Genomic DNA, 71,845 nt, shown 5'->3' with positions numbered 1-71,845 from the left:
TGCATAAAATTAAACAGCTAATAAGAAATAAATGGGTTTATGCAGATGAAAAGGTAAGGTATACGCGGGGTGATTCGGTTCATGGCGATAGTGAATGTGCCTGGTAGAATAAAAGTGATAAGTGGATATGATTCTTCCTATTTATATCTGAGAAGGCAAGCAACCCATAAGAGAGAAAGACTACTCTTGGTATATTTCATCTTCCTCCAGTAATCCTTCTGCATGTTACCAAAGACATGGTCAACGCATCTATTAAGGTGGTTAAACCGGAGTAAACCTTTAAGCTTGGCGGTTCCTTGTGATTCCTCGAGTATTGCTAGATTCTCTTTGATATCGGTTGTGTCACTTGGGGGTCGCCGATTCACTAGCACACAAGTTCCTGTTTATGAGTTCTTGAGATCATGCTATATGGACCCTTAAATTAGATAACAACACTAGGTGCACATGAACATTCATACTCATATATAATCATCTTAATCATAAATTCACAAATAGATGGAATAAAATTGGCACATCATATATCACCAATCCCCTACATCTCCCATGCCAATAGGATCTACTCACACATGAGAGGAGAATAACATAATGATATCATAGCAAAGTAAATGGAGTTCATCTCGATATTACCGTAGCAAGCCACAATAGTTGAAGATCAAGTAATCCTACAAGTATGAATCTCTCTCCCTCTCTCTCTCTCTCTGAGTACAAGTGGGTTGTAATTGATGAGGTGGTGATCTTGATGAGATTGATCTTCGATGGAGTCGGGGATGGTCTTCTCCTTCTTCAGATCGGATCTCTTATGTTCTAGGGCGAATGGTGGCTGCTGCATTGTGTTTCTTGTATGTTGTCCTTCACGAAAAGGGTTTGGTTTCATAAGGGGAAGACGGCACCGCCCAGTACGGTTGGACGGTATAGTCACCTCCGCCCGTAATGATGCCCGCTAAAGTCCCTGGATCGGCAGGATGGATTTGGCCTCAATAGGAAATGTCTTTATTTCGTTGCAATTAGCCCGTAAATGTCTTCGGATCCTCCAGAAATGATGTTTTCCTGAAATACATAATTCAAAAACAAGGTCTCGCCTGAATTGCGATATTAGCATTAGTTGAAACACAAAATCTAATGAAAACCCAATGAAACCAAAAGATAAGTGGTGGAGAATCCATATTAAAAAACATAGAAATTTGGAGCTATCAACCAGCATCAAGCACCCAAAGGAGATCATCGGTGGAGCCTTCCGAAACTCATCACCGGCTAGATCAATGAGGGTCGTCATCAAGCAGAACACCGCCTTGGCGCGAGCCGTCTCCTTCATTAGGTAGATCGGCAGGCCCCCCCCCCCCCCCCACACAGGCCCCCCACACTGCCGCCTGCCAGCTCCCAACAGCAGACCGATGATGTCAGCAGGGACCACCACCACCACACGCACCATGTGAAGATGAGGGGTTGAGCCGTACTGAGTCCCACGAGCCAGGCGTCGTGTCGTCCTTGCGGCCACAACAATCGCCGAGGTCATCGAATAAGTCTGGGACCACCGCCCCAACGTCCATGTTCGTCAAACGAGACGTCCCATCTAGGGCCACCGTTAAGCTCAGCTGAAGATCCCACCATACAAGGAGGAGCAGGCCCCTGCCACCGCTAGAGGCGCTCGAAGATGAGAGCCCGCCACCACCATCTATCGGGAAGGGCTTTGCCTGCCAGTTTCCTCCAGTGGTGGCGGGGAGATGTACGTAGGGAGGAAGGGGTGGGGGAAGGGGGCAGCGACGTCTAGGGTTTCGCCCAAGCGGCCCCGGGAGCGACGCAAGCCTATAGAAGGGTTTGATGGCACGTTCGTTAGGTAACACGGTCCATTAATTTAAATACACCTATTAAGCGTGTTGTATCATTTGATTTTAAAATGTATAACCTGGCGCCAGATCTTAATGCACAGCAATGGTCTGACTTTATGCCTTCAACCCCATGATCTGATTCTGGTTAGTTGATGATCATTGGATCGGTAGAACTTTCGCTTATGTACGGCAATCATTAGCGGTTACTCGATGATCACCTCCAGGACTGTATTCTACTCCGTATTTCATATTCGTCGAAGATGCGATCTCATAGTCGTCCGACTCGTACACACTTAAACCGGAGCCTCCATTCCTCCATGATTCCCTCGATAGCCATGTTACCTTGCAGTTCTTAACACGCCATTACACGTCGTCGTCAGATGCAACTGCAACTGGCACCGACTCGTCGTTCTCACCTGATTGTTGCCTGTTGGGCTGCCTATATTCGTTGAAGATGAGATCTCATAGTCGTACGACTCGTACACACTTAAACGGGAGCCTCCATTCCTCCGTGATTCCGTCCGTAGCCATGTTACCCTTGCAGTTCTAAACACGCCATTACACGTCGTCGTCGTTCGTCGGCGCAACTGCAACTGGCGCCGACTCATCGTTCTCACCTCATTTTGCCTGCCTATAAATCCCGTCCCGCTCAACCATCAAAACACAAACAGGAGTCCAGCAAGTACAAATCGTACAAGTCTAATTAAGGAGGTGTTCATATAACCGTACTGCCAAATATGGCTGGTGTCACCAGCAATGGCGCCGTCGCGCTTGTCGTTGTCGCGCTCCGATCCTCTCCCTTGTCGTCCCGTCCGTCCGTTCTGCAGTCGACTACGGCGTCTCCGCCGCTAGATCCTACAACTCCGGCTGGCTCCCCGCCAAGGCCACCTGGTACGGCCAGCCCAACGGCGCCGGCCCCGACGACAACGGTATGTACGCTGAACTCATATGCGATGACGGCACAATGTCGTTCTTGCATCACGCAGAAGTTCCAGCTCGGTAGAAGTAATAATGCTGATCGATCTACCATTTGCAGGTGGTGCTTGCGGCTTCAAGAACGTGAACCGGTACCCGTTGTCCGCCATGACTTCCTGCGGCAACGAGCCCCTCTTCCAGGGTGGCGCCGGCTGCGGCACCTGCTACCAGGTACAGTATGCACTGGCAGCTCTAGGAATTTGCAACTTACTACCACTACCACGCGTGGTGCCGACAATGTCAGCTAATGACGATGTGTCAATGTCGATTAAATTAGTTGATGCTGATTGCTAATCACTAATGATTAGCTTGGTCGAACTCAAACCGATGTCGATCAATGTTAACTGTTAAGTACTCTGCCATGTGCCATGTATACATCGGGAATTTGACCTTCTATGTTTTCCTCCATTGTTGTTTTAGATACGGTGCACGAGAACCAACAACCCTGCGTGCTCCGGCCAGACAAAGACGGTGGTGATCACAGACATGAACTACTACCCCGTGGCCAAGTACCACTTCGACCTCAGCGGCACGGCGTTCGGCGCGCTGGCTATGCCGGGCCGGAACGACCAGCTCCGGCACGCCGGCATCATCGACATGCAGTTCAGGAGGGTGCCCTGCAACTTCGCCGGCATGAAGCTGGGCTTCTACGTCCTGCGGGGCGCCAACCCCAACTACCTCCCGGTGCTGGTGCAGTACGCCAACCGGGACGGCACCGTGGTGAAGATGGACCTCATGCGCTCCATGAACGGCCGCCCCACGGGGCGATGGGAGCCCATGTACCGCTCCTGGGGCTCCATCTGGCGCTGCGACTCCAGGGACGCGCTGCTGGGGCCGCTCTCACTGCGCGTCACCAGCGAGTCCGGCAAGACGCTCGTGGCCAACAATGTCATCCCCAATGGCTGGAAGGGCGACACCAGCTACTCGTCCAACATCCAGTTCCGTTGATTCACCTACTCACCCGATCTAGGCTGAGTCAATCGTTTATTCGTTTTGCCGGTGTCATATGATCGATTCCTATTTACGAGTAATTCCGGGTTTGGTCATTGGCGCCAATTGTGTGTCTTCAAGATGTGTTGGTGTGCCCGATTGTGTGTATACGGGAAGTACTATAAGTAACTAGGCAAGTGGATTAGAGTATCCATGTGATTGTGAAACGAGATGAATATGCGGAATATGATAGGGTTGTATTATTGAGCATCGAGCGTGGGTATGAATATGCAGAAATTTTTAAACTTATGATAAATTATTTGTAAGATTAGAATTCTATCATATTTTCCCATAAATTTTTAAAACTTATAAATTTAATTTTTTTATTTTTAAAAATAAAGGGAGCACCAGAACCATTGACATTTTCCGGAACAGAAGCGGCCTAAGTCTTGAGGTACATGAAGATGATTTACCTAAGTAGTATATTCTAACAAGTTTGTACTAGCCCTTAGCACTGATAGGCATACGGACAAACGTTGAAAATGTTGACTAATATTTCCTCCATCTCAGTTTACTAGTCTTCCCCATATTCATAGATCGTCAATTTAACATATATAATTTAAATTATATAATGTAAAAATTATATTAATAGAAAATAGAACATCTAAACTTTCTAATGATATAATTTTTATAACATATAAGTAATGCTAACTTGATCAAATTTGCGACCTAGGGGTACGCGCACGCCTAATAAACTGTGAGAGGGGGAGTAGGAAAGTTTTCGCCCAATTAATTATACGTTTTAGGTACCTCAGACATCTCTAGGTTTTCTTCATCTCGACAGCACCTTGTTTTGTCCAAATACTTCACATGCAATTTTAACGGGAACGCTTGATTTGCATGTATACGTTTTTTTCATCTCGACATCACCTAAGATAACACTTCACCCGCAATTTAACGAAAACGCTTGGTTCATAATACTCCTCCCTATTAGAGAAACAACTAATCGTGGGTTTGCTAGTAGTGCCGTACCAATATTGTGGGCCACCACTAGCACGTATGCCACCGCTAGAAATTTACTAGTGACGCATTAGGTTAGGGCATGGGCCACTTCCATTTTTGGGTGTAGGGTGTGCCGCATTAGGTTAGGGCATGGGCCACTTCTATTTTTGGGTGTACGTGCCACACGTATCCCCCCCCCCCCCCTCCTCAATGAATCGCCCTTTCAATTTTGAAAAAATAAAAGAAATAATATAAATGTAAATTTAAAAATTCCCTTGTGTTCTGTGTTCTAGTTGTTCGGAAAATTAATAAACATATTTTTTGACATATTTTGCAAAAATAGCCTCATGGTTAAATAAAATGGCTCTAAATTTTGCATATGACTTTCCATGAAAAAGTTGGCGAAAAAGTTGTTTGTATGAAAATGTATCTACAGAGGAATTACACCTAATTTCAATGGCCGTAGGCCGTTTACTGATTTTTAGATTCGTTATATTCAAAAAGGAAATTTGAGTTTTCAGAGGACTTAGATTTTACTACTAAAAAGTTTTTTAAAAAAATTATCAGTGGCGCATCAGAACTTGTGGTGCGCCACTGGTAGTTTCTCAAAAATTCGAAATGCCGACCTACCTCACTAACTTCACAACCACACATCATTCATCCACCCCTGCCACGCCCCTTTATCCACCCATGCCTCCTACCCTCCTCTCTCTCTCTCTTCATTCCCTCTCCATGCCACCCTTTTCTCCCTACATCTTCTTCCTCCTACCCTCCTCCATGGTCCTCCTCCTTCTCCATGCCTCCTACAAGCCTCCTCCTCCACCACCACCACCTCCTCCTCCATGCCCTGACCTCCATGCGACCTCGCCGTCAACCTCGACATCGATGGTAGATTCGCGTCCTTGGTGGCAACCCCGCCTCTGCCACCGTACTGCCCCGACCCAGCCGACGCCACCACGAACGCCTCTGGCTCAACCTCCAGCACCTTCGGCTACTCCTGCACGCGCAACGACCGCCTTCACAACCAAGATGCAGAGCATCCATAACGAAAATGATTCAAAAAAAATCACAAAAAAATTAAAATTCAAATTCATAGTAGAGGCGCACCTAAATTTCTACCGATGACGCACCTCACATAAATAGCTATGGCGCACCGAGCACGCACCTCACATAAATAGCTATGGCACACCAGACATATTCTAGTGGCGCATGCCACCACTAGTTGTTAGCAGTGGCACCCCCATTGATGGCAAACGCTTTGTATTTATTTGTACCAGGAAAGGACCAGAAGAATACATTAGATGCATCAATGCAATAAACCAGGAAAAGATTTTGATAATAACAGAAATTTGTCAAAGGCTATGGACTAGGGTGGTGCACAAAAATGCAACATATATCAATAATCAGACGAAAAAAGGGAAAAAATAAAAAATAAAGAACACATCTCCGAAATGAACTTTTAACAAGAATCTGTAAGATGCAAAATAGAGAAAAAAGAAACAGGACTGAGACTCCGCTCCCGGAACCAACGGCAAAAACACTGGTCGCCAGGCAAGCCACCCAAGCCTTCAGCGCCACAGCCTTTTTCTATTATTTATGGTGTGCTGGTGAAACAAAGGCCCATGAGAACATATCTAGTGCTACCACCAGGTATATAGGTGCTACTTGATTCCAGAGCAATTTGAACCGTTCAGCCCAAATAGAGGAACTGGATCGAACTGACTTGGAATCTTTCCCCACCATGTAAAATATGTGCATTCGACCCTGCGATTTTTTTGGATTGTGGCACAGGAACCGTTCTAGTCTGTCAGCTTCGCCCAGCTTATATCGCGCCCAATTCTTCAAATGGCCTGGGACCGAAGCTCAACCTACCGCCATTGTCGCCGAGCTCAGGTCAGACCGCCCCCAATTCCTAAAACCTGCAGCTGGAGCTCGACCAACCGTGTCGCGAGAGCTTAATACAAAAGCATGCCATTATTTTCCATTGTATATTCTTATTAGCTCCATGCATCTAGATTGTAGGTGGAGTCTGACTGCGTTCCTTATGAATCAAAGCCCCAAACTACCGAATCGGTCTGCACTCGACTCCAAGATAGACCGGTTCAGTCAAAAAACACAAGATAGACCAACACACGTTTCTCAAGGTTCTAGATTCTGCTCCCACCTCAAATCAAGATCCAATCAAAAATCGCAGAAGGGAATACATAGAGGAATATCCAGGAAGAGATGCATAATGGAGTGTACCGACTATTGCCAAAAAGACGAATCACTAATGTGAATTCCATATGTACGGAGATTTGGAGCTGAGGTCAAGACTGAACAGTGAGAAAAATGATGGACCATGTTTCACAAATTTGAAGAAATACGAGGTCGAAGGTGCACATGTGCTACGGTGGAAGAAAGATTCCATTCATGTTTGATCCTGTCCCTCCATTTGGACTCAACAGTTCAGATAGCTCTGGAATCAAGTAGCACATATGTAGCTTGTAGTACTAGATACGTTCTCAAAGGTCCATGTCAATATTGTCATCCCACGCTGCATAGTTTTATCAGTTTTCTCTGATTAACCAAGCACTATATAGATTGACCAGTTTTCCCCCAAATCAAGTTTATCTTGTGCAATGACAGTAGTGCAAAAGATAAAAACTTTGACAGTACAAAGAAAAGAACTGCCCTACCAACGCACCAATTTTGAAGCATGGGATTTATGCGTTGAAACTTGTTTTACATGGCACCATATAATAGGGGTCAATGAAAAATAGTGTGCGACAACAATGAGCATAGCACAACGACTTGGACGGAGCTGACCGAGCCACATTAACTGAGAAAATCAGTCTTAACAAAATTAACACTGGACTGGAGCAGCCTTTTCTTGCCTCGCTCACCAATATCTCCCACCCAAGATTATACACACAGCTAGACTCAGCTTGCGACCACGTAGCATACAGCAAATCCTTTGTACATTTTAACTCTTCACTGGAAACCTGCAAGTTCAATTAGCATTAATAGAGAACAGGTGGAAAACAAAGCATAGGAACACATGAGATTTTGCATGCTGAAATTGCCATAAAAAATAGTCCAATTTGTCTTAAAACTAATTAAAAAAAATCTTATAATCTGACAATGAAAACAAGTTCATTCCACACCAATGTTTGATTTCAAAAGTACAGTTGTAGTTTCTTATAAGTAGCATAAAGAAGAAGGGTCAACATGGAATCTGGATGAAACAAGGTTTTCAGTTTTAGCTCAGTACACTCAAGAATTTGCACACCTGCATCCCTGAACTAAAAAAATATCCTATATTCCTTAAAATCCGCCTCTATTTGCACAATCAGATAATGGTTCAGTGGCAGCCCCGCCCAACTGATCCTGAATAGTCGATTATGGTTCCCTGCAGTGGCTCTAGCAGCCGCAGGTCACATAATACATGCATGCTGGGCTAGCAGTGCTGCCTTTTGCATGTTGTTCCTCACAGAAACTACAAGTCCTGGAGGTGTTCGATAAATAATGGAAGACAGGAGGACGAGAAGCAGGTGGGAGATGGCAAAATACGAAGGCGGAGTTAAGTAACCACAGATAGAGCTCTCACGAGGGAGAGGGGGTTATAGTTCTGGCGGAACATCACAAACTGTGATGAGACTACCAAACCAACTCAAACAGCAACATCAAGAATGCTGAAGATAAATGTTTTAATGAGCCAATGTTCAGCTGGACCAAAGAATCTAACCGTACAAACTTCTTTGAGATTCACATATGCATGTAACCAATCCCCTCTCCATCCCTCATTGTAAAACTTGGAGTAACATGGGCTTTCAATTTTAGAAGTAATGATTTTGACGGAAATCCACTTTTGATCTAGGGTGGCTCCTGCCACCGGAAAAAAACATTTTGAAATGCCAAAAAATCCAAAAAACAAATTGGCGCATACATCTCGACATTATATAGACGCACGCTGGCAGACAAACGTTTTTTTTGTGTCCTGTGTAAGAAAGATAAATCGTTGAAAAGCTTCTTGAGCACCAAATTTTGTCTATTTTTACACAGGACACAAAAGATATCGATTCTCGTGAATGTCGAGATGTCGCACTAAATTTTTTGTTGGAATTTTTTGACATTTTAAACTGTGGGATAAACTCCTTTCAAAAACCCAGATTTTGACAAGTTTTAACATATTTCTGTGCATAGTTTTAGCATATTTGTGTGCATATCCTGATTGTGTGTATTATTTTCACTTGTGCGGCTGAACCCAATATCATCAGAAAAAGGACACCCTTATGAATACAGATTGGGTTCCACACAGTTTATCTGCCAGCGAACTCTTCATGGGGCTAGTTGTCAACAGGTTACTCCCTCCGCTCTCAAACAGATGTCACCATAGAATGTAAGTTAACATTTTAGTACTTTGACCGCCAAACGATCGAAATATAAGAAAAATGTTTAATTTATATGTGGAAATTGGTTTGCCAACAAAACAACTTCCAAATCATTGTATTTTTTAATAAATTTTGCTACTCCTTCCGATTCATATTAATTGTCAGTAATATGGATACACCTAGAACTAAAATGTGTCTAGATACAATAATATTAGCGACAATTAATATGGATTGGAGGGAGTATCGTTTTGTCCAGAGAAGCTAGCAGTCATAGGAGTTCACTGGGATGGTGTCAGAGCCAAAACCAGAGGTAAAAAATACGCCAAAAGGAAAACTAGTAGTAATTAAGAAATTAAAGAAGACTTTTAGAAACAGAGTTTACAGGGCATACCTATTGTCCTAAGATTTCTATTCTTTTAACTTCCAAAGCTGGGTTTTTAACGATTAAGATCCATAAAAACTCAAATGAACAAGATCACATGTGTAATATATGGCCTAACAATGAAGACAGACTCGCAAGATTCTAGTGAAGATTACATGGATTATTTTTCTATGGTGCATAATATGCAGCTAGTTACTAACTGTATCTATGCAGAAGATTAAGATACATGTCACCCATAAATTTAGATCATTTCAATTACCAGACTGAGCAAAAGCGGTTAATAAGTGTTAGTAGATGAGCGGAAGAGGAAAATACATTACAGAAATACCAAACACGGGATAAATCAATGACCTGATCACAATGCCATTTCAGCTTGCAGTGCAGCAAGCTCATCCTCCTCAGCTGATGCTTTCTGTGGAACAGGACGAACTTGTTGCCTGTTGTCTGGGACATGCACCGGATGGTAAGGTATAGGCTCCAGTAGTTGTTCTTCCAACTCTGCTCCCTCCAGTTCTTCCAGCTCTGCTTCCAGTTCATCCTGTCAAAATTTCATTGCAGTAGGTTATAAAGTGCATCAAAGGAGAAGAAAGTCTCAACCTTAAGATTATAAACCCTAAATGGCTAGTGAATTACCTCGTCAAAATCAGCAGATGCTCCAATAGGAGCTGACAAAGCATCTTGTATTTGTTTCATGTTTTCAGTCTGTTCGTTAATTTCGTCCATAGTCTTATCAACGTCATCGATATTTCTGATGTGACAAGGAAAATGGTCATGTTGAAACTTCAATTCCAGGTAATATTAGTGGGGCAAATCTGAAATTAAAATATACTGGTAACTCACGTTGCTTGTTGCATTGCTTTCATAGCTTTAGCTCCAGTCCTCAATGCATCAACAGTCTCTGTCGTAGCTTTGGCAGCTTCTAACATGATCATCTATATATAACAAGATTGACATTGTAAAGATACATGGCATTCAACAAAATGAAAATATATGCAAAGCCGGAAATAGGAGGCAACCTGATCATGAATTCTCAACTGAAAATTCCCAAGCTGCTCAATTTGCTGCTCATACATCTTTTTCCTCTTCAATGACGCAATAGCAGCTGATGAAAAACAGTGATTCAATTAATACACAATTGTGCAGTTGACTACATTCTACATTAGATAAAAGGAAAGCCATATGATCTTCTGAGGTGAGATTTGCTCAACTCAAAAGAAACAGCGGACAGAATTACAATGATCAAGTAGTAATTAGCTAATCATCAGGGCTTTAAATACCATTATAGTCACAAGATTGCTTGCCATAAAAAACAGTATGCAACACGTGCATAATTACTGAACCAGTGCCCCAAGCACCCAAGAAAATAAATCAAAATAGATGCAAAAATAGGATGAATGTTTTTTTAAGTTGGCTGTGCAGCTGTGTATACAAGAATTTGATTCACAATTCAAATGTTACTTTGGGAAATCCATAGTGCATCTGATCAACAAAACAAGGAGGGAGAGGAGGAGGAGTATGGTGAGTTGGTGACTAAGCGTACCTCTTTTATTCTTTGCTTTTGAGAAATCCTTGGCCTTCTCAAGCTCACCAGCTGCTTTTTTCTCCAGCACTTTCTCTTTCTTCTCCAGCATATCGAGAGTCTAATTAATACATAAAGAAAGATTTAGAACTTCTAATGTTTTGTAGCTCGGGCACAATAAAGTATCAAAATCTGTAACTCTAGGATAGTTCTCCAACAGATCAGCACATAAAGAAGCTCCTCCCTCCTTAAGAAACTAAGAGGTTGAGGTTTGCAACTTCAGAAGCAGACACAATAAAATATAAATGAAATGCATCAGTGATCATGCAAAGCTTTGCACATCAAATAAACTTGAGATATCCTACACACTAACTTGTTCATGTATTTTTTTTTTTTTTTTGCACAAATCCTAGATTAAAAAAAGAGCTAGTTTCAAGACCTGCCAGTGCAATACAAAATGGCAGCAAGACATAAGAAAATCGCACATCATAGACTGTTGAAGATATATAAAGTAACCAGATGAACACCACGAGGAGTGTAACAGAGGCATCCCACGCAAGCAGTAGTAGCAGATACTAAAAACAAAAGGAAGAGTTGACAGCAAGCTCACCTCATTTAACTTGTCCAAAGTGGCCAAGGCGCCGGCATTGGCCTGCTCCTTGGGCTTCCCGAACAACCTGTTGAACATTGTGGCGCCTCTAGCACGGACTCGAAACCTGTGAGGCCGAAGAAAAAAAGGTATCCTCATTCACCGGACAATTTCAGTATAAACAGAAGCTCTAAACATCTAGTAGGATACGCCAGCTTGGGGCACGTCCGAGAGCAGCTAAATACGACGATCGTAGATGCAGAAGTTGCCACTTGAGCCAGCGCACATAGATACGGCGCCCGGCTAATGTTCTATTCACGAAAAGCGAAGGAGATGGACTATCGTCATCTGCGATTCTGGGACTAAACCGTAATAATCGGCGCAGCGAAACCGAAACGGATCATCGCCACCCGCGCGCGGAGTCGGAAGCGGCTCGCCCCAGTAACCACGATCCGGCGCGAGACCAGCCGCCTGCCTAGCCGCGATGGGACTACTGGCGCGGAGAGAGGGAGAGATCGATGGGCGCCGAACCGGGATGGGGGGCTGCGGATCTAGCGAGAGGGGGGGAGCGGGCTCTTACCGGCGGGATTCGTGCCGGCGGCGGAGGGGACGAGATTGGGGACTGATCCGGCAGGGGTCGCGCAGGCTGGCGGGCTGGAGTCCCGGTGGATTTGGTTGCGGGTGGGTTGGGATTCTGTGTTAGGTTTCTGGTTGGAGGAGACGAAGGGGAAAACGAGTCCAGTCGGAGGCCACGCGGGACGGTGACAGCCGCGTCGCGTGCGTGCACCACACGGAGAGGTGAGAAAGACTAGTAGGCTAAGCAAACGAAACGGTGACACGGTCCATCGTTTTTTCCTTTTCTTTTTGCGAAAACACGGTGCAATCATAACACAAACCTACATACAACGCGCGCACATCCTATTTTTATGAGTACCTCCACGAAATTTTGTCTACGAAGCTGATCTGACGGATCTTCAGATTGACGAAGTTATCACAGACGTCTCGTTGTCGCCAGAAATATCGCCTTCCATTGAAAAGTATTTCGTCAAAGTGTCAAATCTGAAATTTGAACTCTGATAGGTTAAGGATGACAGTGTCCTTCTAACCGACAACGATTCTTAGGATAGGAAAATTGCAGAAATAGGGAAAAATATAGGATTGAAAAGTTTGTTTGGTTCCGTCACTGAAAAATCGAAGGATTATGAAAGAGAGGTGTGAGTGGATCGTTTGATATCCTATGGATTCTAGTGCAAATAACTCCTTTTGGAAACATTCCTATAGTGGTCGATAATACAAATCAAACTAAAATAAATTCCCATAGGATTCACTATTCCTAAAAAATTCCAATGCAAATCCTTTAAGTCAAACAAGCCATAAATATCTTCAGCTAGATCAGGCAGGTAACCCCAATGTGGCCAAGGCAAAGAGTGATGTTATGCATATCGATTTTTCTAATCCCCATTTGACTAAAGGCATCTCCAACGGGCCACACATTTGGGACGTTCGAAATGTCCGGTTGTGTCCGTTTGCGTCGACCCGCGGACGTCATGCTGTCCATGGCGACCGTTTGCGTTGGGGTATCTCCAACGGTGCGGACTCATTTTTTTAGCGAAGACATCGTTAAGGTCATTAATGGCGGTTTAACGTCCCGTCGAGGCATGCACCGGCGATTACCGGTTCCCGCGCGATGACGGTCGTTCCCGCGTTTGCCCAATACATTGGCAAGTTTCGCCGGCGTTTCGCGCGCGCGGGAAACAACCTGCGCGGCAACGCCGTTTCCCGCCCCACCGTGGCTATATATGGTGGACACCGGCGGGGGTGACGGGCACACCTCAAGCTAAACCCTACGATCCATCCATGGACGAGCACAACCTTAGCTGGTATCAGGTTGTTCAGATGTGCCGCCAAGCCCACCCGGAGGACGAGCAGCTAGTCGCCGACGCTTTTCAGGCCGACCAGCTAGGCCTGGAGGCGGCGGATGTTGCGGAGGCGGCAGAGCGCGCGCAAGCACGTGAGCGCCTCGCTGCGGCCAGGGCGGAAATCGCCAACGCTTTTCAGGCCGACCAGCTGGCATGGAGGCGGCGGAGATTGCGGAGGTGAAGGCGGAGGCGGCAGAGCGCGCTCAAGCGCGTGAGCGCCTCGCTGCGGCCAGGGTGGAAATCTTCGACGCCAGGGCGGGGCTCGCGGAGGCGCGGGCGGCGATGGCGGCCCCACCCGCGGATGTCGTCATCCATGACATCACCGACAACAACGATGACAACGTCGTACCCGCCCGCTTCCGCTGCGGTGGCGACCAGCTGGTTGCGTCCTTCGAGACCCTAGCTGGAGACGCCCTATGCCGTCAGGCTCGGGCAGTGGAGGAGGAAGCCCACAGCTATGCGGTCCCCATGGCTCGAGGGTACATGTGCTCCGACCTGGATTCGCTTCATCGGAGGGGCCATTCTCCCGCGCGCGTCGAGCAGGAGAACCGGGAGTTGGCGGACGCCATCGCCGCTAGGGACGAAGCGGTGGCGGAGGCGGCTAGGGACAGGGTCCACTTCCACGCCCAGCTGGCAGCGTTGCAGGCGGCGGACATTAAGGCGGCCCAGGCGGAGGCGGCGGCCCAGGCGGAGGCAGCGGCGGTGGAGGCAGCCAACTCTATGGCCAGGAGAGTCTTGTGGGACTCCTCTCTGGCGAGGCCCTCGAATGCCGCAGGCGGCAGGACGAGATGTCCAATCGCCGGCGTGCGCGGCGCACGGAGTGCGTCAAGCGCTCCTACTTCGACGACGGCGATGGCCCCTCCGGCGGCCAGTAGTAGGCCGCGTGACTGCGAGTAACCCAGGCCGTGGTAGGCCGCGCGATGGCAAGTACGTATGGTCGTTGTAGTTTTATGTTAACTCGACTAACCATCTCTATAAAGATGGTCCTTTTGACCAATCAATAGTAATGAAGAAATATTATGGTTACCTAGTCACTGTCAATCGGGCCCGAATGCAACCACCGCGGACACTTTCCGCGACCGCGGAGCGTCCGCGGAGACGCAAACCTGGCGCATATTTGGGCTAGGTTTGCGTCGCCGCGGACGCCCTGTCACTTTGCGTCGACCCGCTGAAGCAGGGACCCAATGCGCGTCGAGCCGTTGGAGATGCCCTTAGAGCTCAATTTGGATATTGATGCAGAAATCCATGTTAGTTAGGCTGGATAAGTTTGTAAGTGGATTTTTTCCAAATTGCATCGTGTGAACTGATTTTTTTTTCTGGCTATGCTACGGTTGCAATTCAATCGAATCTTTTTTTGTTTATACTTCCAGTTGCAACTGTATATTTTCTATTTTTACTATGATAATAACTGATTTTTTTTCTTCATAGATGTGGTGACGGATTTCAAATGAGAATTAAACTAGAATGAGCACTAGGGGCAAACCCTATTTTTTAAGGAGGGGTCATTATATATGAATATGTGATCTAGCAACTGCATGGGAAGAAGGTATGCCCGAATCTGGAAACAATAGCGGTAGTTGGACCATACGAGTGTGATTCTTATGGGAAAAAGATGACATCAGGGTAGACTATCATATTTATAGCTAACTCTTTGCATCGAGTCAACTCAAAGCACTATGACATGATCTTGTATTCCAGTTAACTCTAAATGACCTTATGCCCCAACATCTGAGCTAATCACAGGTGCTACGGCAAAATAAGTCACAGAAGAATAACAAAGTACAAAAAAAAAATCAACATAGTAAACATCTCTCAAACCTGAAATAAAACAAAATTAACTAAACTTTTTCTGCATTGTAAATCTATTGCTATATTAGCATTTCACATTGGCAACAAAGTCAGAACATCTAAATACAAGCAAGACATATGGAAGCAAGCAAACATAAAGAAAGCAAAAGATAAACAAGATGCTTCTAAACTGAAAGATGCTATGTACAACCGTGCCAAGAATAAGCTTCCTGAACTAGACAAACTTGCTTCAAAAAGAATTAATTACACAAACACAAGATCAAATATAAGAAATCATCGCCACGCCATCGCCACGCCATTCTCGAGATCCAGCGAGGACTGCACTCTTCCACAATGGACAATGGTATCAAATTGAACACCAAAACTACAGATTAGAGAAGCTGATGCCGGAGCTGCTGGTTTTCCCTTCTTAGTTGCTGCACTTCCTTTGTCAGCCCTTCTAGCTTCTCCAGGACCAAGTTCATAACGCTAGATGTTTCCATCTGCTCGTTGCAGAAAGGCTCACTATGTTAATTACATGCATTAACTAGCATAACAGAAAAGATGAAGTACTCAAATCGCAGGCTAGGTATAAAAGCATGAAGACAGCTGAAGTTGAACATATGATAGCTGCTGACTAGTGTAGATAATAGCATGTGAACTCTAATAGCTATAGGCACCATGCAACTCAACGAAGAAAACGATAACCAATGATCAGTGAGCTAGCACAACGAAGAAAAGATGACTTATTAACCTCATACTTGAGATAAGTTTCCTTTGAACTGGAAATTAGGTTGAGATTGATTTCACAACAACAACAGCAACATCAAAGCCTTGTTCCCAAACAAGTTGGGGTAAGCTAGATATGAAACCAACGGAAACATAAGGAAACCAAAACAAGGAGAGAGAAAAAAGAATAGTAAACTAAGATTCCGGCACATGGATCGCTGATTTCCATGTGGTCCTATCAAGAGCCAAATCTTTAGGGACATTCCAAATATAATTTAAACTAGAATAAAATAAAATAATTTCTGTTTAAATTATTTGGTTGTCAGGGCCAGCTAAATATAAAGGAGACTGGGCGCATCTTCTTTATTAATCAAAGAATAATCACAGTCCCCAGTCTTTAGACATTCCCGAACAAGGCCACAGAGATTCAGTCTTCGCACCATTATCAAAGGTACATAATAGTAAACTACACTAGTCTTCTGTGACCTTGCACGGTGCCTATAGCTATTAGAGTTCACATGCTATTAGAAAACGATATTTGCAACTCAACCAGAATGACAGACATATAGATGCAGGTGCTTGCAATTGACAACAAGAATGAATAAGCCCACAAAGAAATTACACGAAAAAGAACCTAAAATTTTCTTACCTCCTGCATGTGAAACTGTCTTAGAAGTTCAATGTGGAGATTTCTCACATCCTCATGTATAGACTTGTGAACAGATCCTAGAGATTCCTCAAGCATGCGCTGAACATACTGAAGGGAGAAGGAAGAAGCTCCTTGTTGATCAGCTGACAAACCTGAAGTTGGCAATTGCGGTGGCACTACCCCCTAATAAAATTTGCATATGGACACTCCATTAGTAAATGGTGGTATTCACATTTTTAAGTCGAACAATTAACAAGCAGCTCTTACATTGCTTGCTAGAAGGCTTCCAGATGACGAGGTCGCTGGTGCCTCTTGTCTTGATAACAGAGTAGAGAGCAGCAGTTCATCTTTCGTTTCTGCTCCAGTCTTCTTTGATTTTGGGGAACCAAATGCTGATGCTAATCCTTCACTAAAAACAGAGGATGTGCTCAATCTATCAGAAAAAGTTGAAGGTTTCCATGAGGAATTGGATTGTACTGCTCCCGGCAAATCAGATTTCACTGATGGCACAGTCTTGGACACGAAAGATGAGGAAACTGAGCTCGGTAGGCTAGCAGATGATGTCTCTAAGGAAGACTGCACATTGCTCAAGATGCCCTTGCTTTGTAAGTTCATTAAAATATTACTTGACAGAGAACCTTTCACTGAGAGACTGGTGGACGGAGCTGAATCTTGTAAACCTGCAAACGCCAAGCTTCCAGTTTGAAAGGCCGATTGCCCAAAGCGTGAGATTTGTTGACGATGTGTTAGCCTGTCTGGCAGTGCATTTCCAGTTGATGATTCTTGCGAAGAGATAGGTGGCTCACTCTTCCATGATGGCATGGGTGTAGTACTCGCAGATGAGGCGCCATCCTGCAGGAAAAAAAAAAGTTAAGGCTTGATTGGTCATCCTGCCATGGCACAGACAGCACAGACAGATGCCATGTCAAAACAATAATAAGTAGGTTTTCCTACAATAAACCAAAATAAATCAAGAAACCTGTCTTGAAATGGAATTAGACCTCCAATCCGAGATTGGATGTGGTTCATTGTTCCCTTCCATATACTGGAACTTCCTAGTTGTTAACACCTTCTTCTCTCCAGATTTGTCATCCTTTTTTGTTTCATCACTCCCATGTTCATCCCACCAGCTGTTGCTGGATGGTGTGAAAGGCTGGACATCAACAAGTGGAGAAAATACATCCATGTCATCCTTTATATTGAAGTTACCACGGGGAGCCTGTAGCTTTGATAATGGTCCACCAGACAATGGACGGGCCCTATATGGAGTTTCCTCTGCAGTAGAAGAGTTTGAAGTAGAAAGAAATCCACTTGTGTTCCCTGTCAAAGAAGAGCGGAGACTCGGAATGCCCACTCCAGATGGAAAAGATGAAGGTGTTGTCGAAGGCAAAGGATCTGGCATAAGAATAGAATCTTCACTAGTTCCACCTAGAAGGGCAACTTCCGAAGAACTGTTTTCCTTAACAATGACAGGCTTTGACCGTTGCCAGCATAAACTTGTCACAGCCTGACAAACAATGTAAATTCGAAGATGTTAAAGAACTCGACAGGTTTACATCAAAGACCATGTCAGTTCTTTTACTGTTTATAGGAAATTAACAGGTTCACCCAATAAAGACTCTGCAAAATGCAAAAAAAATCTATACAAGCAATAACTCGTTGCAGAATATATAAATATCACTAATATTATTCCCAACATTGAGTAAACAAGAACAAATCGTTAATTAATTTCCATGCCATGTATTAGAGATTTAGATACAAGATGAGAGTTAGAAATAACATTTAAGCATGGAGTAAGCAGTTGCCAGAAAGACTAACTTGTTTGAACAAAAGTAGGCTTAACCTATTTTACCAAAAATAGCCTAACTTGTTTAAAAATTGGCTAACTTGTTCCATTTAAGTTTAGTACTCCCTCCGTCCCATGAAGTTGTCTTAGATTTGTCTATATTTCAATGTAGATTTAGATAGATAGAAGACAACTTTCATGGAATGGAGGGAGTATTTGATTTAACCAGCAATAATTCTCCATGCCTCAACAAAATGCAATTCCATTTCCTCGGGCAGGTTTCAGTTTTCAAAGGAATGAAGCATTTATTATCAGAATATGGTGCCATATAGTAAGATTTAAATTGTTAAGTAATGTAATGTTGAACTGAAAATACATAACTCTGTCAATCATCGATGCTGAAATACTAGAAGTATTGAACAGTGGCAGTTGGAATACTTTAATATAATTAGAAGTGTTGAACCAATATGGCATATTACTATACAAACCACCAGAGAACAGAATTATTTGAAGACAGCAACAATTTGCAGACACCAACGAGGGAAAAGAAAGATGTAAGGTTCCCCACCTCTGAGCTATTGTATGCACGAAGAATTGTCAATGGCTGGGGTTTCCCCCGAACATCATAGAATACCACACGCCCACTATTTGTGCCAGCTGCCAGTATGGTACCATCATCATTGTATGCCAATGATGAGAAAGGGGCATCATGAGGAATAGTGTGTGTTACTCTTCTTGATCCAGAATCAAATGTGTACAGCTTCTTGTCCAGGCCAACTGTAGCAATTATCTACAGGAATAAAATATGACAAATATCATTAATGGGCTTACGGCAAGCACAAAATCAAACATAAAACACCACATGTAATACTGAAATAAACCTTGTCACTGGAGGGTGAAATACAAACACCGCTTGTGGGTGCAGAATGTTGCTTCAGCCATGAGACCTGCACAAGGCATTGGTCAATTCAAGAATAGCATTGAAGAAAGCACAATGATAAAGCTGAGCAGCACATCGAGTGGTAGATAGCAAGGACAGTTCACATAACTGATCTCATTTTTTATATTAATCATGCGAAGCAGCAATTGTACTGAGTAGAGTAAAGGTTCTCTCTCCATTATTTTAACACAATTTCAACTGCTCGCAACACAGAATAAACCAGTTCAAATACTTCAAATCACTCAGATTAAATAATCCACTTGGTCAACTATTTTTTATTAATGCCAATAACAAATAGTGAATCTTAATCTCCGCTTTGCTAAATACTGCAAAAGAATACTTGGTGTATCTGCATTTGTTGTTCAAACCTAAGTTGTCAAACTTGAAACTTCGAATGAAGGTTATGTCGAAAGTTCTCCCAATAAAAAAAAAGGGGAATCTATCATCATCGCACATGGACATACTGTGAAGCAAGCTGAGGATGAAATGTAATTATTGTTCTTAAAACAAAGATGATTCTATGTGGAAGAAAGGAATATTATTTATAATGCACATTGCCAGCAGCATAAATGCAAAGTTTAAAGAGCTATCGAAGCTCAACTTTCCTTTTCACCTAGACAATTTGCTTATTGTCAATGTTTCATTCTACTTTGGCATTAAATATAATAAAATGGCATAACTCATGCCATAAAGTGAACGCTAGAGTAACAAGTTAAATCTAACTAGCTCCCAGGCAAATATTGGTACCTTTGGAATCCTCGCAGTTGTATCCCAAAGATGCACAGAACCATCATCTCCTGCTGTTGCCAATATATGCCTACTATTACGTGAATAATCAAGCACTCTCAAAACCTAGCCTTACAGAAAAAAAATGGACTTAATAAAGTCATAAGCAGAATTTGCAGAATTCCAGTAAAGATGTTATAACCTACTGTGAGGCACTGTCATTTACAACAAAAAAATAACAATAAATTTACCTGTCCATTTGGATCACTAAGTTCAGCAGCACGTGCTCCAGAAGCAAGATTGTGAAGAATCAGATCGCCCTTCATGCTGATTGATGCCAAATGTTCATCTTTGCAGTTGTACAATACACCAGTAATGGTGTCAGTGTGACCACTTAGCCATTTGATACATCTCTTCCGCTGCAAATCCCATATCCTAACAATGTGGCCACTCCCACCAGAACAAAGATATCGAGAACCTTTATTGCTAAAACTGATGGAATATATAGACTCCTGACAAGAAAATAAATTTGCTGTGTTCAGCCACAGCTTATAAATAGGAAATAAATATTCAAGACAGTTGTCAGCCCATTGTCTAGTTCTCTAGTAGTTAAAATCAGATGGTACATTTCAGGGTGCATGTGAAATTAGTGAAAGCCCATTGACATTTGTTCAAGTTAGAGAGGCCTTTCAGAACAAAATAAGCCATTTTTGCAAAGAGGCAAAAAAGTTTAAAGGAGCAGCGGGCTTTGACAGAAAGGATACGATAAATGTAGTGAAATTTCAAATTTATGACACTGCCACCAGTCCCTCCTGAAAATCTAATTGTGCCATTGATTTTCAGTTAGTTATGAAAATGCCACTCTTGTGTCAGTTTTTTTTTTGTTATTTTTGCCATTGCCTTCACTTTTTGCTTGTTGCCATCCCAACTTCAGTTAGTCCAGTGTGATATGACCAAATTAGCCATCTCTCTCCACATGACAGGGCATACTCTTCCTCGCATTTACTCTCAATGACACCATGGTCCCACCTTCGGCTTAATTTTCCTTCTTCAATTATCCCTGTCACTCCTGTGCCACTTCTGCTCCTTTGTCCCGTCTCTGATCTCGAGCTGCGGAGTTCGGCATGAGGTTGCATAGTATTGACTGCCGGAGCATGGGTGTTGTAGACTTGCAGACCCCTTGTTCATGGTTTATCATCTGTGACTCCATGAAAGCTGGCTTCGAACTTGCCTGAGAACAGCATCAGCGGCGCGCCGATTGCAGCCAGGATGGTGGCATCAAGGACTTGGAACCCGCAGACCGACCCCATGACTGCCTGCTCATCGGGTCACGAGTTGTGCCTTCACGGGAAGGTATCCCTCAGTTGTAATGTCGACAACAACACCGTCCACCCCAACCTTGAGCTGCTCCATGAAGGTACTCCCCGTTTCCGGGCAATTCAAGAAAGAAATTTCACACTGGACTAACTGAAGTTAAGATGGTAACGGCCAAAAACGGAGGGCCGCAGCAAAATCATAAATAACTGGTGGAAAAATTAGCCAAAAAGAAATGGCACAATCAGTATAGTGGCATTGACATAAATTTCCATATTAAGTATCAGTGTAAATCTGGTTGTTGTGTCGCTGCCAGAGCAAACAATATTAGGTACACCATTTAGTTGTGTTAGTAAACTGCGCATTTGGAACAAAGAACAAGATACCGATACGATACAACAACATTAATGGCCAGAGAACTGAAAGTGCAGGCCTGTCATACAAATGGATAACAAACGAAACTGGAACTACTACACAAATTACCAATAAATGTTACACGGAAATGAATAACACAGATGTCTGTCAGGTAAAAGACATGATCACAAAATCATAAGAATGCACTGTTACCTCTATGTCATCCCCACGATCAACAGTTGATGTTGGTAGATGTCCTACATTTTGACCCTTTTTATGCCATAATGAGATCTTCTTATCATCCCCAGCACTTGCTACAATAAGATCTGCAGGTTTAATCGACAAATGAGTTGGTGTTATTACTTAAGTAGACTAATTATGCAATTAGATTATGGAAACATCTTCTTGTAAGAAAGCCTCAGTTCAGGAAACACATCATTAGACTCAAGAGTGACTTAGCAGACATTACACTAAAATAAATATAACAAACACAAGAACATCGCCATAGTGTTTAACAGACTATTGTTTCCCACTAATATGCATTATGTATACTTCATTGAGATTTTAATACAAAAGCAAAATGATAATAGAGAAGTCTCTTGCCCACCTCATGTAGAAAAATAAAAAATTAATAACATTGTTCATGGAAAGAAAGTAAGTTAACCTATTATTTTGATTGCTCAAGGTTGTAGTTGTACTACTTTTTTTTAATAGACCCAAGGTTGTATTACAAGGCCATATGATTTAAAAAGATAATAACTAGCCAAATCAACATGGTAAGGAATATTTTTCCAAAGGAAAGGATAATATACTATTTCCAGGGCATAGGAATTACGAGGAGCTATTATAAGAATTGCATCGCTAAAATGCAGGGTCTCTGGAGCAAGCGAAGTGAAATGGAACTGCAGACTAGATGGTCACTAGAACAGAAACAAATGTTCTGTATTACTATAATCATACACTCAACAGGCAGCAGACAGAAATGCAATATGTATTTGAATACTATAATAATATATTAATATTCGAAGTTTGGAACACAGCTCTGCTGTTACGTGTATCATGAGGTGCCACAATGCTGATACTACTATTTCTTCCGACTGTTATTTTATTTGAGCAAGCAGAGCTCAGAGCCCTCACAAGCTACAAAATTACTGTCCGCAAACAGCGTATATCCATCCACAAATGTTGAAAAGTTTGAAAGCCCTCTTGACTATTTCAATTCCACGTAGAGTTGGTCAGCATAGCTACATAAGCTACATTTTGGTCCTCCGTCTCGTGGATGGGAAAATCAGCTAATAACTTAGGTACCGCCAAAAATATTGAGAACGCTAGAGGCTGTTTTACAAGTTACAGTACAGTCTACCGACAGAGCCGCAGTCCATAATGGAACACGAATTCTAGTAGAAAGCAGGCTGCCCATTCGGAAACACAATCACAAAATGGCCGCGGGGCAATCTGGCGGCCAGACACGAATGCAGCAAGCGACGAGCAACAGGGGCTAAAACATAAGGCAGCGACGGCCGGATCGAAGCTCTAGCTCGCACGTGGATACCCTGGGGAGAGATCTGGGGACGAGGGAAGCGAGGGGTGGGGGGGAGGGAGGTGGTGACTGACTGGTGTGGTTCCACTTGACGGCGTTGACGGGGTGGCCGGGCGCGGGGGCGTAGGCGAGGACGCAGGGGTCGCCCGACTCCACCGTGACGTCGAAGAGCTTGACGGTGTCGCCGCCGCACGTGGCGAGCAGCGGCGCCGCCGGATCCACGAACCCCATCGGATCCGGGCTCCCGGGCTGGGAGGGGGATGGCGGCGATGGCGTTAGGGTTTGGGATTGGGGCCGGCTCGGGTGGGGGTTTGGCGATGGTGGTAGGGTGGGTGCGGCTGCGGCGGAGGAGGAGGAGGTCAGGAGGAAGAGGGGAAGCAATTTGAAATTGGAATGGTTTTGGTTGGGGTGAACTGAACTGAACCGATTGGTGACGTCGGGGAGAGGGGATCTGTCGCTGGTGTGCATTCCAAGGTTCCCTGCCGGCTGCCGTGGTGGAGCCGGCCGGTTCCTTTCGCATCGTCAGTTTTTGTTTACTTTCAAATTCTTAAATGTTTGAACGGTGTAATTTTCTAGTACATCATTAGTCTCGTGAAAGTTTTAGAGCATCTCGTGAAAGTTTTAGAGCATCTCCAGCTTTGGCGCTCCCCACGGCCCAAATTCGACGCTAACGTTGGATTGGACAAAAGTTTCGATTAGGGAGCGCCGAAATTTCAGCCGTCTTCCCGGTAGACACCCGGTGTTTGGTGTTTTTAAGAAAAAAAACGTCCCTGGAAATATTCAAAATCAAATATAGTTCGCCAATTTGACCAGTTTTGCCAATATTTCGCTTATTTTTACAAATAAACGTTACAGTTCAACAAAATAAGACAAGTTTTGAAACAAATCAAATGGAAACTAGTTGGTGTTGCCTCGAAGCGTCCATATGTGCTCCACCAGATCATCCTGCAACTGTTGATGCATTGTGGAGTCTCGAATCTCCTGACGCATAGCGATGAACGCAGCCCACGATGCCGGCACCTAGTGGTTACGCTGGTCAAGAGGACCCTCTCTATCATATGGTGCAGCTTGCTCGCTCGGAGGAACCGGATACTTCCGCTCATTCTCGATAATCATGTTGTGTAAGCACACACAACAGTTCATCACCTCCCACATCTGATCGTTGGACCAAGTCAAAGCGGGAAACCGGACTAGAGCAAATCTCTGCTGGAGGATACCAAATGCACGCTCGGCGTCCTTTCGGCAACCTTCTTGTTCCTTGGCAAACTGTTGCTCCTTCGGGAGGGCGGGGCTTTAGATAGTCTTCACAAATGTTGCCCACTTTGGATAGTTACCATCTGCAAGATAGTATCCCTTGTTGTATTGCTGGCCATTGATCACAAAGTTAACCAGAGGAGCATGACCCTCAACAAGCTTGAAGAAGATCGACGAGCACTGCAAGACGTTGATGTCGTTGTTGGATCCCGGCATACCAAAGAAGGAGTGCCAAATCCAGAGATCATAGGTAGTCACTGCCTCAAGTATCACAGTGCAGTATTTTTTGTGACCCTTGTACATTCCCTGCCAGGAAATCGAACAGTTCTTTCATTTCCAATGCATGCAGTCAATGCTTCCAAGCATCTCTGGAAATCCTCGAGCTTCATTGACAGCGAGGATCTTAGCAGTGTCTTCGACAGTGGGTGATCTCAAGTAGATGTCCCCGAACAGTGCTATCACTGCCCTGCAGAACCGGTAGAAACAATTAAGGGCGGTGGGCTCCGCCATTCGAAGATAGTCATCGGTACAATCACCAGGAGCTCCATATGCCAGCATCCGCATAGCCTCCGTGCACTTTTGGAGGGCGGAGAACCCTATCATGCTGGTGCAATCCAACTTGCATCTGAAATAGGAGTCGTACTCTCGAAGGGCATACACAATTTTCAGGAAGAGCTTCCGACTCATCCTGAAACGACGCGTAAAAACAGCCTCACCGTGCAATGGATCGTTGGCGTAGTCGGCGTAGAGCATGCAGTAGCCCTCCATTCGCTGCCTCGGCTTGCACTTCCAGCGACCTGGTGCCGACCCACCACGGTGACCAATGGCCGACTCGGCGTACAAGCCGGACAGGCAAGTTAGGATCAGCATGTGCTCCTCGTCTTGGGTGGCGGTTGCCATTTCTTATTAAAAAAATCTCGGCGCACATCTGCTCCTCCTCCTCGTCAGAGTCCATGTCCGGCCAGGCAATTGGACGAACACCTGTCGGGCGTGTCGACGAGGCGCAACGGGAGGGAGCTTTTGGAGGGCGGAAAATACGCAGAGGGCAGGACGGGCGGCGGAATATAGGCTATTGGGTGGAGGAACGGCAGAGTTGAGGCAACCGACCGACGGATTGGCGAGGGGTGGTGCCGGCGGCAACAGAGCAACGGGAGGGGAGGGGGATTTACGACGAGAACGTGGTGGGGTTCGTGTGTTCTCTCGTCGATAGAGCGGGTCCGTCCCTGCTTTTCTCTCGTCCGGAGTCCCCGAGCGCACCCCGGGGGGGCGGGGATGGCCTGGGCTCTCCGGACGGACGAAAAGCCAAATCCAGGGAAAATCGAGGAGCCGGGGGCGCGGCTGAGCCGAATATCGCCGTCTGGATGTAAAAAAAATAGCTGCCGTGGGCCTCGTCGGGGAGACGGCTGGAGATGCTCTTAGATACATCCATGCTCTTAAGATTCTTTTTTCAAATTTCAAACAACCTTATTGAAATAAAAGAAGTACTACTATTAAGCGCTTTGTAATCGATTTACGTCAAAAGTATCAAAACTGCCAAATCAGTACTGAAGCAAGTATTTACTTCAATATTCTTCTCAAATCTCATATCTACAAGAGCTAGATCTATCTCACATAGGGGAACATACTTCACAATTGCTTTCGTCAAGTTTTGTGTGTGTAGTAGACCTTGCCGTCTTTTCTGTATTCTAAATTTTGAAAAAAGAATCTTAAGAGCATCAGTCTTCATACATTATTGGATGCTAAAGGTGAGAAGAATGTACCAACAAGAACAATGTTGCTTGCCTAGAGGAAACCTTCTTATGGCTAACGCAACAAACATCTTTAACGTATCCTCTAGTGTTAGGGGATGTACGAACAGAGTTTAAGCATAAGAGCTTAGCCCGTCCGCTATGCTTATCACCTAATGCTAATATAATGAAATCGTTACTTCTGTTTGATCACTTATATCTAAGGATTTTAGTGAAATATGAGAAAGGTGCTTGATGGAGTGTCCAACCAAAACTGCACACTATCTTGAAAGTTTTTCGGTCTTGCTCGTTGTATCATTGATCATGTAGAAGGTTGAAGGCCTCAAATCCATTAAAAAAAATGTGGTGAAGCCCTATTCTCTTGTGTCTCCCTTTTTCATGGTGTCTCTTATGGCTTCAAAGATTTGACTGTTGTTTTGCATCTTAGAGTTGCCGAATTGAGGTTTGTGCTTCTGAGGAAGAAATCTTTGACAAACACGGCTCCTTTCTGTTGGCAGCCTATGCAAAAAAACCCTATCCGCTTAGGCTTTGGTAAAACTTTAAGCTACTGAATTTACACTCATACGTTTCATTTAAAAGCCTCCTCTTGTTCTTAACTTCCCTCTTAGGAGAGGAAAACTTTGTGACCTTGATTCGAGAGCATTAAGCAAGAAATCTTCGAGTATAAGAGCTCCTTCAATTCATAGGATAGGAAAAGCATAGTAATAGGAAAAGTAGCATTGGGATGTCATGCTACTTGAATCCTATGGGAAGATGAAATGTGTTTGATTGTAGAAAAAATATTTTCCATTCGGTATGACTTCATGTTTTTTTTCCTATAGTAGGATTTACACTTCAAGATTACTATAGAATATGTTCCTATGAATCAAACAACATGTGTAGAATTTTTTCCCATATAAGTCAAATCCTATACAATTCATATATAAATCATATGAATCAAAGGAGCCCTAAAGATCTTGATCTTTTGCTCTAGGATATTTGCCATGCGTCATTTGAGGGCCTCCACCATGGTTCCAAATCAAGAAGTTTGTGAAGATTTGAAAATTGCGTCAAGATCCACCTTGAGTTATTGGGTGATTTCGTTGTTAAGTTACCTCAAGGAGAAGAAGGCGTAGTCAAAGTGACTTTGGAGATACGCAACCAAATTAATCCTATCGTACAAAGATGTAAAGTCACGCTAACGACTTAAACTTCTAGATACATCCATTGTTTTCGCATCTAGCTCTTTACTTCCTTGCATGTTTTACTTTGTTCCTCCTTTGTGTTGGGTCCTCCAGCTTTGCTTCCTCCTTTAGCTTTAGTAGTTTTAATGTACTTAAAATTTGATAAACTTATATTCACTCTTTCTACTCGAGAGACCTTATTCCTGCAACATGTTGTTGTTGCAACTATGACCCCGCTCATTGACCCAGCATGTATGTTGTTCTCGACATAAGAGCAACTTCAAAGTGCATATTAAGCTGATAGGTTCAGATCACTGTATTCAAGCTCGTACGCGTGAGCTTAAAAGGGACGCAGTTAATCGAGAATCAACAATTGGTTAGCTACCGTTTATTGCACTTTTGGTCAACCAAGGATGAAACCACATGATTGATGTCTTAGTAAAGTGGAACTTTTTCAAAAGGCGTCAATAGTGTGTGTCGTTGCCTATTCGACGGTACTCCAGAGGAGGGATCCTCATGGAGGGAAGAAGAAGTAGGGGCCATTGGGCGGAGAGTCCTCGGGACGATCGTACGCAAGTTACCCAGCTTCGGAACACCTGCGCGATGACAGGGCCTACTGCTGCTTGTCTGGAATTATCTGGGTGCTTTCGCGTTGTTACAATGAGTTGTGGTTGTGCCTCTAGGGCTCCCGGGATCCGGCTTATAAAGGAGCCCGGATCTAGGGTTTACACGGAGAGTCCTATCCGGAATACAAGATGCCTAACTACGGAATATTACATTGCCGTGCACGTCAAGGATCCACCTTTCCTTATGCGCCGTATTGGATCCGGATACTTCATGGGCCTTCACGGATCCGGCTATCTTCATAGGTCGGTTAAGATCCGGCTCCTGTTTCTGGGTTGGACTTCATCCATCTTGATCTACAACAACTGGGTCGCCCGATGGGCCATATGTCAGCATCACCGTCTGTGGGCCACCCGGGCTTGCCGGATCTAGGCCATATCGTTGATATACCCATAAATTATACCCACAATAGTGTGTGGTGACTTCTCCAATCTCAAAGTTATGCAACATCAGTAATAAACTAGAGGAGTCGTGTTAGACTGCTAGTATATCTATGAATATATGTGCATATCAATGATGTGTGTATGGGTTATTGTACATGTTTTCTTTCTGTAAAAGGCTTAAAATCATGTGACTGGTAGCAGATGAGCGATCGGTCATCCCAAGCAAGCACGTTTGCGTCCCAATTTCATGGACCCGGTTATGTTTTGAAGTCTGTTAGGCTCTAACCTTGGTTTTTTCCTGTTGTGCCTACATAGCCCAGTTTGATGGACCTATTCACTATTTCCGTTTTACTTCTAATATTTTATTTGATGGTTCCCATATTATTAAGATTTTTTTCCAGGCGTGTTTCTCCTCTGATTTTTGGATGTTGCCTATGTGTTCAAAAATTGTAAGAAACGTGTACACATTTTGTTGTGAAAGCACAAGTGAGATGTTGCAACATTACATGGGCATTTGCCACATAGTTGTGCTTCCTCGGATTTTTGATGTTGCATTAGTGATTTCAAAATGTAACAATACATATAGGTTTTGTTGGAAAGAACACAAGAGATGTTGCAAGATTTATGGTCATTCCCAATAATATGTGTGTTTCCTTGATTTTTTCGATGATGTTTACCTGTTCTTTATAATGTTGCAAAACATGTTTTTTTATTTTCATAGTTTGTTTGTGATTTTGTTGAAGATTTTTTGTTGCAAATAAATTTGCCGAAAAATGTTGCTTTTCATTGATGTAAACACATGGTTTTTGTTGTAATACTTTGCGGTTTTTATTGAAATGGTTGGTGATTTTTGTTGCCAATCAATTTGCAGCAAACATGTCATTCAAGCACTTTTTTGTAACATTACTTTTCTTGAATGTTGCAGCATTTTTGTTGTAATAGTTATTTTTATGTGGGGTTGAGGATAGTTGTTCCAATACTTTGTGCCTAGGAATAAATCACCATAGTGGCATATTTGTTGTAAATATTGGGAAGGTTAGTGCTAAAACCTTTTCATTTTAAGTGAAATAGCTAGAGGCTTTTTATTGATTTTGCGAAAACAAAGAGGGGAAAATGCAAAACTATGGCTCGGATGAGGAATGATTTTAGATCCCCAATTCGGCAATCCAACGCCAGCATGTCCCTCGATTTGTTGCTTGTATTTATGAGGAAATGTGTTTATCACACACAACTCACGGTACATCATCTGTGCCGAGCCCCTAGACCTAAGAATAGAGGTCACACCTTATATCCAACACAGACAAACACACAATTACTCTCGCCACTGGCAGCGCACCGTTGTGCACCCTCGTAGCAGAAGTGGTCGAGCATTGACCACACACACAGAAGTTCTATTATTATTATTATGTTCCATCACAGGGAACCTGGCAGTAAGTGTCTGAGTGCCATGGAGCTCCTCGCTCAGGAATCAACCAAGGGCACAAGGATGACAGCACAGAGGGGAGCAACCTGAAGAAGATGATCTTCCTTCGGTCAGGAATACACCAAGGACATGACGTTGAGAGCATAGAGGGTGCCAGCCTGAAGATGTTCTGTATCCTAGCGGAACTTCCTCTCAGCATCGAGGGGAGCAGATGGTCGTGCGCGAGCAGATGTTCTGCATCCTAGCGGAGCTTCTTCTCAGGATCGAGGGGAGCAGATGGTCGTGCGCGAGCAGATATTCTGCAACTTAGCGGATCTCTCTCTCACCATGCATGGGAGCCGATACTCGTCCGCTACCTGCAAGCACTGCAGCCAAGGCCATCAATCCCCCTCTAGAAGCTCTGCTGTGAGCCCTCATGTGGCAGGATAACGCTCAACCCGCGCCGGATTTTTGCTGGCATTTGCGCCATCGAGCTGCGAGGCCTTCCCCGGATCCCGGGTCGTCACTCCAGGATCGTGACGATAATTTCTGCCTGAGCTCCTCGCGGGGACAAGCGCTCGGAATCCCTACGGAATCAGCGACGTGAATCGGGGATGCTCAGAATCGCGGCTTCGTCCAGTACAAATCAGCGGCGCCAATCAGGAACGGTTGGTTTTGGATGGGAGTCGGGGGCTTTTTGTATGCACACCACACCAGCGACGCCTCGCAGTGCCACCCTATTCGCCTCGCCCTGATTCCGCTATTTTTCTGGATCGGGATCTGAGCGAAACGCATAGGTGAAGAAACCAAGCAATCTGGCAAGATTCGTATAGGAATCGCCAGCGGAGGAGATGATGTATATAAGGACGAATTTTCGTGAGGAGGGGGCAAGAAATCAAACGAAAATACACCAGGATTTGAGTTTGGAAAGAACTCTATCTGGAAGAAACGCTTGTGGAAGAACTCGACCTGGGTCTAGAATGGAAAGCCACGGGCCTGTACTCGGCGTGGCTCAACTCGCCGTACAGAACGTTTTAAGCGAAACAAAAATAAATGATTGAACCGGTACAATGGCACAGGGTGTTATATGCGATTTGGTGGGAGGGTAAAACGGTCTAAATAATTATTGAACGAAAATTTTGGCAGAAATCTTAGCTCCTTTATTATTAGGTATAGATGTGGACAAAGTCAAGAATTATGTGACATGTGAAACACTAGCAAGCTAAGTTTCCGTGAACTAAAAATTAGTTACCAATCTTGACTTTGGGCATAATTAGCAAACGAATTCCGTCTGTCAATTCTTTGGTCACGTCGGCCACTCCATATTTAAATTCCCGTTATTTGCTCGCAGCCTCTCTTACCAAACCGCACGAGCGCCCATATAACCAACGGCCTCCATGCACGGCCTACCCAACCCCTCCCCACCTCGCCTCCCTGTCGACATACGACGCCGGCCTCTCGCTCGAAGCTCGCGCGGCGGCTGGCCGGAGAGGGACGTCGTCGATATCGATCCCTAGCTAGATAACTACGCGTGCGTGCCTAGTAGCTTACTAATAATCACGCCATGGGGAAGCGCAGCGTCCCCCGCTACCCGGAGGACGAGGACAAAGGCGGCGGCTGCTGCTGCTGCCTGCTCGGGTGCTGCTGCTTCTTCTTCCTCATCCTCTTGTCGTTGTTCGCCGGCGTAGCCTACCTCTACTACGCATACAACCCCAAGCCGCCGTCCTACTCCATGAGCAACATGGCCATCTCGCAGTTCGAGTTCAGCTCCTCCGACCTCACGCTCTACACCAAGCTCGTCGCCAGCGTGCGCGCCGAGAATCCCAACGAAAAGATCAGCATCAAGTTTGACGATGGCTCCCGCACCGTCGTCTCCTACCGCGGGACGCCGCTGTGCTCGGGCAAGATCCCAACCCTCGTACAGGGCCCCAAGAACATCACCGTCATGGAGATCGCCATGGAGGGGCGGCACGGGTTCGGGTCCGGCCTACAGGAGGCGCTCGAGGAGAGCGAGAAGGAAGGCAACGTGCCGCTCGACATTTACGTCAGCGTGCCGGTGCAGCTGCAGTTCGGGGTCTTCGATTTGCCGCGGATCAAGGTGAACGTGCACGCCGCTCTCGTCGTCGACAGCCTCTCGCCCAAGAAGAAGCCTACCATCAAGTCGGCCACTTACCAGGGCAACGTAGAGTTGGTCTGATCGATCGTGTGGTGGTGTGTATAATCACCGTGCTCTTTGATGTATTCACTGGTTGATTGTCCTGTGGAGCTGGGAGGAATGAATACACATACATTGTGTTGTAATCTCTAATTAACAATGTAGTCAAATGGGTTGCGAAACATATTAATTTCATTTAATTGAAAGCAAATTCTACCTTTTACTCTCTAGTTGTGATTTTGTGACAATGTTTATCCCATTATAACTTAGCACGTAAGTAGCAGTTTCATTGTGCAAGAAGTAATCCCCGCAAGGGTTCTAGCTCTCGGCAATGTGAAGAAGAGAAGGGATGGGAAAGAATATGGGCAATCAATGTGCCAGAGAAGATGAAAATTATTTTATGGAGAATTTCTCATGATTGTCTTCCAACTGGATTTCAACTTTGTCGGAGACATATACCAGCACCTTGACACCTGCATTTTTTGCAACCGGGTGGAACGTGTAGAACATACCTTTCTTTTCTGTAGCTATGCTGAGGAGGTTTGGGAGGCTATTAAAGATTGTTATGGCATTCATCTCCAACGTCGTTTCTTCCTATCACCTCGCCAATGGTTGTTTGATGTGCTTGAGAGATGTTCAGGTGTTCAGACAACAACTATTACTTTGACCTTCTGGCATTTATGGAAGGCTAGGAATGATGCAAGGAATAATGAGGAGATTATACACCCTCGAAGAATTGTCGAGAAGATCAAGGAATATGTTGATATGGTGGCTCTGCATTGCTTCAAGAAGCCTCGGGCTTCCCCGTGTGAGTCAATATCATCACCTCTAAAATGGACTCCGCCGCCGGCCGGCGCTATCTTGATGAATGTAGACGCAGCTATTTTTGCATCATCTCGACGTATGGGTATTGGTGCTAAGATCCTGGACCATCAAGGACAATGTTTGGCAGGCTTCAGCGAACATCTCCTAGAGTTCACGACACCAGAGTTGGCGGAAGCGCTAGCCATCAGGCGAGCAATCTCTTTTGCGCAGACTGAGGGTCATCGATTTCTAATTGTGGCATTCCATTGTCTGTCCCTGATCCATAGGCTTAATGATCCAGCGATGGATCGATCAGGCCTGGGTGCATGATGTCTACGCATGCTTATATTCCTGTAGACAGTGTTGGGCCTCCAAGAGCAGAGGTTTGTAGAACAGCAGCAAGTTTCCCTTAAGTGAATCACCCAAGGTTTATCGAACTCAGGGAGGTAGAGGTCAGAGATATCCCTCTCAAGCAACCCTGCAATTAAGATACAAGAAGTCTCTTGTATCCCCAACACACCTAATACACTTGTCAGATGTATAGGTGCACTAGTTCGGCGAAGAGATAGTGAAATACAGGTAATATGGATGATTGTAAATAGTAATTGCAATCTGAAATAAAGATGGCAGCAAGCAAACATGTAGCAGAACTTGTTGGAAACGGTATTTCAATGCTTGGAAACAAGGCCTAGGGATCATACTTTCACTAGTAGACACTCTCAACATTCCAATCATAATTGAATATAAATAAGCACTTCACTATGCTATTCTGAATTACTCTCTGGCCGGATAGCGAACACTAATTCACTGTGTAGGGCTGCAAAAGCAAACCTTAAAGATGTATTCCCAAGTACTAATAAACACCCCACGCTGTCACTGTGAGCATTCATAGGAGGTACTAACACACCACAATTTCATAGAGACATCCAACTCAAATCATAACCCAATGAACAAGTATTCTGTGAAATATAGCCTAAGAGACCCACACGGTGCACACACTGTCACCTTTACACACGTGGGACAAGGAGTCTCCGGAGATCACATAAGTAAAATCCACTTGAATAGCATAACGACATCTAGATTACAAATCTCATCATATGGATCTCAATCATGTAAGGCAGCTCATGAGATCATTGTATTGAAGTACATGGGAGAGAGATTAACCACATAGCTACCGGTAAAGCCCTCAGCCTCGGGGGAGAACTACTCCCTCCTCATCATGGGAGACAGCAGCGGCGATGAAGATGGCGGTGGTGTCGATGGAGATGGCTTCCGGGGCAATTCCCCGTCCCGGCGGCGCGCCGGAACAGAGACTTCTGTCCCCCGAACTTGGCTTCGCGATGGCGGCGGCTGCGTAACTTTTCTCGTCTCGTGGCTTATCTTTTTAGGGTTTTCGCATCGGGAAGACTTTATAGGCGGAAGGGCAGCCTCGGAGGGGCAACAGGGCTCCCTCACCACATGGCGGCGCGGCCAGGGTGGGACCCGCGCCCCCCTATGGTGTGGGTCCCCCTTGGCCCCCCTCTGGCCCCTCTTCGGTGTTCTGGAACCTTCCGTGAAATATAAGATCGTGGGCATTAATTTCGTCCAATTCCGAGAATATTTCCTGTGTAAGATTTCTGAAACCAAAAACAGCAGAAAACAGGAACTGGCACTTCGGCATCTTGTTAATAGGTTAGTTCCGGAAAATGCATAAAATCATTATAAAGTGTGAGCAAAACATGTAGGTATTGTCATAAAACTAGCATGGAACATAAGAAATTATAGATACGTTGGAGACGTATCAAGTATCCCCAAGCTTGGTTCCTACTCGCCCTCGAGTAGGTAAACGATAACAAGGATAATTTCTTAAGTGACATGCTACCAAAATGATCTTGGTCAATACTATTGTAAAGCATATGAGATGAATGAAGTGATTCAAAGCAATGGTAAAGATAATGACTAAACAACTGAATCATATAGCAAAGAATTTTCATGAATAGTACTTTCAAGACAAGCATCAAAAAGTCTTGCATAAGGGTTAACTCATAAAGCAATAAATTCAAAGTAAAAAGTTTTGAAGCAACACAAAGGAAGATATAAGTTTCAGCAGTTACTTTCAACTTCAACATGTATATCACATGGATAATTGTCAACACAAAGTAATATGATGAGTGCAAATAAGCAACCATGTAGGAATCAATACACACAGTTGACAGAAGTGTTTGCTTCTAAGATAGAAAGAAGTAGGTAAACTGACTCAACATAAAGTAAAAGAATGGCCCCTTTGCAGAGGGAAGCATGAATTACTATTTTTGTGCTAGAGCTTTTATTTTAAAAACATAGAAACAATTTTGTCAACGGTAGTAATAATTCATATGTGTTATGTATAAGACATCCTATAAGTTGCAAGCCTCATGCATCGAATACCAATAGTGCCCGCACCTTGTCCTAATTAGCTCGGATTTCCATGGATTATCATTGCATTACATATGTTTCAACCAAGTGTCACAAAGGGGTACCTCTATGCCGCCTGTACAAAGGTCCAAGGAGATAGATCGCATTTGATTTCTCGTTTTTGATAAATCTCAACCAAGGACATCCATACCGGGACAACATAGAAAATAGATAATGGACTCCTCTTTAATGAATAAGCATTCAACAACAGATAATATTCTCATAAGAGATTGAGGGTTAGTGTCCAAACTAAAACTTCCACCATGATTCATGGCTTTAGTTAGCGGCCCAATGTTCTTCTCTAACAATATGCATACTCAAACCATTTGATCATGATAAATCGCCCTTACTTCAGACAAGACGAACATGCATAGCAACTCACATGATATTCAACAAAGGTGTAATAGTTGATGGCGTCCCCAGAAACATGGTTACCGCTCAACAAGCAACTTATAAGAAATAAGATACATAGCAACATATTCAATACCACAATAGTTTTTAAGGTTATTTTCCCATGAGCTATGTATTGCAAAGACAAGGAATGAAATTTTAAAGGTAGCACTCAAGTAATTTACTTTAGAATGGCAGAGAAATACCACATAGTAGGTAGGTATGGTGGACACAAATGGCATAGTTTTTGACTCAAGGTTTTGGATGCACGAGAAGAATTCCCTCTCAGTACAAGGCTTTGGCTAGCAAGGTTGTTTGAAGCAAACACAAGTATGAACCTACTGACAAAAACTTACATAAGAACATATTGCAAGCATTATAAGACTCTACACTGTCTTCCTTGTTGTTCAAACACTTCACCAGAAAATATCTAGACTCTAGAGAGACCAATCATGCAAACCAAATTTCTGTTGGAGATATGCCCAAGAGGCAATAATAAATTAGTTATTGTTATATCTTAGTGTTCATGATAAATGTTTGCATCCCATGCTATAATTGTATTAACCGAAACATTGATACATGTGTGTTATGTAAACAACAAGGAGTCCCTAGTAAGCCTCTTGTATAACTAGCTTGTTGATTAATGGATGATCATGGTTTCGTGATCATGAACATTGGATGTTATTAATAACAAGGTTATGTCATTAGGTGAATGATATAATGGACACACACCCAAATAAGCGTAGCATGAGATCAAGTCATTAAGTTCAACTTGCTATAAGCTTTCGATACATAGTTACCTAGTCCTTCGACCATGAGATCATGTAAATCACTTACACCGGAAGGGTACTTTGATTACATCAAACGCCATTGCGTAAATGGGTGGTTATAAAGATGGGATTAAGTATTCGGAAAGTGTGAGTTGAGGCATATGGATCAACAGTGGGATTTGTCCATCCCGATGACGGATAGATATACTCTGGGCCCTCTCGGTGGAATGTCGTCTGATTAGCTTGCAAGCATGTGATTGGATCACAAGAGATGACATACCACGGTAACGAGTAAAGAGTACTTGTCGGTAACGAGGTTGAACAAGGTATGGAGATACCGATGATCGAACCTCGGACAAGTAAAGTATCGTGTGACAAAGGGAATCGGTATCGTATGTAAATGGTTCAATCGATCACTAAGTTATCGTTGAATATCTGGGAGCCATTATGGATCTCCAGATCCCGTTATTGGTTATTGGTCGGAGATGAGTCTCGACCATGTCTGCATAGTTCACGAACCGTAGGGTGACGCGCTTAAGGTTCGATGTCGCATAAGTAGATTCGGAATATGAGATGGAGACCGAAGTTTGTTCGGAGTCTCGGATGGGATCCGGGACATCACGAGGAGGTCCGGAATGGTTCGGAGAATAAGATTCATATATGGGAAGTCATTTTCAGGGTTACCGGAAAAGTTCAGGATTTTTCGGTATTGTACCGGAGGTTCTAGAAGGTTCTGGAGGGTACCATAGTGGGGCCCACCTATCCCGGACGACCAACATGGACCGGAGGGGTCGCATAGGCCCACATGGGCCATGCACACCAGCCCCCCAAGGCCCATGTGGCTGTACCAAGTGGATAAGATCAAATCCCTTGAAAATAGGGACTTAACTTGGGGGGGAAGTTCCCCCCCTTGTTTTGGCCGACCCAAAGGCTTGGAGGAGGGGCCAAGGCAGCCCCCCCACGCCTATATAAGAGGGAGGGGAGGGCTGGGGCGCAGCACATCATCCCCCCAAGCCCTAGCCGCCCCTCTCTCCCTCCTCCTTCCTGCGCAGGCTTGGCGAAGCCCTGCAGGAATTTCTCCTCCACCTCCACCACCACGCCGTTGTGCTGCTTGGATTCCGAGGGGATCTACCACACCTCCGCTGCCCGCTGGAACGGGGAGAGGACGGGCTTCATCGACACCGTACGCACGACCGAGTACGGAAGTGCTACCGGATTGCAGCACAGGATGATCGACTACATCAACAACGAGATCTAATCTCGTAGGCTTTGGAAATCTTCGAGGGTTAGTCTCACATGATCTTCTCGTTGCTTCGATCTTGGTAGATTAGATCTTGGGTGTTCCATAGATTATATCTTGGATTTATTCGTCTTGCGGTAGGAAAATTTTTGTTTTCTATGCTACGAACCCCATCAGTGGTATCAGAGCCATGTCTATGCATAGATCTGTTGCACGAGTAGAACACAATGGTTTTGTGGGCGTTGATGCTTTTGTTGCTTTAGTTTGTGTATTTTGCATCTTGCGGGATGGTGGGATGAAGCGGCCCGGGCTAACTTTACATGACCGCGTCTCATGAGACTTGCTCCACGCTTGACATGCAACTTGTATTGCATAAGTGGCTTTGCGGGTGTCTGTCTCTCCCACCATAGTGAAGATCCAATTTACTCTTTCTATTGACAACACTAGTATCACCGTTGTGGTTCATGTTCGTAGGTAGATTGGATCTTACTCGAAAACCCTAAACCACGTAAAATATGCAAACCAAATTAGAGGCGTCTAACTTGTTTTTGCAGGGTTTGGTGATGTGATATGGCCATGATGTGATGATGATTATATTTGATGTATGAGATGTTCATTATTGTATTATGGCAACCGGCAGGAGCCTAATGGTTGTCTTTAAATTTGTTAAGACCTGCGTGTCTATTCATCATGTAATAGCTTTATTTCAAGTAGTTGTTATAGTAGCTATAAGTGATGGACAACCATGAAGCGGTGCCATGGACCTTGGTGCAATGCTGGTGATGATGGAGATCATGCTCATGTGCTTTGGAGATGGAGATCAAAAGCACAAGAAGAAATGCCATATCATATCACATATTATGAATTGCATGTGATGTTAATCCTTTATGCATCTTATCTTGCTTAGATCGCGACGGTAGCATTATAAGATGATCCCTCACATTAATATCAAGATAATAAAGTGTTCTCCCCTCGTATGCACCGTTGCTACAGTTCGTCGTCTCGAAACATCTCGTGATGATCGGATGTGATAGATTCTACGTTCACATACAACGGGTGTAAGACATGTTGCACACGCGGAAATACTTGGGTTTGCTTGGCGAGCCTAGCATGTACAGACATGGCCTCGGGACACAAGAAACCGAAAGGTTGAACACGAGTCATATGGATGATATGATCAACATGTTGATGTTCACCATTGAAGCTACATCATCTCACGTGATGATCGGTTTTGGTGTAGTGGATTTGGATCGTGTACCACTTAACAACCATGAGGGATGTTGTATTAAGTGGGAGTTCATTAGTAATTAGATTAAAACATGAACTAATTATCATGAACATAGTCTGAATAGTATTTTGAATTAAAGTTTGTAGAATTGGCATCCGTTTTCTACCATGCGCTAGTCTTGTAATTGAGATAGAAATGTTTGTTAAGTCTGACAAGTAACTTTACGGACTGGTACCGTATTGTTAAAGAATCAAGATATGATTAAGTCCTAATGCAAACTTTTAGTAAACCTCACATTGATGATTCAAAGAGCAATGGTTTCAATTAGTACAAAATCATCTTGTCTCCATGAAACTTGAAGTTCAAATCCGTTTGAAAAGTAAGGAGCTGAAAATTTTGTTTTCAAAAATAAGCGAGGTATGAGATATATGTGATATCTAAGACCTTATTGCAAGATGATAGAATATAATCTAGTGAGACTACATAAACTCATAAGTTTTATGGGAATGTACGAAGGTTGAAGACGCCACGCGTCCCAATCCTCCAACTAAGTTGGGCACTAACGATATTCGCATATCCATGAAGTGATCGTCCTTAGTATGCACCGTTGCTAAGACTCGTCGTTTCGAAGCATCACGTGATGATCGGGTGTGATAGATTCTACGTGTGCATACAACGGGTGCAAGCCAGATTTGCACATGCGAATACTGAGGTTAAACTTTACGAGCCTAGCATGTACAGACATGGTCTCGGAAAGTCGTCATGATATGATGGATAAAATTATGAGTGAAATTGTTCATCATATTACAAAGTTACTAATAGTGAAGTCTGGAACACTTGTCATATGATGATCAACTTCAAAGTAAGAACCTCAAGGTTATTGATATTTGACCAATGGACCTAGAAGTTATTGAAGGTGAAGTGTTTTCTGAGAATGGGGAAAGCTAAAAGAGAAACCACAAAGATATTTTGACAGAAAGAAAGAAAAAGACTAGAAAGTCTAGCTCAGGTGTATATAGATGATATACATGTTATGGATGTATTCCTTGTTTGGTCACATAATAAAATTCTTGGGTATTTGTACCAGATTGGTTGGTATGAGATGTCATACAATACAACGCAATACAAGAATACGATGGCCTAAGTGACTGATAAGGAATGTGGTAATAATGCACGTCTGGAACATAATAAAGTGTTATTATGTTTGTCGTTGGCATTCTACCTAGCCCTTAGAGTTTATAATAAAGAACTTAATAAATTGTTATTTTGCTCTGGTCAAATGAAAACAATGAGTTGTTCAAATTATGACATTGCTCCATGTACGATGGATAAGTTATTATAAATCTTAATGGTGAAACACACATACATAACACTGACGCTAAAATGCCATAAGGCAAATGATTTGAACTCCACTCATTAGTGGAACCGCCATTTAGGTCATGTTAGAAAGGAACGCATGAAGGAACTCCATTTGAATGAAATTTTGGAGTCATATGATTTTTGAATCATTTGGCGCTTGCAAATCTCTTCTAAAAGGAAATGACTTAAATACCGTTCATAGGGCAAGAGTTGAACGGGCAACTAACTTAGTGGAAACATACATAGTGATGTATATGGTTCACTGGGCATAGTTGTGTGCGGGAGATTCTTCTACTTCATGAAAACTTCTAACAATGAATTGAGTATATATATGTGGATATATTTCGATAAGGAAGAAGTTTGAGACATTTGAATAGATTCAAATAAATTTCAGCATGAAGAGGAAATCATCGTAATAGAAAAGTCAAATATCTATGATTGGATCATAGTGGAAATATTTAAATTACGAGTTTTAGCGAACATCTAAGAGAGTTATGAAATCTTTCTACAACCTCACGTTTCTTGGAGTATCATAGTGATGATGAAGTATCCGAGAGACATATCCAAACCTTGTTGGATCAAAGATGAGATAAAATATTGATGCCATTATATTTTTATGGATTATGCTTTAGAGACTACCGTTTTTACACTGAATAGAGCATCATCATGATCCGTTGAGATGACACCATACAAGTTATGGCATGGGTATAAACCCTAATAGTCCTTTCTTAAAATTTTGGTATAAGTAAATGAGTTTACAACCAAAACCGGATGAATGTCTTTGTTGGTTATCCCAAGAGAATGGATTGGGAATTCTTCCCACTATGAAGTAAAAGACAAAAGTGTTTGTTAATGTTACTTGCTTATTTCCAAGAAATTGTTTTCTAGCGAAGTATTTGAGTGGGAGGACAATAGAACTTGATAAGGTTTATGAACCTGAGCGTAATGATCAGAGTAGCGCAGCATCGGAATTGGTTCCAGAAGCGGCCGCGACGATCATGGCTCCCATGACTACAAAGTGTTTTAGCCATGGAGATCGAAGTACACATTGAACCTTGTAGGTATGGTTTACTTTGTGATCAAATAAATGATTTGTGGACAAAGGATTGTTTTTGAACAATGATAAACCAACTACATACAAAGAAGTTATGATGGGCCCTGACTCCGTTAAAATGGTTATGCGCCGTGAAATCCAAGATAGATGAATACTTTTTGAAGGTAAATGGATCTATAAAATAGATGGACTTGGATGGAATATCCTTAAAGAAGCTTGACTTATCGAAAAGTTGTTTACGACAAAGTTCAAAGAGTTGACTACGATAAGATTAGATCTTCTGTGGCAATGCTTAAAGTCTATGTGGATTATTCTAGTAATCGCTACATATTTCTTTTATGAGATATGATAGTAGGATGGCATAAATACATTCCTTGCCAGAAGTGTGTATGAAGGATGTATACTAGATACAACCAAGAGTTTTTGCTAGTCCGTGGAATACTAGATAGGTATACAAACTTCAATTGGATGAAGTGAGTATCACGGAGTTGGAATCTTCACCGAATGAAATAGTCAAAGAGTTTTTTATTTCATTAGAAACGATGAAGATGCTTGCATTTGCAAGAAATTAAGTGGGAGCGCTGAGACATATTTATAATACTTTATGTAGATGACATATCGTTGATTATAAATAATGTAATTATATAATTGATTAAAAAAGGTTTCATTGAGAATTAATTTCAATGAAAGGATATGGACTGAAACATATTTAGTGTCAAGATCTATGAAGATAGATTGAAACACATAATAAGTTTAAGTCGAAGTACATAGAATGAATATTGAAGTAGTTCAATATAAAAATGTTAAGAAGGTGTTCTTTTCCATGTGAAGGTTTAACAAGACTTGAGTGTATTTGACACTCAATGAGTAAAAACACATGAGTGATTTTAGATCACGGATAATATGTACAAAGTTAGGTGTCCTGTGCTCTAAAGTGTTACGCGCATATACCAGAATGATTCATGTAATGATCATTGGACAACAGTAAGAATATCCCTGAGTGCTTTAGAAGAACCAAGGATATATATTTTTTTATATGGGTAATGACAAACATATCGCTGTAAAGTGTTGCACCGATATTAGTTTGGTCACATATAAAAGTAAAATTTCAATCTCAAATAGGCTAAGTGTTGTTTAAAAGGTAGCAGAATGAGCTAGAAGAAGTCTATGCTAGATTTAGATTAGTTCTAAATATTGTGACGGATTCTACAAACGAAAGCAGAGTATGTCATTGTTTTGACAATGACTGAGGATGTTAAGTCGAGGAGTTCTTTGAGAACTTGGTGCAGTTCCGATAGTGTCCGAACTTTGAAGCTATATTGTGTATGACAATATTAGTGACTTATTTTCAGACCGCAGAATTAAGGTTCCACCAGAGGACTAAGCATATATGCCGACTCATTTGGAAAATGAGTGATGCGTTAAGACGCAAATGAATTGCACAATACATACGTTTCTGAACAGTCAGATCCATTGACTAAAACCTCTCCCGTGAGCAAAACATGATAAGCACCAGAAGGCCAAGGTGTTATATCTTTATAAATGTAAACTAGATTATTGACTCTAGTGCAAGTGGGAGACTGTTGGAGATATGCCCAAGAGGCAATAATAAATTAGTTATTGTTATATCTTAGTGTTCATGATAAATGTTTGCATCCCATGCTATAATTGTATTAACCGAAACATTGATACATGTGTGTTATGTAAACAACAAGGAGTCCCTAGTAAGCCTCTTGTATAACTAGCTTGTTGATTAATGGATGATCATGGTTTCGTGATCATGAACATTGGATGTTATTAATAACAAGGTTATGTCATTAGGTGAATGATATAATGGACACACACCCAAATAAGCGTAGCATGAGATCAAGTCATTAAGTTCAACTTGCTATAAGCTTTCGATACATAGTTACCTAGTCCTTCGACCATGAGATCATGTAAATCACTTACACCGGAAGGGTACTTTGATTACATCAAACGCCATTGCGTAAATGGGTGGTTATAAAGATGGGATTAAGTATTCGGAAAGTGTGAGTTGAGGCATATGGATCAACAGTGGGATTTGTCCATCCCGATGACGGATAGATATACTCTGGGCCCTCTCGGTGGAATGTCGTCTGATTAGCTTGCAAGCATGTGATTGGATCACAAGAGATGACATACCACGGTAACGAGTAAAGAGTACTTGTCGGTAACGAGGTTGAACAAGGTATGGAGATACCGATGATCGAACCTCGGACAAGTAAAGTATCGCGTGACAAAGGGAATCGGTATCGTATGTAAATGGTTCAATCGATCACTAAGTTATCGTTGAATATCTGGGAGCCATTATGGATCTCCAGATCCCGCTATTGGTTATTGGTCGGAGATGAGTCTCGACCATGTCTGCATAGTTCACGAACCGTAGGGTGACGCGCTTAAGGTTCGATGTCGCATAAGTAGATTCGGAATATGAGATGGAGACCGAAGTTTGTTCGGAGTCTCGGATGGGATCCGGGACATCACGAGGAGGTCCGGAATGGTTCGGAGAATAAGATTCATATATGGGAAGTCATTTTCAGGGTTACCGGAAAAGTTCAGGATTTTTCGGTATTGTACCGGAGGTTCTAGAAGGTTCTGGAGGGTACCATAGTGGGGCCCACCTATCCCGGACGACCAACATGGACTGGAGGGGTCGCATAGGCCCACATGGGCCATGCACACCAGCCCCCCAAGGCCCATGTGGCTGTACCAAGTGGATAAGATCAAATCCCTTGAAAATAGGGACTTAACTTGGGGGGGAAGTTCCCCCCTTGTTTTGGCCGACCCAAAGGCTTGGAGGAGGGGCCAAGGCAGCCCCCCCACGCCTATATAAGAGGGAGGGGAGGGCTGGGGCGCAGCACATCATCCCCCCAAGCCCTAGCCGCCCCTCTCTCCCTCCTCCTTCCTGCGCAGGCTTGGCGAAGCCCTGCAGGAATTTCTCCTCCACCTCCACCACCACGCCGTTGTGCTGCTTGGATTCCGAGGGGATCTACCACACCTCCGCTGCCCGCTGGAACGGGGAGAGGACGGGCTTCATCGACACCGTACGCACGACCGAGTACGGAAGTGCTACCGGATTGCAGCACAGGATGATCGACTACATCAACAACGAGATCTAATCTCGTAGGCTTTGGAAATCTTCGAGGGTTAGTCTCACATGATCTTCTCGTTGCTTCGATCTTGGTAGATTAGATCTTGGGTGTTCCATAGATTATATCTTGGATTTATTCGTCTTGCGGTAGGAAAATTTTTGTTTTCTATGCTACGAACCCCATCAATTTCAACAAGCTCTATGGTAGTTCTTCATTAATAGGTGCAAAGTACATGATGCAAGAGCTTAAACATGATCTATTTGAGCACAACAATTGCCAAGTATCAAATTATTCAAGACAATATACCAATTACCACATGAAGCATTTTCTGTTTCCAACCATATAACAATGAACGAAGCAGTTTCAACCTTCGCCATGAACATTAAAAGTAAAGCTAAGAACACCAGTGTTCATATGAAACAGCGGAGCGTGTCTTTCTCCCACAAAAAGAATGCTAGGATCCGAATTTATTCAAACAAAAACAAAAATAAAAGCAAACATACGCTCCAAGTAAAGCACATAAGATGTGACTGAATAAAAATATAGTTTCACTAGAGGTGACCTGATAAGTTATCGATGAAGAAGGGGATGCCTTGGGCATCCCCAAGCTTAGATGCTTGAGTCTTCTTGAAATATGCAGGGATGAACCACGGGGGCATCCCAAGCTTAGACTTTTCACTCTTCTTGATCATATTGTATCATCCTCCTCTCTTGATCCTTGAAAACTTCCTCCACACCAAACTCAAAACAAACTCATTAGAGGGTTAGTGCATAATAAAAAATTCACATATTCAGAGGTGACATAATCATTCTTAACACTTCTGGACATTGCACAAAGCTACTGAAAGTTAATGGAACAAAGAAATCCATCAAACATAGCAAAACAGTCAATGCGAAATAAAAGGCAGAATCTGTCAAAACAGAACAGTCCGTAAAGACGAATTTTTCTGGGGCACTTAACTTGCTCAGATGAAAAAGCTCAAATTTAATGAAAGTTGCGTACATATCTGAGGATCACGCACGTAAATTTGCAGATTTTTCTGAGTTACCTACAGACGGAGCTGCTCAATTTCGTGACAGTAAGAAATCTGTTTCTGCGCAGTAATCCAAATCTAGTATCAACCCTACTATCAAAGACTTTACTTGGCACAACAATGCAATAAAATAAAGATAAGGATAGGTTGCTACAGTAGTAACAACTTCCAAGACGCAACAAAACAGTAGCAAAATAAAGACATGGGTTATCTCCCAAGAAGTGCTTTCTTTATAGCCATTAAGATAGGCTCAGTAATTTTAATGATGCTCTCGCAAGAAATAAGAATTGAAGCAAAAGAGAGCATCAAGAAACGAATTCAAAACACATTTAAGCCTAACCCACTTCCTATGAAAAGGAACCTTATAAATAAACAAGTCATGTAAGCATAATGCAACAAGCATAGAAAGGCAACACAAGCGCAACTTCAAGATTCTCAACATAAAGAGGGGAAACTTAATATTATTAAGATGCATGTAACCATGTTTCCCTCTCTCATAATAACTTTCAGTGGCATCATGAACAAACTCAACAATATAACTATCACATAAAGCATTCTTATTCACATGCATAAAAGTATCATTACTCTCCACATAAGCATAATCAATTTTATTAGTAGTAGTGGGAGTAAAACTATCACAACCATCATTGTAATTATCATAAATTGCAGGCATGGTATAATCATAATAAACTTTATCCTCCATAGTAGGTGGCACCAAAATACCACTATCATTATAATCATCATAAATGGGAGGCAAAGTATCATCAAAGAAAATTTTCTCCTCAAAACTTGGGGGACTAAAAATATCATGCTCCTCAAAACCAGCTTCCCCAAGCTTAGAATTTTCCATAGCATTAGCAACAATGGTGTTCAAAGCATTCATACTAATAATATTGCCATTAGCATGCATATAAAGTTCCATAGGTTTTTTAATTCTCTCTTCAAACACATCATGTCCTAATTCAATATAAAGTTCATAAAGATCTCTAATTTTGTTGTTGTTTTCCATTAAGCCTAACTAGTGAAAATAAAAACAAGAAACAAAAAGATATAATTGCAGGATCTAAAGGAAATACCTTCGAGCACTCACACACCGGCAACAATGCTAGGAAATAGCTTAGTAGTCGGAGGATGTGAATACCTTTTACCTTACCTCCTCGGCAACGGCGCCAGAAAATAGCTTGATGTCTACGCACGCTTCTATTCCTGTAGACAGTGTTGGGCCTCCAAGAGCAGAGGTTTGTAGAACAGCAGCAAGTTTCCCTTAAGTGAATCACCCAAGGTTTATCGAACTCAGGGAGGTAGAGGTCAGAGATATCCCTCTCAAGCAACCCTGCAATTAAGATACAAGAAGTCTCTTGTATCCCCAACACACCTAATACACTTGTCAGATGTATAGGTGCACTAGTTTGGCGAAGAGATAGTGAAATACAGGTAATATGGATGATTGTAAGTAGTAATTGCAATTTGAAATAAAGATGGCAGCAAGCAAATATGTAGCAGAACTTGTTGGAAACGGTATTTCAATGCTTGGAAACAAGGCCTAGGGATCATACTTTCACTAGTGGACACTCTCAACATTGCAATCATAATTGAATATAAATAAACACTTCACTATGCTATTCTGAATTACTCTCTGGCCGGATAACGAACACTAATTCACCGTGTAGGGCTGCAAAAGCAAACCTTAACGATGTATTCCCAAGTACTAATAAACACCCCACGCTGTCACTGTGAGCATTCATAGGAGGTACTAACACACCACAATTTCATAGAGACATCCAACTCAAATCATAATCCAATGAACAAGTATTCTGTGAAATATAGCCTAAGAGACCCACACGGTGCACACACTGTCACCTTTACACACGTGGTACAAGGAGTCTCCGGAGATCACATAAGTAAAATCCACTTGAATAGCATAACGACATCTAGATTACAAAGCTCATCATATGGATCTCAATCATGTAAGGCAGCTCATGAGATCATTGTATTGAAGTACATGGGAGAGAGATTAACCACATAGCTACCGGTAAAGCCCTCAGCCTCGGGGGAGAACTACTCCCTCCTCATCATGGGAGACAACATCGGCGATGAAGATGGCGGTGGTGTCGATGGAGATGGCTTCCGAGGGCAATTCCCCATCCCGGCGGCACGCCAGAACAGAGACTTCTGTCCCCCAAACTTGGCTTCGCGATGGCGGCGGCTGTGTAACTTTTCTCGTCTCGTGGCTTATCTTTTTAGGGTTTTCGCGTCGGGAAGACTTTATAGGCGGAAGGGCAGCCTCGGAGGGGCAACAGGGCTCCCTCACCACATGGCGGCGCGGCCAGGGTGGGACCCGCGGCCCCTTATGGTGTGGGTCCCCCTTGGCCCCCCTCTGGCCCCTCTTCGGTGCTCTGGAACCTTCCGTGAAATATAAGATCGTGGGCATTAATTTCGTCCAATTCCGAGAATATTTCCTGTGTAAGATTTCTGAAACCAAAAACAATGAAAACAGGCGGCACTTCGGCATCTTGTTAATAGGTTAGTTCCGGAAAATGCATAAAATCATTATAAAGTGTGAGCAAAACATGTAGGTATTGTCATAAAACTAGCATGGAACATAAGAAATTATAGATACGTTGGAGACGTATCAGTGCAATAGTGACGGGTATCAAATTGATGGTGGCATCATTTCAGACTTGCAGTTTCAAGCATTTTCCCCCGGTTTGAATAGTGCGGCTCATCAGTTAGCTCATTCGAACTATCTAGTTTTCTAATTTTCATGGTGTTGCTCCGGAGTTTATCCGGCAATCTTTGTGTACTGATGTTAAAGTTTGAATAAAGAGCCGCGTTTTTCCCTTCAATTTTTTTTAGCTTAGCCAGATTTTATACCTTAGTTTTTTTTGCAAAAAGTCCAACGATCTATTGATAATCATCCACAACAATACAAAGAATCCAAAAAGTAATAAAGATTACAAATAGATCCATAGACCACATAGCGATGACTACAAACAAAATATTGAGCCGAAGGCGCGCCGCCGTCCTCGCTCCTCCAACACTGGAGCCAGGCAAAGCTTGCAGTGGTAGAGCTTGTTGTAATAGACAAACGGGAAGTCATCATGCTAAGACCCGAAGGACCAGCATACCAGAGCACCGACCATCGCCAAAGATGCAACTCGTAGATCGGAAGAGCTAGACCTGAAACCACACCAACAAATACGAAAATTGACTAGATCCCAAGAGATCCGCAGGACGCACAACTCCACGCGCCCTCTGCCGGTTCTAGATGCACCACTGGAGAGAGTATATGACGAGGCGGACCTTATTCTAACTTCAAGATGTAGCCGCCCCTTCACCATCTGGAAGAAGACACTAGAAATAACCTAAACAAAGAACGAAAACCTCCCGCCGATTATACCTTAGTTGTTATAGCTAATTTTAACCTATCTTATTACTTGGCCAGACTAACAACACGGACCGCTGTGTCAAGGCGACATGTCAGTCGACTTGGCAGTCGGTATATCTGTTAGGAGTACATTTGATAATGCGGAGGAGCGGTACGGTGCAGCTTCTGACATTAGTTGATACAATTTAAAACTTGTATGGGTTTGCTGAAATTTGAAATTCATATTTGGCTGGCTATTCAAGGACGTATGTGGGCGGCAGATAGGAGACTAGGACGGGGCTGGCATGGTAGACAGCCTGCCCACCATGCAATCAAGCTCCAGAGACGGACGATCATATCGTTGTCAGCTGCGTGCGAGACAACCATGACATGCCATCCTCTCTCACCGTGGACTTAAAGCTTGAAACTCTACCAAGGAACACCATTGACACATTTTGCCACCGTTCATGTAACACTGTTTGCGCCATGAACAGTGCCCCCGTGCAACCACATGGCCGCAAAAGCATGTGTCTTTAGTATACTAGCAATGGCCGGCGCGGCGGCACGCCGCGCCTATCTACTGCTTGGTGTTACTATTTTCCTCATCGGGCGAAAAGACAATTACATATTCCTTGTTCTTTATATGAGGAGTATGGGCGTGTTGGGCAGCTTGGTTACGTCGTGCCCTTGTGGTAGCCAGGAGCAAAAAAGGAAAATGCATAAAAAATTGCAACAAATCACCAACAACATGATCGATAGCTACACTTTCAGAACATAAGTGGTGATAATTCTAATACAAACTTAGCCACATCAATGAGCATATTATTCTCTTTATAAAAAGAGTGCATTGTCACAAGGAAAATCAGAACTGCTGGACATATATTCACCTTGTGTGTTCGCTTGACACTATCCAAAGCCAAAATTAAACCAGTATGTGCTTACTTCCATCATCGACCTCCTTTGTTGTCGACTCCAGCACTGGTCACTCTATCATCATGTCTTCTAGGTTCAGCAGCAATTTGATCCATCACTTGTGTAGTGGTATCTGGACAGAGCAAGCGCCATCTCTTGAGTGTCCGATGAGGTTTCCCCCTTGCGCGTGCATCGCTTAATAAATAGTCATCGCAAGTAAATAACAGGAAAAACCAACATATTCGACAATTAATACTGACTGGCCCAATAATGTGGCTCAGTCATTCAATATCTGAAAAATAGCCACTTGATCGCACTGAACCGAAAGTAATCCATCATCCAGTACATCATGAAGAACTAACATATTCGACAATTAGTACTCGATCGATCTTGCTCATTCAAATTTGCAGTAGACTAACAGATTAAAGACATGAACTCAATCAATCATGTAATACCCACCTCCCCTTGTAGGGCAAGCAAACAAAACTCTTCCTAACACTTATCTAGTAACCCAAAAGTGGAGGGACACCTTGGAGAATTCAACATCAAAGAGGATAGAAATTCACTGCTAGCTTGACTCAAATAACGAAAAAAATAACTTTGCATACATTGATAAAACAACAAGTCCAGAGGGGAAACTTAACAAAACTCACCATATCGACCTGTAGGAGACCTAGAAGTGACGTAGGGCAAGGTATATGGCCAAACTATCAGCATTCTCAGAAATCTAAAGTTCAATGGAATAACTATAATATTTTACCACTGCCTTGCTCCATCTTTGTGATCTCAGTAATCTTGGTTATGTATGGATGATCATTTGCTCTGTACTTCTTTCGTGTCTTGCCGACGATGAATGTTTTGAAGTTGTAAACTGAACCTTCCTTCAGTTGGTCCCTGAACTGATTCATGCGGTTAGCTGCTACACGTACTTCTATTGTGTTTCCCTAGAATTTAAAAAATGCTTTATTATCGGATCTGGAAGAGAATACTTTACAATCTGCTACTATGCATCTTTGGTGGTCTTGTCTGGATATAGCAGGATGCTCACTGTCCTTGCATCGGAAGTTTACTTAATATAAGTTCACGCTAGAAAATAATGAAAATTGTGAAATGTGGACTTCTGCAATTAGAACCAAGGAGGGACTGTAAAGTCAACTATCAGTTGTCAGTTGTCCGTGTATAGTACTACCCAAAACATAGAATATAAGGTAGTGCCTAATTTTAAACTTAAAATGGATCAATGCCTCTGACATTTGAAGTGGTACAATCAATGGTAAAAGAAGAATGGCCTTGAAATCAAAGATATATATGCATTTCAGTATACACTTTGATCTTTACATAATAAGCCTCGAAATTTCATCCCGGATAAATTACGTAGTGAGAATGCACCATCTCCTATGGGCTGTAGCTTCTTAATAGAGAACAATCTATCTGCATGATCTAGGAAAAACTCCGTCGTATATATGGAACATAAGAGAAGCTGCTGAACAAAATCAAACTTTATGTTTGCCTAGTCTACTTCCATTTTGCATTACATAAGTAATAGCCTACAATACATGGCATGCCTGTTCAACAATAATCATTGGAAGTCGCCGGGTTCTCAAAAAATATTACCAACACAGCAAATAATAGTGCGAATGTTAAGCAATGAGCATGAGGAATCTTACATCACAAAATTAATTTTCTGAACAACTTAGGCATCACCTGAAAGCGTATGTTGACACATTCCTTGGATCCCTTTTTTTCTTCACTTTCAGTATTGAACTGATCTAACATGGGTAGTATTGAATTGCATGCACTAACCAACTATTCTAAAAGCCCGAGCTGATGGAAAGATGTAGGCAATTTATTTCAACACTCACCCTAGGACCTCCTGCTCTGATACCATATTGAATTGCATGCACTAACCAACTATTCCAAAAGCCCGAGCTGATGGAAAGATGTAGGCAATTTATTTCAACAGGTAGAAGTGCATCTGAAACTTCAACTTGGACAGAAATTATAATTGGAAGTAGTACATAATAATCAACTATGTCACTTGTTAGCTTAGTTTTTCATGGCTCGCCAGCCAATATAGCAATGCAATTTTTACTTAATCAGCACATAAAAAGATCGGCGGAAGCACAAAGTAGCAATGACCACCGTCATGTTCAGAACCTTAGTCTCTCTGCAGTTTGGTCTCAAAGTTCTCACATATTATTTTGTACCTGAAACATCATCCCAAGCATGTTTATTTTTCCAGACATAAAAGGATCAACTGAAGCATATTAATTCAACTACCATCTCAACAACTTGATGTTAAATAATCATACCAATTGAGAGGCCATCTAACCGTGACATGTCAAAAAGAAGCGAGCTAGAAGTCTGAAAGACAAACACACAAGGATAAGTAGACATAGCACTTCACTGATGCCAATTGATTTATAGTATGGAGAAATCTGAGAAAGAGAGCAGTAGGCATTCCATAGATAGTGCGTTGATTATTCTCCAGTAATGTACGGGTCAATATCAATATTCCATGCTACTTAAGAAAAATAACTCCAGTCCACAATCTCCACATGCTAGGCCTGGTCCTGACTCGACTGAAACTGAAACTGAAGAAATATGAGATATTAGAGATGTGATGGGGGAGAGGGATGGGTCACCTGACCGCTGGAGTACCCGCCGTGGTGGTCGCCCGAAAAGCCAGCATGCTCGTGCACAAAGTGCTCATGGTCTCCTATGTCTGGCCTCCACCATCTTAGCCCACATCAGCTCCCACAATGCCTGCATCGACGACCGCATGCTGCATGCGCAACCCTATACTGCCACGCATCAGAATTACAAAAGGAGAAAGAAGTTAGAAAACAGAGGCCACCCAATCGGATCGGAAAGGTAGAGGTGACCCATCTTAACCTGGAGAGACCAGCACCGCGGCCGTGCCGATGGAAACCTAGGCTGCGCCCAACAAGTCGACGTGGACCATGCCACTACATCTTGGCACGGCTGATGGTGAGGAGGATGTCGGGTCATGAAGGTTGGATTCGCGGGGTATGACGCCGATGAGGACGACGCTGATGCTTTCCAGTGGTCTAATCGGCGCCTTGGGATTGGCAGTGTGTGAATCAGTCGCCGGTTTCCTAGAACCGGAGCAGGCCAACGATGTGTTAGTCCTCGAGCGCCCAGACGGCGAATCAGTCCGGCAGCGTCGGGGCCGTCATCCAAATGAGAAGGTACATTGGGGAAGGCGGAGCGGGGGACATCTGAATCGCCCCGGTGATGGGTCACCACGCCGAGGAAGACCCGGCCCTGGCCACAGCCGACGGCCGTGAAGGAGGGGACAGGGGTCAACACCTCGTCCTGTTTGCGCACCACCGCTCCCACTGTATCCTCGTGGCATGGCCCGAGGAATAGCCGCTCACAGAGCACCACGCGAGGACCGCCGCCACCGGGACTCCCTCTGTCCATGCGGCTCTGCACCACTCCGGCCGCACCCTGCCTTGCCAAAGTGTTGTAGCTGTCGGTGGCTGCCCGAGGAAAGGCAGTGCCTCCGATCTGGAGCAGCCGCCAGCGTTGGTGGTCGTCATGCGCCCACACAGCGAACCAGGTGGCCGGGCCGAGAGACGCCAAAGGGATCCTACGGGGAAAAATCCAGGGCAGCTCTGAGAGGCGAGGTGAGGTTGATGGATAGTAGCTCTGAGAAGAGGAAGATGAGGGAGGACGTGGGACTCGACGGGATTCTTCCAGAGTGAACAGGAACATGTTCAGAGAATCTAAAAGAGAAAGAGGTGGTCAAAGCGGTGGAGGAGGACCAAATCTATTGCCAAACAGAACGTGAAACTAACTGGCCCACCTTAAATCGCAAAAGTCACACAACTAACGAACCAACACAGGTACATCGCACTGTGGCTGCACCAAAGAGCAGGAGAAGATAATGGGCCAAAAATTCTAAGAGAGCACCGAAACTACACACGGATGAAATTCAGAAGTAGCCTCAAAATTCTGAGAAAAAAGATGTTTGTTCACCTTTAATATAGTAGTTATGTTGTTATCAGTGCATTAAAAATTCTGAAAGAAGCCTACGCATTGTATTACTAAATTTTGTGAATCTGTAAAGTTTCACATAAAGTTGTGCCATGTAGGAGATACAAAAACAAAAAAGTATTTAAATTTTATGTTCACATAGATTTGCTACCACTTGTTACATCTGTATGGGCACACAGACTATAAGAGAATAAGTTTATCCTCCGATTATTGTTAAGTGATGACATTGTAAACCATTGTATTACACCCATGAGTTTTCTTAGATTTTATGTTACAATTTTGATGACACAAACTAATGTCCAAAGTTAGTTGTAGGTTCCACCCCAGCTCAACTATAAACTTTTCCATTATATTTAGATGGAATTAGAGAAATGAGGCTCTAACTATGTGGTATAATCTTTAAGATTCATGCAGTGGTAGCACCTGATGGGAAATAATGATAGAAAATTGGGTAATCAAGGAAATCTTACGTATATCCTAGTCATGTTATGTTTTCTGATTTTAATTAAACAAAGGATTATTCTCTAATATAAAATTTATGTTAGATGAAGATATGTCTTACCATTAAGCTGCATTTCATGTGGTTAATGCGAAAGAGAGTATACTGACAAAAGAAAATCATTTGTCTTATTAAGAGAGGGCTCCCTTGTGAGATGTTTTGGGGATTAAGAATCTAATGATTATTTTGATATACTTTGCCCAACTTTGTTTGGTGTTATCTTTCGCTTCAACGATCACCCGCAAATTCATGGGAAACATATGTTAATCAGAGAATGGGAAAAATAAGATGCGATCATGTGCATTTCAGCTTAAATTTTCTCATGTTTTTTCAGGAAAGCCAGGACCAAAGGTTGCTGCCAAGTTACTATGCCTGAGAGGTTAACCAGAACATGATTTCCTAAAAAAATGATGGGCTTTGTGCTCATTCAATTCATTTAATCACTCTTTTTAACATTGACAACTAACATACACAATATTTTTAGAATATATTGTTACGAAAATAGCAAAATAGTAGATTATATTTTCATATAAAATATTTCCTGACGTACTGTAAATTGCACCAAGTAGCAGCCAAATTTACAACTCAAAGGCCATGGCAATGGCTAAGACATAATAGAAATGTATTAGAGTTAGGACCATAAAAATAGTGATGATCCCAATGATTTTCTCCTAGGGCTTTGCCCTTCCCTCAAGTTACACAAAGGAAAACATCCAGAAGTAGGAGCCTACCAAGTTCAAGCTAAGAAAAGCACATAAAATTATGTCTCACATGGATTTTATAAACCTCAAAGTCATGCCAATGTTGTGCCATGTTATCATCTTCCACCACATGAACAACACCACATTTAAACTATTCCTTTACTTGTTTTATTTAGCGCAAGACAACACAATGGAGCTTTCATATTTTAAGTACATCTTGGCTATGATCTAGTTCCATAAGCTAGAGGAGCCATTGAACAATTTCCACATCCATTTGACCATGAAGGAAATGTTCGTATATTAATGATCCCCAATCTAAAAAACTTTGTCTCATTTCATTGTACTATATTTTTAGAGGAGAAAGAACAACTTTTAAAAAAACCTCGAACTTTTCGATCTCCTTATGCACTCCCTCCACACATAGTACAACCCAAAATACATAAACATATGGTTTGCACTCATCCTCCCATTTCTCAATACAAGCACACAAAATACACTTATCTCTTTTCGATAAGACCAAGAGGAACAATATGCTTAACGGAACATATAGGTGTTCTCTTTGTGAATCCGTAGAGTGGTCATTCCTTTTATTCCTATCATATTATTTTTATTTTGTAAATCACTATGGACGAGTGCGAGAACGATACTTCTAAGAGAAACTCTAGCATCCCCCCATTGCGCCAAAAAACTTCCCTCATACCACCACGATAAAAGGCATGCCCTCCCAACCCCCCAAAACCCTGATCTTCCTATTTTTGGTAGGGATTGACTAGGTCATCCTCAATTCCCATCTACAAGCGGGGGAAGTGGAATATCCTTATCCCACATTGACAAGGACTCGTGGATACCCCGCGAAGACACTTTCACGTCTCGTCTCCACATCAATGCCTCATTGCCCATTCGAGGTCACCCCGTACTTGACATCTTCCTCTCTGCCTTGCCACTCCACAGTCAAATCAGTGCATCACACCCCCGCTGATCTTTGCTCGACGCTCCTCGAGTTGTGTCGCCTCCCATGTGCTTGCAGAGCCACGTCTTCCGAACTAGGCCGCAGTGAGCACCAACATCATGTGAATTGAGGAAAAAAAAATTCAGTCGTCCCCCAACATCGCCCTTGGTCACTAGATCTTCTCCTACCCTCTCCTGAACTGTTTTCTTCCCTCAAAACTTCACCAGTCAGTGTTGACGATTGTACCTATAGGATGTTCGACCAATTGTATCCAAACATAAAATGTTGTTTCTTTAAAAAAAATGCTAGTGAATGAAGTTAATGATTTTGGAACTTGTTTTTGTGTAGATGATATCACTTGTTGAAGAGTACTTTGATTCATTGTAGTCATTGGATGAGGATAACCATTTCTTGTTGATGAAGTGGATTTAGAGGATGTGACTCTTTTGATTGATGAAATGTAGGAGAGCAACATGAGTACAACACGTGGTGGCTCACAGCCAGGGCATATTACCATTTGTTAGAATGAGTTCTTTGGACATGCCCAACTTATAAAAGACTACTTTGTAGACTAGTCCACATATCCTCCATATATATCTCTCTAGGCACCGTTTCTAGATGTCTAGGAATTTTCTATTGCGTCACAATTGATGAAGCCAATGATGATTATTTCAAGAGCAACGGGAATGCAACTACGTAACTTGGGTTTAGTGCTTTTGCAAAATGCATGTGATCACATATGGTATCTTAGCTGACTATGATGATGAATAACTTCATATTTCGGGAACATACCATGATCAAGAGCGTGCGGAGATTTGCCAAGAGTGTGATTGATGTGTTTGCATAGCACTATCTGAGAGCATCCATTTAGGAGGGGACTACAAGACTCATGGAAATGGGATACATAAGAGGTTATAGGGGATAGGAAGCAGCAATTGCATGAGCTCAAGATTGACATACTACCCTACAGCATGTCACGTCCAATTGGGCCATTGCCATCATTCTACCTTCATACTTGGAGTTGTGGCATCCGTGGATCTATTTATTGGCATTTTAATTTTGGATGTCTAGCTCACACAATGACATCAATGTCCTTCACTGGTCTCCTGTGTTCTCAAGGCTAGATGCTTAGATGCCCTAGTTAGCAACTTCAAGGTCAATCTTCATGACTACGACATGGGGTAATACCTACCTATATCCCGCTTAGCCTGGTTTTTCCAAGACAATATAAAATCGTCAAGGAAATAGGAGAGTGTACTTTGCAAAGTGTAAATAAGCAGCGAGGAAAGACACATTGAAAGTGTGTTTGGGGTGCTATAAGTACAATTTACAATTGTGCATTACCCTGCTTGACTCATTGATGAGAAGACACCGTGTAGAGCATGACAACATGTGTGACTTGCACAACATGATCATATAGGCTAAGCATCTTCATCTAGATGGTTTTATCTATGATTGTGTGGAAACAAGTGTGAGGCCCTTGAGGAATCTATTCCGACTCCAAGTTTTCTTCAAGTCCGCCCGACGATTGAACACATGTAGCCACATGAGCAATTTTGTGATGACCTAGTAGAGCATATGTACCCTAGATAACAATGGACATCAGCTTATCTTCCCCATAAACGGTATGGAGAGTTTTCTTTTTACATGAACTGTATGGAGAGTTGGAGACCCATGTCCTATTTTGGAAAGAAACATCGAAGAGTTTCGTCTCCATTTCTTGCCACAGGCCCGAAGTATTCTCACTGTCACATGCCCAACGAAGCGGCCCGGCCCAGTAGGGGACAAGGGTTACGTTAGGGCATCACGACAAGCTCACGGCCGCCGCGCTATCCCCCTATATATATTCAAGGTTTCAAACCCTCCTTCCTCGCTGGTCACCTCTTTCCATTTCCAAACTCAGGGCTCCGTGCGATCGAATCCGCAGCGAGCCATGGCGGCGGCTGGGGCTGGGAGCAGCGCTGCGGCGCAGGGAGGAGGACTCGGCCGGGAGATCACGATCGTCAGCTCCGACAAGCACGAATTCCACCTGCCGGAGGCCGTGGCTCTGGTGTCAGGCAGCATCCGGACCCAGATCGAGACCTTCCACTTGAGCAGCGCCGACACCAGCATCACGCTCAAGCTCCTGGATGTCACCGCCACGCCGCTCGCCATGGTCTTGGAGTACTGCCGCCGGAAGGCCGCGGACGGCGGGTGGGACGACCGCGACTTCATCGGCCGCGACGTCCGCCAGGGGCTGCTCTACGACATACTCTACGCGGCGACCAACCTCGAAGTAGAGGGGCTCGTCGACCTCGCCTGCAAGCGCGTCGCCGAAATGATCAGGGGCAAGCCGCCGGCGGAGATCCGCAGGATGTTCGGCATCGAGGAGGATGGGTTCACGCCGGAGCAGCGCGACGAGATCCGCAGGGACAACTCGTGGATCAAGATGTGAGCTAGCTCAAGAATGGATCGACCGATCGATCAGTATTCAGTACTCGTCCGTCAGCTTCCTTCTTTCTGATCGATGCCGTTTAGCTTCGCTATACATTTTATTTCGTTCTCGCTCCGATTTATGTGGAGAATATCTATATTCTGAAATGATGGATACTGCAATTACTGAACTTTGTTCGAGATTATTATTTTTGAGTTACTGATGTGAACTTCCTGGAATGTTTTATCAAGATATATGGGATCTTGTTTGTCTCTTATGCTAAAGCTTCTATATGGGTTTGCGTGAGTATATATAACACCCGGAAATGGCTTCTGTCAAATAATTCCATCCGCTAGTCAGATGCAGATCATTTGTTTGCGTGACTATCACACCCGGAAACTGCGTTCCTCAACCCCTGCCAGTAAATGGGTTTACAGGAAAAAAAAATCTTACTGTAGATGAATTTGAATAAATAAGAGTAGAAATTTGTAAACTGCAGCTAAGGAATGTGAGTCCCTAGAGTGCCACCAATGAGCTAACTTGCTGTGAGCTATGCATGGTTCGTTATCTTCCCTTTCTCAGAAAATAGTTCGATTTTTTATAAGTAACATGGCAAGGTATACCTTTAACTGTGATAACCGTTATTCCCAACCCCTGAAAAGAAGGAAGTCATCTGGTATCCAAATCCTTGGTTACATGTAGCTGGATGTGTGTAAGAAAACTAGAAAATTACGACTCCCATACACATAAACATACCTTTTCCATCAATGATGTTATCAGTCACATACCGTGTTCTTTGAATTACTAGGAGCATAAACAGCCATTACAATTTATTTATGAAGTCACTTTTCATACAAAGTGCGAAGATTGAGCACATGGATCCCTTGGAGACCTATATATATACCTAGCATATAATATGTGTATTCCTTATAAGCCTTGAAATTTGGCGAAGTGGGAGGTTTATTTGATCGACGGAAATAATGAACTTGTGCAAATTTAATCTTGACACTCATATTATATGCTTTATATATATCGAGGTTAGGAATGTAGCATATTCATTGACATAGCTTTGACACAAGGCAATTCCTAACATTCCCTAAAGATGCTAGCGACTTCCTTTGACTCATAATATGAATAATTTAGGACATCGACACAACTAAAGGTGTGGTACTTTGTCTATCAACTTCTACCTCACAAAAATAATTAAAGATTATAAAATAATATGTTGTAATAAATCTAGTAACACTAGAATAATGTTATGGATACTAATAATTAATTAGTTTTGGATGTGTGGCCATCTTAGAAACTTTTGACTAGAAAAAAATGCTAAAATGACTTAGGTACTGTTATTTAGGCATATTAGAATCGACTAAGTATTGATTTTTTTTTTTGTTCTCACCTGGTTATGTTTATTTGTACTCCTTTGCTCTCAGATGACAAGTTTCTGTGAACATGGAATGTGTTCAGGTAATGTTGTGAACTATATTCTCACCTGGTTATGTGTATGGCTTTACAACACACACAAAATTAAGATGAGTTTGAATAGAAGTTTGAGTACAAATTTGTACACTGTAGCTGTGGGTGGCAAATTTGAGGAGCCCCACCTATGAGTAGATTGTAGCGTTTTTTAAACATAAGGCACAAGTGTCCAACTTGAAATTAATAAAGCCTCAAATGGCCAAGTTTTGATATAGGGTGATAGCCAGCTTACAACACAACGAACGTCAAAAGCACAGATAAACAAGAAACACAACTTGTTGATGTCGAAGCCTTCTTGCGAAGTCACCAAGGAAGAAGCAACACAAGTTCGAGGGATCCACCTGCTGCCTTGAGGGATATCATCGTCTGCATCGCAGGTTGGGAGGGGCTACAATACCAGCCATTTCCAACACCGAAGAGGGATCCCTTCCCTCTCGTCCCGGCTTGAAGAAAACCAAACCGTCAGATGTAGGGGCACTCCCCTGAGCCGTGGATGATACAAACTTCACGAACCTGGTATGTGTATTGAACATTACATGTGTCATTATATTATCATTCTTGAAAAATAACTTGAATTCAAACTTTATTTGAAATTTTATACTGTTACCAGACAACATATAATATTTACCATGATAAATGTAGTTCCCAACCCCGCTCGGTAAAAGAAAGCCACCAGGTATCCAGAACCTTGGTCACATGTAGCTGGATGTGAGTAAAGTAACAGGAGCTACAAAAGTGACATATAGGAACACACTCTCTGCTAGAGTAGTACTCTTCTCAGTCGTCTACAAAGTGTTGACCCTACCAAATAAATTATTAGAATTATATGTCGTGATAGATCTAGTAATACTAGTTTGATGCTATGGCTGATAACAAATAATTCCGTAGGTCATCTTAGAAATGTTTGACCGAAAAAATAAATAATTTCCACACATGGTTATGTGTATGTGTAGCTTCTATATTCTGAAGTTTTTGTGAACATGGGTTTTGATCAGGAAATCCTGTGAAATATGTATATTTTTTAGTCATGCAATGAATATGTTATTGTTTATTTTCTGCATTCAAGCATGTGTATGTGTATGTCAATATGTTAGTTAATCTACTATTCTATGTGTCTCGACAGGTGCTATGCACGGTGTCTCATGTTGAGGCATCAACCCATGCATGTTGCTGGCAGATCCTATGCAGGGTGTCTCGTCCGTAGGCATCAAATAATGGATGTTGTTGTTGAATAGAAGGGGGTGCCACAGTTACTGGAAGCAAGGCGGGATGGGACGTCTCGGCATTCCCGAATCTCCTCGACCGCTATTCTTCTAGCAAGGTTCCGCTAGCTGGATAAGTGTTGATTTTAGCTGCGGCTTGATCAACCGAGTTATGCACACTATGTAAAACGTAAGATCTATGATTAGGCAATGTCGAGGCCCGCCCGGGCCGTTTCCTTACTGGAAGGTGATGACTAGAAGCTCAACTTTGGGGATGAAGATCTTAAGACTAATCTATAGTTGGATTCTTCCGCATCGGTGCCCTAGTTCGTCGTTCCCTTATTAACGGCTTTACTTACGTGTTGTGTATTTTGGAAAAAAAGAAAAGTACACAATTCCGTTTTAAAAAAAAGGAGTTGTGTACTTTCGTTTTTTAAAGTCTTTGACCTATAGTTAGGGGTAGCCTAAGGAGTTAATGTCACGAGCCATATGATCTTATTTTTTTTTCTTTGTTTTCCATGTTCATTTGTTCGGTCTCGGTACCTGGCTTTGACTAACTTTTGAAAAACGATAATGTATTGATTTGCTCATTAATTGATCTGTGGTTATCCTCCTTTCAAAACACAAGTGTGCTCCGACTACCTTGCCGTCCTCCCAATGAGCCCACACGTATACATAGAAAACTCCATATCTGACAATAGAACCGGCGTTTGCCGTTCGTTTTTCTTGGATCACACATGTCCTATGCACTCGTCCTCTACCAACATGGAGAAAGAGACGTGCCTAAGAGGTGCCACTTAACACTACCGATAGAAAAGTGCTAGATGCGAACAAAGAGCCTCATTGTGATCCGTATAAGGATCTTCATGTTAAAGCTTGATCAAGCTTGAAACACAAGTACCCAATGGATTGTGCCGGTGCCGGTTCACCATATATAGGGTGTGTTTGGTAGACCGGCCCAGCTGAGAATCTCCCATCTCAATATTATTGTATGTTAACCCGATTTGTGCATCTGGGCACTTCCCACCTAGCCCCGAAACGCGTCTCAGCTAGGCTGAAGAAAGAAGCTCAAATCGAGCTTCTCTACTCGCCCCGGCCGGCCTCGCCCGAAAACTCCCCGCGTGTCACCCGTAGGGCCCGATAGAATCACCATTGAAAACTCCCACTCACCTTCTATCCCGTGACCCCAGCTCATGCACGGTCCTCCTCCTTTCGTAATCGAGCTCCTATGTCGTCCTCGGCCTCATGGAGCTCTGACGTCCTCGTTCTCCTTGAGGTCCATCATCCTCGTCCTCTTGTATCTGAGTTCCTATTTAGTCCTCCTGCAGCTCCTCCACGCGCGCCGTCCTCATCATCAACATCAGCGACGGTTCCTATATGATTGCCTTCCTCCTACGTGGAGCTCCTCAACAGTGGCGGCTGCGCTATGCTTGCTCTTCTCGCCGGCGTCGGGCCTTGGCCCCAAATCAGTAGAGCTGCACGTGAGGAATCAACCTGAGGATCCGATTGCTTTTTATCTTTCCTTTGAGGGACCTGATTGCTTTTTATTTGTCTATCCGGGGACATGGTATCCTCACCATCTCAGATTTGAGGTAACCAAATGCTGGGCACGTCTGAGGTCACACGGGCAACAAACAACATCTCAACCCATCATACCTCTATACCGATTTACAGAGCAATTACGCATTTTAAGAAAAAAGTTTGACTATAAATTTGATCAACAAAATATAAGATATATGCTACAAAAATTATATCATTGGATTCATATCAAAGAAGTTTTCAATGGTATAATTTTTATAATATATATCTTATATTTTATTGACTGAATTGTTAGTCAATTTTTTTTTCTCAAAAAACGTAATTGCTCTATAATCTGGTATGGAGGGAGTGTCAAACACAACACATTAATATGTAGTAGTATGTAGCCACAATCGGCATGTATGAGGTCAGATAAGCCACACAAGCTACCAAACACAACCAGTGTTCCACTAGATTTTGTTTTAAACACAAAATTATTCTTCGGCGGTTAAGGCCCGCAAAAGAATGTCTTCTAGTTAGGTTACAGATTAGTAACACAAGGAATATTCAATCGGCACCCGAAGCAGTGGAACAAATGTTGTTCTTAACTAGAGAATACCCCGCGCATTGCGGCGAAAAATTCAGCATGATAGGTGAAGAAATAAAACAAAGATGATGAGCATGAATATGAATATTGAGTGGCACTCTGCGACACACATGTGTCTGTAATATGAATTTGCTCAAGTCAAATGTCACCAAACTGCAACATTCCTCTAATTGATTTGAAGAGGATTACATCGAGCTTTCAAGAGTATTGTAGTGATTTTAGTTAGTAAAAAATATGCTTTGAGAGTGACTACAAATGTCACTTAGAGAACAATCTTGAATTTTACTGTGGATAAGCTTCTTTCTAGTATAACAAAAATTCAGTGACAAATTCATTTGAGATATTTTACAGATAAAAGAAGCATCTTCCGATATCCATAAAATTAAAGAAGCAATTAAGCATTCTAAATCATGCAAAAGCAAAAGAACTAACTTTAAGTATGAACGAAATTAAGCCGTTGAGAAAGAAAGATAGCCTTCAAGATAAAGAACAAAAAATATCTGAATGCATGACAGATTTCTGTAACTAATTTTACAGAACAATCACACAAATTAGAGTAGCTAGCAATGTCAATTCTTTTGTATCTCACAAGTCCACAGCATGTGGAATTTTAAACCCTTAATTATCTCTAAAATCATAGCTACAAAAAATCCGGTGTATCATGTTCTCTATATTTTCCCTTCTTTAGAATCACATGTCCATACGTTCAGCAGGAGAAAGCCTACAGGAAAAAAACACAATCATTAGTTATTACACAAAGACAAAACTGAGTTGCCTAATACTTGCGGGTTGCGGCAGACCTAAAATCAGAATTTTCATAAACAGATGTGTGTTATTATACTTACACTGTAGAGTGAACTTGGCATACCCATTGAATTTTTTGCAGCCGCATACCTAGTTGCTTTGTAATGTATGTAATTATAGCAAGATCAGACAATTAGAAACTTGAAAATAAATAACATCTGACCTGACATTTTTACCCACTGCATTGCGTCCATTGTACTTGTGTGCAAGCCTAACTGATCAAGTTGATATGCAGATTGGGTTGCCCATAAGTTGACTGAAGCCAGACCATAATAAACGGACAGAAAGAAGTATGTACCAAATTGGGGTGGATCGATCAGCAATGGCATCAACAACATAACGCAGAGCAATAGGAGAAGCATCAACAACAGCAATGGTTTTGCGCTTCATTCAAACTGTCTGGCCCATGGCAAATTCAGAAAGTGACCGCTGCTGGTAGATGAGGAATGCCTGACCGTGGTGGAGATGAATAGTGCTGGATCGTAGCAAACAAAGATGTTCAATATGGCTGGAGACTCCCGCTTTGGGGCAGGGATTTTTATAGCGCATTGTCTGCTCGGATTCTTCATCAGTTTAATAAGTCGGCTGCTCAGATGCCTCCACAAAATTCTTCTTGTAGGGATCATGGAGGAGATAAAGTGGTGAGATGTCTGTGTGTATGTTTTGTATAGGATTTAATGGAGAAGAGGAAGAGAAGGAAAAGTGAAACCATTTAAAACATAACGTGTGACTTTTACAACGATGGTGTAGGGCACAGGCCATGCTAATTGAGTTTGAGAATCCAAGTAGACATTTGTGCTCACCCATTGTGAGGAGACATACATATGGTCCTGAGTTGAGAATATTTCAGAGCGTGTACAGTCTATAAACAAATGTAAATGCAAGGCTTTTGTTCAACCAATGAAAAATAGGAGTTTCTTTTTGCATTTCTGTAACATGGAAACCCACCAACAAACTGAGGTCTCTTCATACTGTGAGCGAACTTTGGTAGAAGCAATTTCAAGGAAAAAATAGCCTTTGCTGATAGTAGGAAAGCTGACCTGAACTTTCTTCATTAACATATAATTGAACTTGATCGGTAGAGAGTAGGAAATACCAGTAGTTGCCCTGAACGTAGGAATTCGCGTTACGACACAGCAACAGGAAGAGACATGAAAGAAGAGTAGACACCCATTGCAGTATAAAGATTATTGCATCGACGCCAACATCTGAGTAAAGTTAAATTTGTGACTAATTAAGTAGAAGGACATGATAGGAAAAATGGAGAAGACAAAGAGGAGTGGCTCACCAAGGGGGCGGAAGTATGAGCGATGTGCCAGATTGAAAGGGAAAGATGCATCGATGTGAAATATATAGCCTGAGACGTAGCAGCACGGACTCCTCAGATTCCTCCATCAGTTACCTGAGCATTTGTCTCTTGCAGAAATCGCGGGGGAGAGGAAGAGGAGAATACTGCGGTGGATTGTTCTGGAGATTGAGAGTCTGAGGTGGAAGACAGACCGGTAGGTTCTTCGGTAGATTGATGAGATGCGTTCCTGGGAGATCAGATGTGTTCGTGGGAGAAGAGGAATAGTCATGGGCTGGGCCTAGGGTGAGCGGAGGGCTGAAGATATGGACTGTATCACACGCAGGCCGAAAAAGAAAGGAACGGAGGTCAATGTACGGGCGGCGAACGGAGAGGAGAGCGTCGGTTTCAGCTTAGGTGGTAGAACTGGTGACGTGGATAGGCTGCATGTTAAGAGAAATAGGTAAGTGGGGATGAACTTCTTAGTTATATAGGATATTCTAATGACCAGAAAAAAGATCACGCATGTCCATTCTCATGTGTACATGTAAATATTTAGTGAAAAAAGATAATTGTTTTGGCCTTTGTGAAAAAACAAATTTTGTGCTTCCAAAATTTCTTTTTGACAGCACCATTTTCGAGGGCACACTTATGTTGTTTCTCGAAAAACCTTGCACACAGATGAAAGATATGGACATATATACTATGAAAAATCTAAATTTTCTATTAAAAAAACCTTTTTTAGCCATGTTACTGTTTATCGGAGAACATATACTTCCAGGAGCCAAATTTCCACCCCGGTAACACAAAGTACATGAAAACATTATGCCAGACATGGATCGATTATCGATATACAACCAACGGCATCTATGACAAGCCATCCCCTTGCGATTGTGGTGTACCAAAAAGGAAACATGTCTCAGATTTTCTACAAAATGTCTCGAATCACTAGGCTGTCCATGTTTCATAACAAAACCGGCCCAAGTGAACCAGTTTCTCAAGTTAAACGACCAACTGTGGAAATTGCATTGAATAGGAGACGTTCTCACCTGTCTTGAAGCTCCAAAATAAGATTTGGAGTATAGAGTTTATTTAGGCTCAGATTGTAGCATATTACATATAAAATAATATTTCTTATTCGCTAAAATCTTCTTATTCATAAGAGTTTGATTATTTCTCTTCATTGCTCAAAATTATTATGATTGCACGGTGTGGTTTTCCAATAGGAAAATATACTCATAATGCAAAATGGATCTGTTCGGAATGGAGAAATCGAATAAGAGCATTTAGATGGATCACCAGTAAAGCATCATCTGGGGTCTTAGTGCCTACGCGTCTTGCTTTATTCAAGCTGCCAAAAGTCCGCGTTTAGATTGGATTTCCATGTTTCTTTTTCAACGGTCAAATTGGGCAAAAGATACATGGATTGAATCGATTCCAATCCCAAAAGAAGTGCCTTTCTTTTTATTCTTCTAGAGATTATTGTTAGCCCATACGCCTCCAAAAAAGAGCCGCTCATGAAACATGACATAAGAAGTTAGGAGTACAGAAATATCTGAAAGAAACAATATGTTGGGCGGTTACTTATTTATCTTTATTACTATGCCCAGGGTCCTGCTTTTGACAGATCGGATCTGTCAAAGAGGAAGTGACTTCAGGCTAGCCATAGTGGTAGTATTTTAGCTAGTATCATGCATATTGCTCTCATAAAAATGCTGATGTGATAGCTAATTAAGAAGAAGAGATGCGTTTAGGCTGATCATAGTGGTAAGTATCATGTAGTAGTATTATGCATATGATACTACTACATGATACTATCTCTATAGTGGGTAGTATCATGAAGTAGTATCATAGTTATACTATATTTATTGTTTTTTAGAATCTCAATGCAAATTTGTGTACAAGATTTGTTTACCACTAACTTTTCTCGTTATTTGCGCTATGATACAGTATCTACCTATGTTACTCTAATCTCCTCTCTCCTCCTTAATTAACTGCCACATCAGCATTTTTGTGAGACCAATGTGCATGATACTAGCTATGATACTAGCACTATGGCTAGCCTTAGAGTATCATAGGTGGACACTGTATCATAGCGCATATCACAAGAAAAGTTAATGCGAAACAAATCGTGTACATCAATTTGCATTGAGATTCTAAATATCAATAAATATAGCCTAACTATAATACTACTCTATGATACTACCTACTATAAAGATAGTATCATACACAAGTATTATATATATATACATGATACTACTATATCATACTTAGCACTATGACTAGCCTCATGCATGTGGCCAAAGTTACAAAGTGTTGGCTACTTGATTTCCTGTCTCATTCAACGGACTTGGAGGCCACTATTCTTACTTGGATTCTCACATATATCGAGACGATCATTTAACACTGCTACAAATCAAGCCTTGCGCGTTTTTGTTTGTATCTTAGGCGTGTTGTTATTCTTATTAAAAATAATCTTGCTAAACGCAGCTGGTATGGATGTTTGATATGCGTTTTTTGTCACGAAGATGGGACGATAAAACACCTATTCTTCCGATGCCGGTTTGCTACGTCTGAATAGTCAATCATTCAGATAGTTTCTACCTTATATTCGCCACGAAGAATTATAAACATATTTACCAATTGACTAAATGAAGTGGATTCTAGATTTAAGTTACTTATTAGGTGAGAGTGATTGCCGTCTTATGGTCATTGTGGCTATGGAGGAATGGTAATATTTTTAATGATAAAAATTCTTCTTTTATGCATGTTATCTACCGGTGTACGGTTTTGCTCCGTTCATGTTCATCGCTTCAGCATACGACGGATCGAGACCAATTTATGGAGGTGTCTACACGGTTAAAGAATACGGTAAAGGAGTTCATTACTCAATATGGATGACTGCATAACCGCATGATTGATGCATCCAATGTCTACTTATCTTCAACTGGATCTCGACAATGTGTTGGATTTGTTCGTGCTTTTAGTTTTGCTTTAAACTTTTTAGACGGCTATGTGCATCCTAGTTATGCAGAGACTGGGCGTAAAGTTAAAACTTTTTAAGTAATAAAAACGCCCTTTATAAATAAGAACCAAATTAAGCCTTGTCACTAGGTGCGAGATATGTACATCGAGGAGGTGGTCTACCGCAGGATCTTGTTCTTGTTAACACTGTTGCAACTTTGTACACCGATATCCGTCGCATGGTCATGGGGCAGTCATCCGTGACAAGTGAGCGATGCTTGGTTGAAGCCAGCGAACCCCTTGTGGGTTTTAGAGCATCTCTAAAGCGTCCCCCAAAACACGCCGGATCGAGCATTTGGGGGAGGGGGAGGAGGGTAGTTTCTTCGTGTCGTGTTTGAGGCATGTCCGTTGATGTCTACGCCCCCTCCTTTTCCTGTGGACAGTGTTGGGCCTCCAAGAGCAGAGGTTTGTAGAACAACAGCAAGTTTTCCCTTAAGTGGATCACCCAAGGTTTATCGAACTCAGGGAGGAAGAGGTCAAAGATATCCCTCTCATGCAACCCTGCAACCACAAAGCAAGAAGTCTCTTGTGTCCCCAACACACCTAATAGGTGCACTAGTTCGGCGAAGAGATAGTGAAATACAGGTGGTATGAATAAGCAGTAGCAACGGCACCAGAAAAGTGCTTTGCCCAGGACAGTAAACAAGCAGTAGTAACGCATCAGTAGTAACGCAGTAAAACAGTAAACAAGCAGCGATAGCAGTATTTAGGAACAAGGCCTAGGGATCATACTTTCACTAGTGGACACTCTCAACATTGATCACATAACAGAATAGATAAATGCATACTCTACACTCTTTTGTTGGATGATGAACACACTGCGTAGGATTACACGAACCCTCAATGCCGGAGTTAACAAGCTCCACAATTCAATGTTCATATTTAAATAACCTTAGAGTGCAAGATAGATCAACACAACCAAACCAAGTACTAACATAGCATGCACACCGTAACCTTCACACTATGAAAGGAGGAATAGATCGCATCAATACCATCATAGTAATAGTTAACTTCATAATCTACAAGAGATCACAATCATAGCATAAACCAAGTACTTCATGATGCACACACTGCCAACATTACATCGTGGAGGAGGAATAAACTACTTTAATAACATCACTAGAGTAGCACATAGATGAATTGTGATACAAAACTCATATGAATCTCAATCATGTAAGGCAGCTCATGAGATCATTGTATTGAAGTACATAGGAGAGAGATTAACCACATAGCTACCGGTACAGCCCCGAGCCTCGATGGAGAACTACTCCCTCCTCATGGGAGACAGCAGCGTTGATGGAGATGGCGGTGATGTCAGCGGTGTCGATGGAGAAGCCTTCCGGGGGGGCACTTCCCCGTCCCGGCGGCGTGCCGGAACAGAGACTCCTGTCCCCCAGATCTTGGCTTCGCGATGGCGGCGGCTCTGGAAGGTTTCTCGTACCGTGGCTTTTCCGTATCGAGGTTTTAGGTCGAGGGGCTTTATATAGGCGAAGAGGCGGCGTCAGAAGGTCGAAGGGGCGCCGACACTATAGGGGGGCGCGGGCCACCCCTAGGCCGCGCCGGCCTATGGTTTGGTGGGCCTGTGCCCCCTCTCTGGCGGTTCTCATGTGTTCTGGATGCTTCCGGGCAAAATAGGAACCTGGGCGTTGATTTCGTCCAATTCCGAGAATATTTCTTTACTAGGATTTCTGAAACCAAAAACAGCAGAAAACAGCAACTGGCCCTTCGGCATCTCGTTAATAGGTTAGTTCCAGAAAATGCACGAATATGACATAAAGTGTGCATAAAACATGTAGATATCATCAATAATGTGGCATGGAACATAAGAAATTATCGATACGTCGGAGACGTATTAGCATCCCCAAGCTTAGTTCCTGCTCGTCCCGAGCAGGTAAACGATAACAAAGATAATTTCTGGAGTGACATGCCATCATAACCTCGATCATACTATTGTAAGCATATGTAATGAATGCAGCGATCAAAACAATGGTAAATGACATGAGTAAACAAATGAATCATAAAGCAAAGACTTTTCATGGATAGTACTTCAAGACAAGCATCAATAAGTCTTGCATAAGAGTTAACTCATAAAGCAATAATTCAAAGTAAAGGTATTGAAGCAACACAAAGGAAAATGAAGTTTCAGCGGTTGCTTTCAACTTGTAACATGTATATCTCATGGATAGTTGTCAATGCAAAGTAATATAACAAGTGCAATATGCAAGTATGTAGGAATCAATGCACAGTTCACACAAGTGTTTGCTTCTTGAGATGGAGAGAAATAGGTGAACTGACTCAACATAAAAGTAAAAGAATGGTCCTTCAAAGAGGAAAGCATCGATTGCTATATTTGTGCTAGAGCTTTGATTTTGAAAACAAGAAACAATTTTGTCAACGGTAGTAATAAAGCATATGTATCATGTAAATTATATCTTATAAGTTGCAAGCCTCATGCATAGTATACTAATAGTGCCCGCACCTTGTCCTAATTAGCTTGGACTACCGGGATCATCGCAATACACATGTTTTAACCAAGTGTCACAAAGGGGTACCTCCATGCCGCCTGTACAAAGGTCTAAGGAGAAAGCTCGCATTTTGGATTTCTCGCTTTTGATTATTCTCAACTTAGACATCCATACCGGGACAACATGGACAACAGATAATGGACTCCTCTTTAATGCATAAGCATGTAGCAACAATTAGTGTTCTCATATGAGATTGAGGATATATGTCCAAAACTGAAACTTCCACCATGATTCATGGCTTTAGTTAGCGGCCCAATGTTCTTCTCTAACAATATGCATGCTCTAACCATTAAGTGGTAGATCTCTCTTACTTCAGACAAGACGGACATGCATAGCAACTCACATGATATTCAACAAAGAATAGTTGATGGCGTCCCCAGAAACATGGTTATCGCACAACAAGCAACTTAATAAGAGATAAAGTGCATAAGTACATATTCAATACCACAATAGTTTTTAAGCTATTTGTCCCATGAGCTATATATTGTAAAGGCAAATGATGGAATTTTAAAGGTAGCACTCAAGCAATTTACTTTGGAATGGCGGAGAAATACCATGTAGTAGGTAGGTATGGTGGACACAAATGGCATAATGGTTGGCTCAAGGATTTTGGATGCATGAGAAGTATTCCCTCTCGATACAAGGTTTAGGCTAGCAAGGTTATTTGAAACAAACACAAGGATGAACGGTGCAGCAAAACTCACATAAAAGACATATTGTAAACATTATAAGACTCTACACCGTCTTCCTTGTTGTTCAAAACTCAATACTAGATATTATCTAGACTTTAGAGAGACCAAATATGCAAACCAAATTAGCAAGCTCTAGGTGTTTCTTCATTAATGGGTGCAAAGTATATGATGCAAGAGCTTAAACATGAGCACAACAATTGCCAAGTATCACATTACCCAAGACATTATAGCAATTACTACATGTATCATTTTCCAATTCCAACCATATAACAATTTAACGAAGAAGAAACTTCGCCATGAATACTATGAGTAGAAACTAAGGACATACTTGTCCATATGCAACAGCGGAG

At 42.6% G+C, this 71,845-nt stretch overlaps 5 protein-coding genes and 1 pseudogene across 6 annotated transcripts; 3 read left to right on the top strand and 3 right to left on the bottom strand.

The window, feature by feature from the left end:
- The first annotated feature begins 2,510 nt into the window (after positions 1-2,510).
- On the top strand, positions 2,511-3,930 carry LOC127300471 (expansin-B2-like; annotated as a pseudogene).
- Positions 3,931-7,422: 3,492 nt separating this feature from the next.
- On the bottom strand, positions 7,423-12,337 carry LOC127300470 (vacuolar protein sorting-associated protein 32 homolog 1). Of its 2 annotated transcripts, none has more exons than XM_051330587.2 (8): positions 12,177-12,337; positions 11,618-11,723; positions 11,029-11,128; positions 10,505-10,590; positions 10,329-10,420; positions 10,122-10,236; positions 9,840-10,026; positions 7,423-7,717 (listed from the first exon to the last, which is right to left on the bottom strand). In XM_051330587.2, exons 2-7 carry the CDS (start codon positions 11,693-11,695, stop codon positions 9,844-9,846), a joined length of 654 nt encoding a protein of 217 aa, XP_051186547.1. In that variant the 5' UTR covers positions 11,696-11,723; positions 12,177-12,337; the 3' UTR covers positions 7,423-7,717; positions 9,840-9,843. The 2 variants fall into 2 exon arrangements, with proteins under 2 accessions (XP_051186547.1, XP_051186546.1); XM_051330586.2 differs by having other exon boundaries at positions 11,618-11,724; positions 12,181-12,337.
- Positions 12,338-15,463: 3,126 nt separating this feature from the next.
- LOC127300469 (protein NEDD1) lies at positions 15,464-23,711 on the bottom strand. Its single transcript, XM_051330585.2, has 10 exons — positions 23,416-23,711; positions 22,015-22,127; positions 20,385-20,645; positions 20,155-20,259; positions 19,349-19,414; positions 19,036-19,257; positions 17,661-18,188; positions 16,949-17,533; positions 16,682-16,864; positions 15,464-15,806 (listed from the first exon to the last, which is right to left on the bottom strand). The coding sequence occupies exons 1-10, from the start codon at positions 23,570-23,572 to the stop codon at positions 15,696-15,698; spliced, it is 2,331 nt and encodes a 776-aa protein (XP_051186545.1). The 5' UTR covers positions 23,573-23,711; the 3' UTR covers positions 15,464-15,695.
- A 923-nt stretch (positions 23,712-24,634) lies between these two features.
- LOC127303713 (uncharacterized) lies at positions 24,635-25,550 on the bottom strand. The gene is made up of 3 exons (XM_051334419.1): positions 25,393-25,550; positions 25,016-25,283; positions 24,635-24,775 (listed from the first exon to the last, which is right to left on the bottom strand). The coding sequence occupies exons 1-3, from the start codon at positions 25,548-25,550 to the stop codon at positions 24,635-24,637; spliced, it is 567 nt and encodes a 188-aa protein (XP_051190379.1).
- A 5,746-nt stretch (positions 25,551-31,296) lies between these two features.
- On the top strand, positions 31,297-32,293 carry LOC127304907 (NDR1/HIN1-like protein 6). The gene has a single exon (XM_051335459.2). It carries the CDS (start codon positions 31,480-31,482, stop codon positions 32,110-32,112), a length of 633 nt encoding a protein of 210 aa, XP_051191419.1. The 5' UTR covers positions 31,297-31,479; the 3' UTR covers positions 32,113-32,293.
- A 25,586-nt stretch (positions 32,294-57,879) lies between these two features.
- Positions 57,880-58,380, top strand: LOC127303712 (SKP1-like protein 1B). The gene has a single exon (XM_051334418.2). The coding sequence runs from the start codon at positions 57,880-57,882 to the stop codon at positions 58,378-58,380; it is 501 nt and encodes a 166-aa protein (XP_051190378.1).
- Positions 58,381-71,845: the final 13,465 nt, after the last annotated feature.

This window comes from Lolium perenne, chromosome 5, assembly GCF_019359855.2.
Source record: "Lolium perenne isolate Kyuss_39 chromosome 5, Kyuss_2.0, whole genome shotgun sequence".
NCBI lineage: Eukaryota > Viridiplantae > Streptophyta > Magnoliopsida > Poales > Poaceae > Lolium > Lolium perenne.
This window is presented reverse-complemented; position numbering and strand designations above follow the sequence as displayed.

What these genes read in the sequence shown, in the direction of transcription:
- LOC127300470 (XM_051330587.2), bottom strand. Translation starts at nt 11,695, where the DNA reads ATGTTCAACAGGTTGTTCGGGAAGCCCAAGGAGCAGGCCAATGCCGGC. An exon ending in CTTTGGACAAGTTAAATGAG is followed by an intron (nt 11,129 to 11,617) that starts GTGAGCTTGCTG and finishes TGTATTAATTAG; the next exon opens with ACTCTCGATATGCTGGAGAA. An exon ending in AAAGCAATGCAACAAGCAAC is followed by an intron (nt 10,237 to 10,328) that starts GTGAGTTACCAG and finishes TTGTCACATCAG; the next exon opens with AAATATCGATGACGTTGATA.
- LOC127300469 (XM_051330585.2), bottom strand. Translation starts at nt 23,572, where the DNA reads ATGGGGTTCGTGGATCCGGCGGCGCCGCTGCTCGCCACGTGCGGCGGC. An exon ending in CGTCAAGTGGAACCACACCA is followed by an intron (nt 22,128 to 23,415) that starts GTCAGTCACCAC and finishes TTAAACCTGCAG; the next exon opens with ATCTTATTGTAGCAAGTGCT. An exon ending in CTAATTCCATTTCAAGACAG is followed by an intron (nt 17,534 to 17,660) that starts GTTTCTTGATTT and finishes TTTTTCCTGCAG; the next exon opens with GATGGCGCCTCATCTGCGAG.
- LOC127303713 (XM_051334419.1), bottom strand. Translation starts at nt 25,550, where the DNA reads ATGGACTCTGACGAGGAGGAGGAGCAGATGTGCGCCGAGATTTTTTTA. An exon ending in CCGTGGTGGGTCGGCACCAG is followed by an intron (nt 25,284 to 25,392) that starts GTCGCTGGAAGT and finishes GCGTCGTTTCAG; the next exon opens with GATGAGTCGGAAGCTCTTCC. An exon ending in TCTACTTGAGATCACCCACT is followed by an intron (nt 24,776 to 25,015) that starts GTCGAAGACACT and finishes AACGTCTTGCAG; the next exon opens with TGCTCGTCGATCTTCTTCAA.
- LOC127304907 (XM_051335459.2), top strand. Translation starts at nt 31,480, where the DNA reads ATGGGGAAGCGCAGCGTCCCCCGCTACCCGGAGGACGAGGACAAAGGC.
- LOC127303712 (XM_051334418.2), top strand. Translation starts at nt 57,880, where the DNA reads ATGGCGGCGGCTGGGGCTGGGAGCAGCGCTGCGGCGCAGGGAGGAGGA.